This window comes from Moschus berezovskii, chromosome 10 (genome assembly GCF_049115385.1).
Source record: "Moschus berezovskii isolate FMDL1 chromosome 10, NW_MosBer_1.0, whole genome shotgun sequence".
NCBI lineage: Eukaryota > Metazoa > Chordata > Mammalia > Artiodactyla > Moschidae > Moschus > Moschus berezovskii.
In genome coordinates, this window is record NC_142469.1 from 82,808,101 (window position 1) to 82,880,189 (window position 72,089).

General features: G+C 41.2%; 1 long non-coding RNA gene across 1 annotated transcript; it reads right to left on the reverse strand.

Moving 5' to 3' along the window:
• Positions 1–5,074: 5,074 nt before the first annotated feature.
• LOC129561002 (uncharacterized) lies at positions 5,075–40,280 on the reverse strand. The gene is made up of 4 exons (XR_008686905.2): positions 40,198–40,280; positions 38,757–38,833; positions 37,239–37,403; positions 5,075–5,151 (listed from the first exon to the last, which is right to left on the reverse strand). It is a non-coding gene; the product is annotated as an uncharacterized LOC129561002 (long non-coding RNA).
• Positions 40,281–72,089: the final 31,809 nt, after the last annotated feature.

Genomic DNA, 72,089 nt, shown 5'->3' on the forward strand with positions numbered 1-72,089 from the left:
ATTGCAGACAGCAGCAACTGTGAACTTAATATAATATGGTTATTTTCAACAATTGTCCCCGCAATGAGTTAACATTTTCCTAAAAATAAGATATGCACTGATAGCACCAAACGGGAGTCCTCTAACATTACCACGACAGTGAGCTCTGACTGAGTGCTAGGGTGACTGATGGGAGTGGAGAGTGGATGGAGACAGGAAGAGAACCCCACTCTAACTCACACCTTTGGAAGCACTGATAACTAATAGACCTTTCAAACATTCTTGAAATTTAGAATAAGGATACTGGCAAAAAGAACACAAACCAGCCCAGAACAAAAATTGCTGTGTGTGCCAATTCCTCATTGAAGTAAGTGATTGGTAAGGTATTGATAAAACAGAATTAACTAGAAGTTAATGTTGGCCCCTATAGAAATGTGTTTCAGTACCTCAGATGTCCATGATTGAAGTGGTTCTGGATCATGTTAAATTTCCTACTTAGGAAATATCATATTATATTCTTGAAAATGCTATTGTTTGTGTATAGAGATGCAAAGGCTTACAGTCACTTAATAGGCAGATAAAATTTAGCCTTTGCCAATGAACTTCAAAAGTTCCATGGAATTAGATTTTCATCTAGTTCATGCAAGGAAATCCAAGAAGTAGGGACCTGACTTTCAATATAAAACAAGAAACAAGCCAGCTAAAATCTCTGAGAAGAAGTGTTGTGCCTCACTACCAGAGCCACATTATGAAGACTAAGGCTGACTTGAGTCATCTGTCAAACAAAGACCCTTCCTCAATATGATTGATAGTTTGTTATTGGGTCAGAATCACATCCCAAACCAAATCCTATATAAGATGCTATATGTGTGGTTAATATGGGCTTCCCAGCTAGCTCAGTGACAAAGAATCCACCTGCCAACCACTGGACACAGGTTCAATCCCTGGGTCAGGAAGATCCCTTGGAGAAGGAAATGACAATCCACTCCAATATTCTTTTCTGAAAAATCCCATAGACAGAGGAGCCTGGTGGGCTACAGTCCTTAGGATTGTAAGAGCTGAACATGATTCAGTGGCTGAACAACAACAATATGTGGTTAACATTTGCTACCACTATGCTATTAGGAGGAGCTTCTCAGGTGTCTCAGTGATACATAATCCACCTTCCAACGCAGGAGACCTAGGAAACACGGGTTCAGTCCCTAGGTTGGGAAGATCCCCTTGAGAAGGAAATGACAATCCCCTCCAGTATCCTTACTAGGATAATCCTATGGACCGTGAAGCCTGGTGGGCTACAGTCCATGGGGTTGCAGAGAGTTGGACATGACAGGGACTGAGCATGCACACATGCAGCTATTAATATTATGAGCTATTCTTCAGGAATGAAAGCAGGCTGCTCTCTGTACAAGCGTCCTTGTGATTCCAGGGCAAAATACTTAGGGCAGTGATACCTGTCCAGAAATGAAAGGAAGTTGCTAGAAAACAGCCAGGTCAGTCAGTCAAGATCTTGGACACATTTTAAACTTTCTGTAGTTTAATTCAGTGACAGAAATGTTACCTTCAGCCAACTCTGGAAGTGAAACCACTTCAACCCACTCCTTTGACTATTGCCATCTCTGTTCTATGCAAGACAATGCTTTGGAAAGAAATCTCACATTGCTAGCATGCCTATAGCCCCCAATGTGAGCCAGGTCAGAAAACTGGGGTGGGGAGTGGGATAGAAGTTCCTCTTAAATCCAAACTTCCCAGAAACATTTGCCTGAAGTTGTTAAAGTATTGATAAATATTTTTAATGAATTTTCTCTGTGTTTTACAAACATTGAACTCTTGAGAGCCCTGTCTTATCAGAATCAAAAACACTCGGTTATATGGGATAACAAGGCCCCCAGCGTGTTTCCAACCAGACTAGCAGTGAGAAGCAACATAACCATCTAGCAAAGGAGATATCATTCTTGTACATTACCCAACAATTGGTGTTTAGCCCCAACAGGCTTAGGTAAGGTGCAGAAGTTTTAGAGAGTGATGTGGAGGCTGGCAGGCTCCCAAAAGAGACCCCACAACTCAGCACTTTCCTTGGAGAACCCACTACTTCCCCAAATCTTGTTGGTAATCTTGTAGGTGCAGAAATGATCTTGTAATCATCACAGAATCAGATAGACTTGAAATTCTGACTCATTCCAACAAAGCCCAGAAGTCATTGATGAGTAAAGCTAGCATACTCATTTAGAAATTAACATTCATGATGGCTTGAGTAGCCTACTTTTTCCTTCCAGACAAGCTACATTATCACCAAAGTGGTTCGTGAGGACGGGTGCCAACCAAGTTAATCAAGTGTTAGTCACTCAGTCGTGTCCAACTCTTTGCAACCCCATGTACTATAGCCCACCAGTCTCCTCTGTCCATGGAATTCTCCAGGTGAGAACATTGGAGTGGGTTGCTATTTTCTACTCCAGGAGATCTTCCTGACCCAAGGATTGAACCTGGGTTTCCTGCATCACAGGCAGATTCCTTACCATCTGAATCACTAGGGAAGCCCAAGTGAGTCAAATCACTGGGCAAAGGCATAGTCCCTGATAGAATACATTCTTCTCACACGTGTGTTGGTGAGTCTCCTTTTCCCCTGTGTTTGTTGCTGATGAATTTCTTTCCTGGATGACATTCCTTTTTTTCTTTATGTGACTACACTCCCTTCAGTTTACCGATAGTCCTAGTGAATGTATAGGATCACTCGCTATGGCTGTGCAGGTCTGATGTGTTGATTTCTTTCCTTTTTTCCACCTTTAAAAATGGATATTCAGGGACTTCCCTGGCAGTCCAGTGGTTAAGACTTCTTCCAATGCAGGAGGTGTGGATCTGATCTCTGGTCGGAGGGCTAAGATCCCACATGCCTAGCAGCCAAATAAACAAGACGTAAAACAGAAGCAATGATGTAACAAATTCAATAAAGACTTCTAAAAATTGTCCACAACAACAACAACAACAAAAAATCTTTAAAAAGTGTTCATAGAAACAATTCCTCATTTTCTGGAACTCAGGAAAAACGATCCATTTGAGGGGAAATCAACAGTAGAGACAGGTATAGCTCCATCCTCCAAAATCACCACCCGCCCAGGTGCCAGGCCAGGGTTGGGCCAGTGCTGACAGGAGATGACCCTAATGGGCCTTTGAACCCACCCTCTCCTGCCTGGCATTGATTTCTTAATTTAATGCAGTGTGTAGTCTCATGTCAAGTTGTTAGGGACACCTTCCCAAGTGCTTACATTAGGAAAGGATGTGAGGATATTAGGTGAAAACCTGAAGACCCTGTGATTCCTTGAGGGATGGTAGCTCATGGAGGGGCTCATTCACCTTTCCCAGAAAAGGGTAGAAAATGTGTCACCAAGATGATTGTATATCTTGGGGGGGGGGTTTTATCCTTAAAGATAATTGGTTACTGGATCACTAAGGTGTGACAATTGAAGGAGGAAGAAGGAAGGGGAAAAGACAGACATTAGTCTGGAGGTGTGGCCGCCACACGGTGGTTCTGACCTGGTTGCTTCTGGCTCAGGTGTGGTCCCTGACTGAACACCTGTCATTGTCAAGGTACAGGGCTCTGTGCTATGAGGCTCTCAGGGAAGATGAGGATGACTTGTCACAAATGATTCATGAACTTTGCTCTTTTGGACTTGTTGGGGCGTTCATCTTTTTCTTCATTGCCCTAGAATATCTAGTGGAGAGAAAGGCCAGACACAGCAGGAGGAGATTAGGGAGATTACTAGAAGGAACCCAAGAAGATGGAAGACAGTAATCACCCTCTGGTAGTCCATAACAGGAATCTGCAGCATAACATCAGCTTTACAAACTTGCCTAAATCCTTGAGAAAAGTTTGTCCCCAGCTCTTTACCCCTTTAGCTAAGCTGTGAGCCTGCCTGACCAACTAGATTATAGAGTTTTACATGATATATCTCAAGAACAGGAAGTGGGTAAGTGAAGGGCAGTGTGTGTAGTGGGGAACAGGCTGTCTTTTTCTGACCCTAGAGAAGCAAGGAACTAGAAGTAAAAATGGAAGGGAGGCGCATAGTCAAATGAGTGTCCCATTTGCCCTTTCTTGGCTTTTGGTTGAGAGTGGGACTGTATATAGTCAATTCTTACTCACTGAAGTCTGTTCTATAAAATCACTGTAAACACTGAGTTAGCAAATACTGGACCATTGCTTCTGGGGAAATACAAGATTATGATCTTGTGAGTCTGTGGTCACACTTTTTTTCCATTTTTAAATAAACTTTATTTTTAGAGCAATTTTAGGTTCACAGCAAAACCAAGCAAAAAGTAGAGTGTGCTTCCGTGTCCTACCCCACTCCCTACACGTGCAGGCTCCATAACTATCAACATCCCCCACCACAATGGTACATTTCTTACAATGGATGAAGCTACACTGACACATCATAATTATCCAAGGTCCAGAGTTTACTTTATATCTCATTCCTGGTATTGTATATTCTGTGGGTTTTGATGAATGACACTTAGCTGCCATTATAGTATCTTATAGGATAGTTTCACTACCCAAAAATCTGTCTATCTCTCTCCTCTAATGCCTGCAACTGTAACTGATCTTTCTCTGTCTCCATAGTCAGTCATGTAGTTGGAAACTCATTATGGAGCCATTTTAGTTTGACTTCTTTCACTTAATAATATGCATTTAAGGTCCTCCCATGTCTTTTTATAGCTCAAGAGTTCATTGTTTAATGCTAAGTAATATTCCATTGTTTGGATAGACCTCAGTGTTATGGCCTGAACTGTGACCTCTCAAAACTCATCTGTTGAACACCTAAGCCCTAATGTGACTATGTGTAGCAGTGGCAGTATTAGTCACTCAGTCATGTCCAACTCTTTGCAAGCCCACAAACTTTAGCCCACCAGGCTCCTCTGTCCATGGGATTCTCCAGGCAAGAATACTGGAGTGGATTGCCATTCCCCTATTTGTAAATAAAACCTTTACAGAGGTAAATGAGGTCTCAGAGATGGGGTCCTAATGCAATAGGACTGGTGTCCTTATCAGAAGAGACATGCTCACACAGAAAACAGGCCAAGTGAGGACAGAACAAGATTTTGGCCATCAGCAAGCCAGGGATAAATTTCTCACCAGCGACCAAAGTTTTCAATACTTTAATCTTGGACTTCCAGCCTTCAGAACTGTGAAAAAAAATAAATTTCTGTTATTTAAGTCATAAGGTCTGTGATATTTTATTTTGGCAGCTGAAGAAGACTAATACACACAGTTTATTGATCTTTTCATGTACTGGAGGACATCTTGGTTACTTCCAAGTTTGGGCAATTATGAATAAAGCTGCTATCAACATCCACGTACAGGTTTTTGTGTGGACATAAATTTTCAACTCATCTGAGTAAATACATTGAGTAAAGGACCATAACTGCTCAATTGTATGGTAAGAATATATTTAATTGGTAAGACACTACCAAACTGTATTCCAAAGTGGCTGTACCTTTGTATTCCCATCAGTGATGAATGAGAGTTCCTGTCGCTCCCCATCCTTGCTAGTATTTGGTGTTGTCATTGTTCTGGATTTGGGCTATTCTAATAGGCATGTGGTGGTATCTCACTGTTGTTCTAATTTGCCTTTTGCTAAAGTTGCTTACTCCTTGGAAGGAAAGTTATGACCAACCTAGATAGCATATTAAAAAGCAGAGACATTACTTTGCCAACAAAGGTCCATCTAGTCAAGGCTATGGTTTTTCCAGTGGTCATGTATGGATGTGAGAGTTGGACTATAAAGAAAGCTGAGTGCCAAAGAATTGATGCTTTTGAACAGTGGTGTTGGAGAAGACTCTTGAGAGTCCCTTGGACTGCAAGGAGACCCAATCAGTCCATTCTAAAGGAGATCAGTCCTGGGTGTTCATTGGAAGGACTGATGCTAAAGCTGAAGCTCCAATACTTTGGCCACCTCATGCGACGAGTTGACTCACTGGAAAAGACTCTGATGCTGGGAGGGATTTGGGGCAGGAGGAGAAGGGGACGGCAGAGAATGAGATGGTTGGATGGCATCACCGATTCGATGGAGGTGGGTTTGGGTGAACTCCGGAAGTTGGTGATGGACGGGGAGGCCTGGCGTGCTGTGATTTGTGGGGCTGCGGAGAGTCGGACACGACTGAGCGACTGAAATGAACTGAACTGAACTGAATGATATATGATGTGGAGTGTCTTTTCATATGTTATTTGCCATCTGTGTATCATTGTTGGTGGGATGTCTATTCATGTATTTTGCCCATGATTTAAACATGTTGTTCCTTTCCTTATTATTGAGTTTTATGAGTTCTTTGTATGTTTGGAATAACAGTCCTTTGTCAGATATATCTTTTGAAATACTTTCCCCATGCTATGGCTTGTCTTCTCATTCTTTTGATAGTGTCTTTCATGAAGCAGAGTTTTAAATTCATTAACCAATCAAAATATAATGCTGTTAAATGTGTGTATCTGTTTAAAAACACATTGTTTAATAGATATTATTAATTCAAGAATATTGAACTCGCAGCCAACAGCTCTATAACTCATGAAGGAAGCTTATTTAAAGCTTGTTGTTTTAGTCAGCTCAGGCTGCCATAACAAAATGCCACAAACTGTGTGACTTAACAGAAATTTATTTTCTCACAGTTCTGGAGGTTGGAAAGTCCAAGACCAAGGTTACAGAAGATTTCTGGTGAGAGCTTTCTTCCTGGTTTTTAGATGGTCCCTTTGTCCTCACATGGCCTTTCTTCTGATTGCAGAAAGTGAGCTGTCAACTCTTATGCTATTAATCAAGGCTCCACCCTTAAGGTCTCGTTTGACCCTCATTACTTCCTTAGATATCTACACATACAAGGACACCAGTGGTTAGGATTCAACATATGAATTTTGAGGACACAAGCATTCAGTCCACACCATATGTATTTTCTCACGTATTCAGTCCTTACCACATGCATTTTCTCTATTAAGGCACTTCACAGCCTTCTTGGCTTCCCTTGTGGCTCAGCTGGTAAAGAATCCGCCTGCAATGCGGGAGACCTGGGTTTGATCCCTGGGTTGGGAAGATCCCCAGAGAAGGGGAAAGGCTACCCACAGCACATCAGCACTACACTAGTGGGCCATTTTAAATAACAAAATCACCAATTCAAAGCACAAAAATAGGAAAAATGTGGCACTATGCCAAACATGAAAAGAACACTTGTTTACAGTGTGAGCACTGAAATAAGAAGGCAGAGTATCACCTTATAGGACCTCATCTGGAAACATATACAAAGGGCAACTCTAATTTTTTACCACTCTGCTCATGTCTACGAATGATGGTGCAAGCGCAGGAATGTTGACTTGGGAGTTAAAAATAAATCTTAGCAAGTGGGCCAGTTCACAAATATGAAATCTGATAATAATGAGGATTGACTGTATATATTTTTGATAAATTGAAGGAATCATTCAGAGGAAGGGGCTCCCCAACCTGCCCATTTGGATCTTAGGGAGATGATTACAGCGCAGAAGGCCCATGACATCATGTGGCCATACAGGTACTCAAGAGAGTGAAAGGACAAGAGCAGATAAGAAAGGTCTAGCTGGAATTCTGGAACCTCCCTTGTTTCTTTTGTCCCATAGGTTGCTGAGCTGAATGTTGAAGACCAGCCACAGGCAAGGTGACCCCCCAGCAAAAGTCACGGGCAGAAAGCCAAGCCAAGAAGCTGAAGGGACAACAGCAGAAACCTAGGGGCTGTAGATCACTAGCATTGAAAAGCAGCAGAGTCAGTGAGCAGGAAATGCATGACAAGTTCTTCTCAAGAAACTTGCTGGAGCCAGCTGCAGATTTAGTCCCAAAATGCAACAGGGCATCTTGGACCAGGAGCTGCCTACTGGAGATGGGTAGATTCCTGCCAGTGCAACCCATGAACCCTCATGAGGCCAGGGGCTTGTCCAAACCTTTCCTTCCCTCCAACCCCCAACACAACAGAGAATCAGTAAACTACGCTCTAGAATCCTCCATTTCAACTAGGGGAAGACCAGTCTAACTGGGTCACTGAGCAGCTTTATCCAAAAGTGACTTAAGATGGTCCAAGTGACTACTAAAATCACTGGACCTTTAAATCAGAGTGGACATTTAGCTTTTATCCTACTTACCAGAGGGTGGGGACTTGGGAGGGGAGCTACTTTAGTTAAACAAATGATAAATTCATTTTTCTGCATGTATCTCAGCTGTACTATGAGCTGAACTGTATCACCCAGTTATGTTAAAAAAAAAAAAACTTTTCTCAAATTGTGATTTTTTGGGGAATGATGATCATAAACCAGTGAAGGAAATAGACATTCCATCATTAATCATAATGACAAGGCAGTTTATGATCAGTGCTCTAAGCATTAGTTACATTCATTTGCTTTATCCAGAGGGCAGCAGTGAGCTTTGGCATCTCTGCTAGCAAGAAAGGCACTGGACTGGTGCTCTGGAGAGCTGATGCCACGCAGTCTGACTGTCTTTGGAAGGCTGCTACAGCACATGTGGATGTAATTCTCAGAGTTTTCAGCGCTGAGAGTACCAGGGTAATCTGTCAGGTGTCCAAGCAATAGATCCCTGCCCCTCCATCTCTTTTCTCCTTCTCATGCAGTCTCTTACCTCCACATCCCCATCCTGAGTCCTAGGCTTCTGACCTGGAACACCTTATATAGCTAATTCCTCTAGGAGTTGTTGCTTCCCTTGTGGTCTCCGCACGCTTTTAACTGCCCAGCAACTCTTCATGTTGATGCTGATTTCGTTCTTGAGATTGACTATGTGCTGATTATTTTTCACTGCCACTCCTGCCACCATGCCCATCCATCATCCTCTGCCCTGTTTGGTACCCTTGAAGCACTTGAGGGAATGCATTCAGGATTCTTGCCAGACTGTTCGCAGTGGGGTTCCACCTTGGAGGGCACTCTCCCTCCTCCTCCCTGTACCTTCCCTGCTTTCACAGAGAGTCTGTCATTTGCTGCATCCCTGCTCCCTTGAAAACAAACTCTGCTGGGAGCCATTCTCATCAGCCCTACTGTTCAATGGGATTTCATGATACTACTGCCCTCCCCTTGCTCCTGTTGCCAGCCTCTGAGTGCTTAACAACCCCTACTGCTTCCCTTAAACCTGCCCACACTCCTGTAGTCTCTACATTGACTTGTCTTTGTTTAGTCTCAGAAGTTGGATTTTGCTGCCTGATACTTCAAGTAATCTCCAAGTTACTATTTGCAATAATTCTTTCAAGCCTTGAGTTTTCCCTAATGCAGCCTATAGACCACCTGCTCTCAGAATCATCCATAGTTGCTGGTTAAAAATGCAAACTCCTGGGACCCATCCCATCCCAAACAGAATCCCTAGGAGAGCTGCTAAAGATCAGGGCACCTTCATTTTAAGCAGCTCCTGAAGACTTCATAGCTAAACTGAAACCAAAGAACTTCGTACAAGGCTCTCTCAGCTAGCACCTGAGTGCTTTCTTGGGCATATCAGTAGCTTTCCAGAACCTTTGGGTAAAGCCCGTTCTTATTCTTTAAGATGAATCAGAGATTAATTACATGTATTTCAAGTGATTTAAACTCCTAAGAGAAAAAGTATCTTTCAGTAAGATATTTTTGGAACCAAGCTCACTAAAATGTTTGGAGGCTTGCCTGTGTGAATTCTTGTCTACACTCTTAGGAACACCCAAGTGCATCTGTTAAAGGAGAGCTGAAGCTTTTAGTCCAGTTTGCTCAGTCATGAAATGGTTCCTATTATAATACAAAGGCACCATCTTTTCTGCCAGGCTAACTGTTTGGGATCCTAAGAAGATTCAGAATAGCAGTAAACAGAGCAGCCTGGTTGCTGTCTGGTTTAACTTACTCACTTCATAGAAAGGAAACCAAGCTGAAGGAACTTGCCCAGAGTCTCACACCCAGCTGGTTTGTTTAGTGTATTTTTTGATAGGTTTTCCTGCTTCAATAATGACTTTAGGTGTTGCTTACATATAGTTTGTAATGGAGTTGACCCCCTGGGTCCGGTCCTTCCACTGACAGTTGGTGACATAAGATTGAAATGTCACCTTTTTGTTTGTTTTTTTGAGGTCTGTATTAGTTTCCTATTGCTCATAACAAATTACCACATGGTAAGTAGTTTAAAACAACAGTCACTCATTATCTCTACAGTTTCTATAGGTCAGAAGTCCAGGCCCAGCTGAGCTACATCCTTTGCTTAGGGTTTCATAGAACTGAAATGAAGTGTTGGCCATGCTACATTCCTTTCTGGAGCTTGAGGTCCTTTTCCAAGTTTATGTGGTTGCTGGCAGAATTCAGTTCCTTGTGGTTGTAGGACTGAAGCCCCTGTTCTCTTGCTGGCTATCTGCCAGGGTCAGTTTGTACTCCAAAGGTTGTCCGCAGTTCACTGTCACATGGTGGCCTTACCCATAGGCCTTCTTTTGCTTCCAATCATTTTGTTTTTTCATGTCACTGACTTCTAGACCCAGATGTAAAATACCTGTGTAATTCCACCAGGCCCACTAGATTATCTCTCTTTTAAAGAACTCAGAGTCAACTGGTGAATAACCTCATTACAAGAGTGATGTGCTCTCAATCCAAAGGTTCTGAATATACTCAAGAGGAGGGAACCACACAAGGAGTATATCCTAGGGGTAGGAATGTTGGGGCCGCCTTACATCTCTGCCTATCACAAGGCCTTAAAGCAGCAAACACTTATTGAGTGCCGAACACTGGTTGAAACCTTGTTGAACATAAGCTGAAGCATACTTTTAAATTTTTAAGAGTTTATTTGAGCAAACCCCAATTCCAACTGGGCAGCACCAAACTGGAAGTGGTTAAGTGCTCCACCAGTAGGACCCAAGGGTAAGACTTTATAGAGAGGGTACAGAAGCAAAGAAAAGAAATTATTTGATTGGCGATAGCTTGAAGTCTAGTTGGGTATGATCAGTTGTCCTTAGCATTTTGATTTTGTCACCTTGAGACAATTACAGGCATGGATTGTGGTTTGTTTATGTAGACCACCAGCAGCATGAGAGCTACCTCATTCTAATGGCTCCTTGTTTAATTAATATACCAAACCTATACATGTCATGTTTTAATTCATATAATCCTTCCCTGGTGGCTCAGTGGTAAAGAATCTGCCAGGCAATGTAGGAATCGCAGGTTAGATCCTTGGGTTGGGAAGATCCCCTGGAGAAGGGAATGGCAACCCACTCCAGTACTCCTTCCTGGGAAATTCCTTGGAAAGAGGAGCTTGGTGGGCTACAGTCCATAGGTCACAAAGAGTCAGACACAACTTAGCAACTAAACAACAACATGTCATATTTTAGTTCGTGTAATCCTTACAACAGCTCTAAGAAGTAAATACTGTTATTACTATTATTATCTTATTTTTATAGACAAGTAACTTGAGATATATAAAGGCAAATACAAATTGAAAATAGGAAATTTCATTCCCTCTGTTAAAAAATAAGGGGCAAGACCCACACCTCTCCCGTTTCTTTCAGAATTTCTTTGTTCTCTTCAAAGGTACACAAATCTTTCTAATGGGTAAATAAACCTCTGGGCAGTCTCACAACTCAAGCACTGGGAGCCATCTCTTTAAAATATGGTCATTAAGGAAGACAGTGCCCAGTGTCCTAGTATCCTGTGAGGAGATAGGCCTACTGGCCACTGGGATCCCAGTTGCAAAACTCACCTAATTTAATGGGTTGGATCCCCTTAACTATATGAAGGAGTGAAATTTCTTTTTGTCTTTGAGATTCCTTTAGCAGGTTACCTGTGATGTATACCACATTCTGGTCTAATGTTTATTCAATAATAAATTTTTTTTTCTTCTGTCTTTGTAGCAAGATTTTCCACTTTGGGGATGAATTTTGTTTTTAATTCTATTTTACCGGCAGGTAGAGAGAAGGTAACTAACTTGTCACTGACACCTTGCTTGGAGTAGTAGAGTTGGGACTATGAACTCAGAATCTACCCATCTCCCTAGCTTGCTGTTGTTTTACCAGAAACAACTTGTAGTTGCTAACTGTTCCTTAGTAGAGGCTTCTCTATGTCCTGTTCTATGACCAGTGAGGCCTCAACACGTTTAACCCTTTAGACCAGGGTTCCTCAACCTTAGGGATATTGACATTTTTTAGGCTGTGTAACTGTGTTGTGGAAGCGGTCCTACGAAAAGGAGGACATTTAGCAGCATCCCTGACCTCTACCCACTAGATGCCAGTAGCACACCCAGTTGTGGCAATCAAATATGTCTCCAGACATTGGCAAGCATTTGGGAGGAACAAGGTCAAAATCACTGTAGGCTGAGAACTACTCCTTTAGTGAAAGAAATAAGAAACACACACACAGACACACACACACACGCACGCACACACACATGCACACACACACCATTGCTTGACAGGGAGCAGGGAAGGGACACAGCAGAAAGACATCAATTTTCACAGAATGGGCTGAGGGCCAACAGCCTGGTAAGAGATGCTTTAGTTTTCTCATTCTTGATTTTGCACAAACAGTAGAGACCAGTTTTGGTTTCATTTTTCTTTCATCCTATTCTTTTTTTGCTGGTTGGGTTGAAGAAATACTAGAGAAGAGCAAGTCACAATAAAAAGCATCCTCCTTACCAAAGATTTGGGCAGCTCTAGTTTGTTCATGGGGTCACAGAAAACCAGACATGACTGAGCACTCACACCTACACACATACATGAGTTTGTCCTGTGTTTCCCTGCTTTGATAAAATTTAAAGTTCTGTTAAATCCCTTGAAGAATCTTGTTGGGGTGGGGAGGGGGATGGTGGGAGTTAGTGAGCTGGGTCAAGGACTGCACTTTAGTTTTTATCCAACTGCAGACCACAGCACGAAGGTGACTTCATCCTGGAAAATTCTCAACATGAAGCCTGGGAACAATTAAATAAAAGACTTTTAAAAAAGATTATTTCCTGCTACGTTCAAAACCCTGTTTCTTTCCTGTTACTAACAAGAAACTTACGCATGTGTGTGTGCGTACATGTGAGTGTGTGCACGTAAACACACATACACTTATATATATATATCTCTTTTGGAGCAAGATTAACTTATGAACTAAAAACCAACCCAGTGTACTTTCACCCCTTTGCCTGAACATTCTGTACTTTAAATATGCTTCAGAACTATTGCTGCCTTTGTTCTGTGGTCATTTCCTTCCCAACTGTATAAAGGACTATTCCTTTCAAGCAGTCAGCAAATAATATGTACCAAAGATCTGCTATCTCGTCAGTACTTCAGGGAAAACAAAGAATCATAAGATCCAGTCTCTCCACCCCACTCTCAAGTTAGGTCACTGCTGTGAGAAAAACCAGTTCTGTATCTGAAGTGGGAAAGCATTTGCAAGATTTTCCAATACAGGAGCCCTTCTGTTCACAAGTAGGTCAAATTTCAAAAGTTTATTCATTGATCCTTTTGTTTATAAGTAAAAGGAGGCCAAAAGGTACTTAGCATTGTCTTGCTTCTTGATGTATTTCCACCAAATAGACAGGAGAATTGGAGAAGGAAATGGCAACCCACTCCAGTGTTCTTGCCTGGAGAATCCCAGGGACGGGGAAGCCTGATGGGCTTCCATCTATGGGGTCACACAGAGTCGGATACGACTGAAGTGACTTAGCAGCAGCAGCAGCAGCAGCAGCAGACAGGAGAATGATTTCGCTCATGTTTTAGAATTTAGACAAACTCTTTTCCTCTTTTCTTGAATATGTTGCCATTGAATTAAGTATCTAAGTATCTTTTTTCTAAAATAAAGTAACTTTAACTGAAATGAAAATCTATTAAAGAAAATGATATCTCATTTGGTGATATTTCCAATGTTCTATGAAACCCCTTAGCAACTACATTTTGATGTTATGCAAATCCCAACAGAGCCCAACATACCCATAAAAGTATGAAAATCTTAGTTACATTTCTCCCATGCTGATGTTTGGAGTTATTGAATTCACATTCTAGACTTCTAAATTAACCTTGGGCTACGGTGTGCCTCATCTCCATGCCTTACGTGGGTAGCCAAGTGGATCCTGTTTTATTTCTGCCACCACAAGCTTAATCCTGATCCTTGACACCAGTCCTTCCAGTACTTTCCATTACAAGCTGCCAAGGTCAAAGGCTGCCTTCAAAGTCTCAAACACAGGAACCAAAGGAAACTTCTCACCTTGGGAAAATCCCTGCTAAATTGACTATGACGTCATAGACATTAATACAAAGAGAGGCTGACCTAACCTCTCTATCTCTCAAAAGCCAAGTTCCTGGAGGGCATCACATAATCCAGGGGAGGAAAAATTTTCCTCTATCCTCTCAAGTTCTGTTCCTGCAGGCTGTGAATTAAAATGACTGCAGGAAACCAAAATATGTTACTCTAAAATATGCCACTTAAGTGTATTGATTATTTTGAGTTATAAACAGTTAAGAAACAGCAAGTTCAAAAAGGACACTATGATCCTCCTTTCTCTTCCTGAAAGCTGGAGATAAAACCCCCTGGTGAAAGATGCCCTCTCTGTAGCAGAAATTCTTAACAGCCAAAAGAGATGGAGAGCTAAGAAACCTATACAAACCAATCTTGTTTAACTAACCCTTATTTTCCAATAGCTTCTTCACCATTTACTACCCCCAGCCCAAACCCCTGTCTTGTGTGAATTCTTCACAAACTTATTGTTTCTTTGTCTAAAATGTATCAAATTTTCCTGCTCTTGTCACTGAGGGCTTCATTCTCTTAAGAAAGCTCCTATATACATGTAAAAAATCTGTTCCATGTGTACACTTTTCTCTGGCTAATATGTCTTCTTGTTGTTGTTTAGTTGCTAAGTCATGTCCAACTCTTTAGAAAACCCGTGGACTTTAGCCCACCAAGTTCCTCTGTCCATGGGATATCCCAGGAAAGAATACTAGAGTGGGTTGTTAATTTTTTTCTCCAGGGGATCTTCCCAATCAAGGGATTGAACCTTCATCTCCTGCTTGGCAGGCAGATTCTTTATCACTGAGTCACCTGGGAAGCCCAATATGTCTTATCATGGTTTATTCCAAAGACCCAGTCTGAGACCCAGAGAGATTAGGGGAGAATTTTTCCTCCCTTACCAAGCAAAAGACTGATTCACAGGAGAAATATATGCAAATTTATTTGATATTCACATTAAATAATGTTTATTTTATGTGACATACAGGTGGGGGAAGGACTTTATAGAAAAGAAATTAAAAATTCCCAAAACTTGAGGTCTTAAATACCATTTTAACAAGGAGCAATAAATTGTGGAGAAATGACTAAACAAAGGAAAGGAGTTTAGGCTTCTCAGTTCAGTTCAGTTCAGTCACTCAGTTGTGTCCGACTCTTTGCGACCCCATGAATCACAGCACGCCAGGCCTCCCTGTCCATCACCAACTCCCGAAGTTCACTCAAACTCACATCCATCGAGTCGGTGATGCCATCCAGCCGTCTCATTCTCTATCGTCGCCTTCTCCTCCTGCCCCCAATCCTTCCCAGCATCAGAGTCTTTTCCAGTGAGTCAACTCTTCGCATGAGGTGGCCAAAGTATTGGAGTTTCAGCTTTAGCATCAGTCCTTCCAGTGAACACCCAGGATCGATCTCCTTTAGAATGGACTGGTTGGATCTCCTTGCAGTCCAAAGGACTCTCAAGAGTCTTCTCCAGCACCACAGTTCAAAAGCATCAATTCTTCGGTGATCAGCTTTTTTCACAGTCCAACTCTCCCATCCATACATGACCACTGAAAAACCATAGCCTTGACTAGACAGACCTTGGTTGGCAAAGTAATGTCTCTGCTTTTTAATATACTATCAAGGTTGGTCATAACTTTCCTTCCAAGGAGGAAGCATCTTTTAATTTCATGGCTGCAATCAACATCAGCAGTTATTTTGGAGCCCCAAAAAATAAAGTCTGACACTGTTTCCACTGTTTCCCCATCTATTTCCCATGAAGTGATGGGACCAGATGCCATGATCTTTGTTTTCTGAATGTTGAGCTTCAAGCCAACCTTTTCACTCTCCTCTTTCACTTTCATCAAGAGGCTTTTGAGTTCCTCTTCACTTTCTGCCATAAGGGTGGTGTCATATGTATATCTGAGGTTATTGATATTTCTCCCAGTAATCTTGATTCCAGCTGGTGCTTCTTCCAGCCCAGAGTTCCTCATGATGTACTCTGCATATAAGTTAAATAAGCAGGGTGACAATATACAACCTTGACGTACTCCTTTTCCTATTTGGAACCAGTCTGTTGTTCCATGTCCAGTTCTGACTGTTGCTTCCTGACCTGCATACAGGTTTCTCAAGAGGCAGGTCAGGTGGTCCGGTGTTACCTTCTCTTTCAGACTTTTCCACAGTTTATTGTGATCCACACAGTCAAAGGCTTTAGCATAGTCAATGAAGCAGAAATAGATGTTTTTCTGGAATTCTCTTGCTTTCTCCATGATCCAGCGGATGTTCGCAATTTGATCTCTGGTGCCTCTGCCTTTTCTAAAACCAGCTTGAACATCTGAAAGTTCACAGTTCACATATTGCTGAAGCCTGGCTTCGAGAATTTTAAGCATGACTTTACTAGCGTGTGAGATGAGTGCAATTGTGCAGTAGTTTGAGCATTCTTTGGCATTGCCTTGCTTTGGGATTGGAATGAAGATTGACCTTTTCCAGTCCTGTGGCCGCTGCTGAGTTTTCCAAATTTGCTGGCGTATTGAGTGCAGCACTTTCACAGCATCATCTTTCAAGATTTGAAATAGCTCAATTGGAATTCTATCACCTCCAATAGCTTTGTTCGTAGTGATGCTCTCTAAGGCCCACTTGACTTCACATTCCAAGATGTCTGGCTCTAGGTCAGTGATCATGCCATCATGATTATCTTGGTCGTGAAGATCTTTTTTGTACAGTTCTGCTGTGTATTCTTGCCACCTCTTCTTAATATCTTCTGCTTCTGTTAGGTCCATACCATTTCTGTCCTTTATCGAGCCCATCTTTGCATGAAATGTTCCCCTGGAATCTCTAATTTTCTTGAAGAGATCTCTTGTGTTCCCTATTCTGTTGTTTCCCTCTATTCTTTTGCACTGATCACTGAGGAAGGCTTTCTTATCTCTCCTTGCTATTCTTTGGAACTCTGCATTCAGATGCTTATATCTTTCCTTTTCTCCTTTGCTTTTCGCTTCTCTTCTTTTCACAGCTATTTGTAAGGCCTCCTCAGACAGCCATTTTGCTTTTTTGCATTTCTTTTCCATGGGGATGGTCTTGGTCCCTGTCTCCTGTACAATGTCAAGAACCTCCGTCCAGAGTTCATCAGGCACTCCATCTATCAGATCTAGTCCCTTCAATCTATTTCTCACTTCCACTGTATAATCATAAGGGATTTGATTTAGGTCATATCTGAATGGTCTAGTGGTTTTCCCTACTTTCTTCAATTTCAGTCTGAATTTGGCATTAAGGAGTTCATAATCTGAGCCACAGTCAGCTCCTGGTCTTGTTTTTGCTAACTGTATACAGTTTCTCCATCTTTGGCTGCAAAGAATATAATCAATCTGATTTTGGTGTTGACCATCTGGTGATGTCCATGTGTAGAGTCTTCTCTTGTGTTGTTGGAAGAGGGTGTTTGCTATGACCAGTGCGTCCTCTTGGCAAAACTCTATTAGCCTTTGCCCTGCTTCATTCCATGATCCAAGGCCAAATTTTCCTGTTACTCCAGGTGTTTCTTGACTTTCTACTTTTGCATTCCAGTCCCCTATAATGAAAAGGACATCTTTTTTGGGTGTTAGTTCTAGGAGTGGTTAATTACGCAAAATGAGCTAGGAAATATACTAGGGAAACTAGTGGATGTATCAGGACCCAGGGAAGATCATTGAAAAATATACCTCAATGGCATATTGATGAACTTGAATTAAAATTACTAAAGGAATGTGCAATGCAAGATTGACACTCTGACCTTCTTTCTGTCACCGTGAAAGCAGGAAATAAACCTCTCATGTGAATGGTTCACTGTCTGCATTTAGAGGTAGAAGGACACCCTTATACCAGAGGTGGGATTCAGGCTGAGAAGCCTGGTGAGACAAACTCTGTCACTTCTTTCATTGACTACCCCAAGCCGAAACTCTGTTTAGATTCTTCACTAATTGAGCACCCAAAACCTAAGTTGCTTTGTCCTGTCTGCTCCTCACCAATTTATTGTTTCTTTGCCTAAAAAATGTAAAAACTGCCTGCTTTGGCCACTTCTTAGGTCCCTCTCTTTTCTTTGAGAAAGTTAAAGTTTAATTCTTTTTCTCCTGTTCATTTTTACTGTGCAAGTACATTACTAGTCCAGCCACAAGAACTCAAGAGGGTTGGGGGAAAATTCCCCTCCCCAACAGAAGAGAAAGGTTATCTTCCTAAGGTTTATTCTGCAGACTCCTCTGAAGATCAACTCCTTATCTCCAATGATAAGAAGTTTATCTTCTTCCTGGTGCTGGCAGGGCACCTTTCTCATGGGAAATGTATGCCTGGCTTTTGGGCAGAAAGGAAAATGGCAGAGAGGCCTTCCTGAATGCTGTATTTCAGTTGTCTTCAGTTCAAAATCATCAATATGCCAAAGCAATGTCTTTGGGGTGGTATGTTCTGATCCCCTTCCACGGGCTTCAGGATTTTCTTATTGAAACATGATTTTCCTGTTCAGACAGGGGTAGGTTGGATGTCTGAGTAGTTTTCAGGATGTACTTGGGGACGCTGGGCTGGAAGAATCACAAGCTGGAATCAAGATTGCTGGGAGAAATATCAATAACCTCAGATATGCAGATGACACTACCCTTATGGCAGAAAGTGAAGAGGAACTCAAAAGCCTCTTGATGAAAGTGAAAGAGGAGAGTGAAAAGGTTGGCTTGAAGCTCAACATTCAGAAAACAAAGATCATGGCATCTGGTCCCATCACTTCATGGGAAACAGATGGAAAAACTGGAAACAGTGTCAGACTTTATTTTTTGGGGCTCCAAAATAACTGCTGATGTTGATTGCAGCCATGAAATTAAAAGACGCTTCCTCCTTGGAAGGATAGTTATGACCAACCTAGATAGTATATTAAAAAGCAGAGACATTACTTTGCCAACCAAGGTCTGTCTAGTCAAGGCTATGGTTTTTCAGTGGTCATGTATGGATGTGAGAGTTGGACTGTGAAGAAATCTGATCGCCGAAGAATTGATGCTTTTGAACTGTGGTGCCAGAGAAGACTCTTGAGAGTCCCTTGGACTGCAAGGAGATCCAACCTTTCCATTCTAAAGGAGATCAATCCTGGGTGTTCATTGGAGGGACTGATGCTAAAGCTGAAACTCCAATACTTTGGCCACCTCATGCGACGAGTTGACTCACTGGAAAAGACTCCGATGCCGGGAAAGGTTGGGGGTGGGAGGAGAAGGGGACGACAGAGAATGAGATGGCTGGATGGCATCACCGACTCTGTGGACATGAGTTTAAGTGAACTCCGGGAGTTGGTGATGGACAGGGAGACCTGGCGTGCTGTGATTCATGGGGTTGCAGAGAGTCGGACCTGACTGAGCGACTGAACTGAACTGAACTGAACTGGGGATGGCCTCTGGGTGTGGCTAGGAGGTCCTCCACCTCTTGCTTCATTTGCTGTATTTTAGTGAGGGAAGTGGTATTGGGTTTCAGGTATGAACTCGAAAGCTGACTTTCACATTTGCTGTACTGGCCTGCCCTATATGTCCATTTCCTCAGTCCTTTCTTCTCTCTTGGAGAAGGAAATGGCAACCCACTCCAGTACTATTGCCTGGAAAATCCCATGGATGGAGGAGCCTGGTAGGCTACAGTCCATGGGGTCGCAAAGAGTCGGACACGACTGAGCGACTTCACTTCACTTTACTTCTTCTCTCTAGTACTGATTACTGAGGCAGGCACAGATGGATCATTTTTCTCAGGTGGCGTGATTTACTCTTTTCCCTTTAAAACATTTGTTCAGTAATTTGTCCAATTTTACCTGCAATGCTTGCCATAATCTCACAAGTTTCAACTTATTATCTGTACATTTTTGTCAGAGTGACACATTTCTTCTGGGATAATGATCCTATTTGCAACCAAACCTCATTAACAGAAAAATATAATGGTAAAACATGCAAATTCCCGTCAATAGCATCTTTAAGTGCAGGCACAGTTGAAGTGCTTCCTCTCTGGAATAGTTTGATTCTAAGATTATAAATTATTTAGTAGAATAGGCTGCTGTGGTGTTATTTGGAGGCAATTACACAGACAATTCATTGTTTATCTTCTCGTAGTCTCTTAGAAGATAATGGGGTGTAAGGGCAGCAAGGATGGGCTAGGAACCAAGGTCCTTGCCCCATTCCATAGGTTATTTGTTCTTGGATCCAGGTCTCTGCACATCAGTTTGGTCTCCTTGAAATGATAGAATAGACTAGATTATTTGAATTTTGCATTCCAGTGCTTAGATTCTATAAAATACTATTCAAAGCCATACATTTCTGTTCATCAGGAAAACTTTATTGTGTGTAGTGTACTGTGCTGGGTATATTATGCAAAGGGGAATCAGAAAAGTTGCCACTGTTTGAGTTAATAGTCTAACAGAAGACATCAGTGTGTAAATAATAACAACAATATATAAAAGGATGGGCACTCCCAGAAAGGAACAGATAAAATAACATCTGCTTCAAGTTGGTCGTTCATTTTTGGAGAAGTGGTTAAGCAGTGAGACTGCTTATATGAATGAGACTAAGGGAAGGGTAGAAAGTGATTTAGTTATTTTTGTTTGCATAAATGAGAATTTTTATGATTATAAAAAGTAACACGTGAGAAAATGGGTGAGGGACTTGAACAGGCACTCACAAAAGGCCAGTCAACATATGCAAAGGGGTTCGACCTCATTAGGAAACAGGAAAATGCAGTTAACCATCCTGAGATACCACTACACACCCTCCCAAAAGGGCTACAATAATACCTCAGTTCAATTCAGTTCAGTCACTCAGTCGTGTCCGACTCTTTGAGACCCCATGAATCACAGCACGCCAGGCCTCCCTGTCCATCACCAACTCTCATCAAAATGGGCAACAATGGGAATTCTCCTAAGCAGCTGCTGAGTGTGTAGATTCATCCGATCACTTTGGGAGACTCTTTAGCATGGCAACTGAAGCAACTGAACCTGTATACACTGAAGGACACATATATTCTACAGAAATGTGTGCACTTTGAGCGAAAAGATCTGGAACAAAAATGTTTGTATGTTTGTAGCAGTACTATTCGTAACAGCCCCACACTGAAAACAATCTAATGTTCATCAACAGTAAAGCAGATAGATACATTTTGTAAGATTTATAATTTTATTTATATTTACATACTATGGTATTTTTCTTTACAGTCTTTTGTGTGCATATGTAACATTAAAGATACACACCCTATATCCTTTCATTAAAAATGTAATAACACAAGAATTTCTTCCTAAGATAAAAAGTTATCTGTAAACATTTTAGTGGTTACACAGTAGTTGACCATATTCTTGTTGCTATGATAGTTAACGTGCACTGTATGCTAAGCACTGTTTTCAGTACTTTATGTTCCCTGTTTAGCTTGATCCCAGAGCACTATGCTCCAACCCAACCTATTGGTTCTAACCATCACCTATGGCTAAAGTCCAAGCCAACTGCTTCTGCCCAAAGCAGGCCTCTGAGGCCTCTGGTCCACTATCCCTCAAAGCATTCCTTTATCTCTTTACCAAACCATTAGCACCCAGGGCTACCACCTCAGGCCCATTGACTAACCAATGCCACCTACAAGAGCAACACTAATGCTTGGGACAAAGCAGACGTGGAACCACACTTGCTACTGGTACAGCTGTCCTCCAGTTTATCTATTCCTTTCTGGAAATTTCGGTCACAATTCTGTCTCAAAAACTTGACTGAAGACAGGAGATTAAGAACCCTAACAATGTACTTCAATAATCTTCCTATTCTTTTTTCCTTGCCACAATCCTTCAGGCAGGAAGGAACTGACTTGACATTCCCTCTTCCTGGCAGGAACTCCTCTTCCTTAAGGCAGCAAAATTGTATGGTCTAAGAGAGACCAGTGGGAATCTCTTCCATGCTATGGTAGAAACTCTATGGTCTGAGTCCTCCAGCCTTAGTTCTTGATACGGAACCAGAGGACAAAACCAGAAATTGATAAATACCTCAAATAAAAACACTCTACTATCCAAAAATTTATATTTGTCTTACAATTACTAAGGCTTCCTTGGTGGCTCAGACAGTTAAGAATCCACCTGCAATGCAGGAGACCCAGGTTCAGTCCCTGGGTTGGGAAGATCCCCTGGAGAATGGAACAACTAGGCACTCCAGTATTCTTGCCTGGAGAATTCCATGGACAGAGGAACCTGGCAAGCTACAGTCCATGGGGTCGCAAAGAGTCAGACATGACTGAGCGACAACACTTTCACTTTCACACTTAACTATTACTGTTTTTAGTATAGAGTGAATGTCTGTCTCACCTCTCTCCTGACCTATATTTATGGATTTTTTTTAATCACCACATTTAAAGGCAAAAGAGAGAAACAGGGATAGAGATTTAAAAAGAGAAGTAAAAATATACAAGCAGCTCCTGCAGCTCAATTCCAGAAAAATAAATGACCCAATCAAAAAATGGGCCAAAGAACTAAACACACATTTCTCCAAAGAAGACATAAAGATGGCTAACAAACACATGAAAAAATGCTCAACATCCCTCATAATCAGAGAGATGCAAATCAAAACCACAATGAGATACCATTTCACACCAGTTAGAATGGCTGCTATCCAAAAGTCTACATGCAATAAATGCTGGAGAGGATGTGGAGAGAAAGGAACCCTCTTACACTGTTTGTGGGAATGCAAACTAGTACAGCCACTATGGAGAAAAGTGTGGAGATTCCTCAAAAAACTGGAAATAGAACTGCCATATGATCCAGCAATGGCACTCCTGGGCATACACACTGAGGAAAGCAGAATTGAAAGAGACACATGTACTCCAATGTTCATTGCAGCACTGTTTATAATAGCCAGGACATGGAAGCAACCTAGATGTCCATCTGCAGACGAATGGATAAGAAAGCTTTGGTACATATACACAATGGAGTATTATTCAGCCATTAAAAAGAATACATTTGAATCAGTTCTAATGAGGTGGATGAAACTGGAGCCTATTATACAGAGTGAAGTAAGCCAGAAAGAAAAACACCAATACAGTATTCTAACGCATATATATGGAATTTAGAAAGATGCAAATGATAACCCTGTATACGAGACAGCAAAAGAGACACAGATGTATAGAACAGTCTTTGGGACTCTATGGGAGAGGGTGAGGTGGGATGATTTGGGAGAATGGCATTGAAACACGTATGTTGTCATATGTGAAACGAATCACTAGTTCAGGGTCAATGAATGTTATAGGAGGCTCAGGGCTTGCATGCGGGGATGACCCAGAGGGAGGATAAAGGGAGGAGGGAGGTGGGAGGGGGGTTCAGGAGGGGGAACTTATGTAAACCCGGGGCGAATTCGTGTCAATGTATGGCAAAACCAACCAATATAATATTGTAAAATAATTTGCCCCCAATAAAAAATAAATTAAATACCAAAAAAAAAAAAAAAACCACACTAAAACCAAGCAAATTAAGTGCTGTGTATGCATACTCTTTCATGGTAAAAAATAAAATAAAATAAAATAAAAAAATAAAAAGAGAAGTAAAAGAAATTTCAGTTACTTTAATTTGCACATTTAAAATTTCTAACACTGAAATATTTTACATTTGTTAGCAATTTTGATTATTTTTATCAATGCTATATTCTTTGTTTATTTCTTATATTGGATTTTTCCTCAAAGATTTTTATGACCATTAACTTTTAAAAATTAAGCACCAACAAAATGAAGATACATTTCCCAATTTATTTGCCTTTTAATTTGATTTCCCTGGAGAAGGAAATGGCAACCCACTCCAGTAGTCTTGCCTGGAGAATTCCATGGACAGAGGAGCCTGGTGGGCTACAGTCTATGGAATCGCAAGAGTTGGACACTACTGAGCAACTAAACCTAATTTGATTTACCTAGTTTATTTCTAATATTTTAAAATGTCATATTAGCAAATTGATCAGTTTTCTGTTTTCCATGGCTTTTAAACTTGAAAAGCCCTTCCACATTCCAAGATCCAACAAATATTTACCTACATTTTCTAAAATGTTTATGGTGTGATATCTTTATAGCTAAAGTTTCAGTTCAGTTCAGAGTGCTCAGTCGTGTCCGACTCTTTGCGACCCCATGAATCACAGCACGCCAGGCCTCCCTGTCCATCACCAACTCCCGGAGTACACTCAAACTCATGTCCACAGAGTCGGTGATGCCATCCAGCCATCTCATTCTCTGTCGTCCCCTTCTCCTCCTGCCCCCAATCCTTCCCAGCATCAGAGTCTTTTCCAGTGAGTCAACTCTTCGCATGAGGTGGCCAAAGTATTGGAGTTTCAGCTTTGGCATCAGACCTTCCAATGAACACCCAGGATCGATCTCCTTTAGAATGGACTGGTTGGATCTCCTTGCAGTCCAAAGAACTCTCAAGAGTCTTCTCCAGCACCACAGTTCAAAAGCATCAATTCTTCGGCGATCAGCTTTCTTCACAGTCCAACTCTCACATCCATACATGACCATGGGAAAAACCATAGCCTTGACTAAACGGACCTTGGTTGGCAAAGTAACGTCTCTGCTTTTTAATATACTGTCTAGGTTGGTCATAGGAGTAAGCGTCTTTTAATTTCATGGCTGCAATCAGCATCCGCAGTTATTTTGGAGCCCAACAAAATAAAGTCTGACACTGTTTCCACTCTTTCCCCATCTATTTCCCATGAAGTGGTGGGACCAGATGCCATGATCTTTGTTTTCTGAATGTCGAGCTTCAAGCCAACCTTTTCACTCTCTTCTTTCACTTTCATCAAGAGGCTTTTGAGTTCTTCTTCACTTTCTGCCATAAGGGTGGTGTCATATGTATATCTGAGGTTATTGATATTTCTCCCAGTAATCTTGATTCCAGCTGGTGCTTCTTCCAGCCCAGCGTTCCTCATGATGTACTCTGCATACGAGTTAAATAAGCAAGGTGGCAATATACAGCCTTGACGTACTCCTTTTCCTATTTGAAACCAGTCTGTTGTTCCATGTCCAGTTCTAACTGTTGCTTCCTGACCTGCATACAGATTTCTCAAGAGGAATCCATTAGAAGAAATGGAGTAGCTAAAGTTTAAGTGAAGTTAAAAATCTGAAGCAGTTACTCTTTAAGTAAGACACATTTCTAAATTGGAAACTGGTATTTTATTGACTCTCTATGATGTGCTACACACTTACTGTACCCTGAAAGTTTGCAAATGAATATTATTATTTTCCCTCCAAAGATGATACAGCTCAAGATGAGAAAGGTCAAACTCAAACTTGCCCATGATAATACAGACAGTGACCAGTGCAACTAGATAAACATAGACGGGATTAGCTGTGAGACGTGACTGGCTTTGAAGACCATGCTATATACATTGTGGGTGTTAGCTTAGTGTCTAAAATGTCAGCTCACAGCTGCTGCTGTTTAAACTTAACTGATTTCTCCAAGTTTCCTTTTCAGTTTCCAAACTCACAATGCCATTCAACATAATTTAAATTAGGTGAAGGGAAAAATTGTGCTACATTTTCTGAAAAATAAGAATGATGTTTTTCTCTTCTTTTAGTCTCACTCCCACTCCCAATTTTATTAATAAGCAAATACAACAACAAAAAAAAGTCCTGAATTGTTTTACCTATCTAACTATACCATTACACTAAAGTCTGTACTAGTACCGCTCAGAATTTTCTCTGATGATATAAATCTTCTATTTCTGCCCTGCCCAATACAATACTGTGTCACTGGCCACATGTGGCTATTGAACACTTAAAAATGTGGTTAATGTAACTGATCAACTAAATTTTTAATTTACTTTAATGAACATCAGTTTAAGGAACCACTGGCTACTAAGTGGCCAGTGGGTAGTGTTTGAACAGAGCTGATGTTTAAGTCCTTACAATTAAGTACCAAAGGCTTTCAAACCTCAAACTTTAAACCTAACATATCTTCCCTGATATTAGTCCTTTGTCAGCAAAATAATCGTAATTTAGCATCTGGTTCACTTAACCAGAACAGAATTACTAGTGACATCTACCAGTTAGTATCTCCTCCTGGGCTATTATTTCTAAAAAAGAAAATGTATAGACTTACATAGCACATGCATGATTTATGTTAAAACTGCATGCAGTGGGTCTTGCCAAGTGGGAAGGATTACAGTGTCTGCATCATTGAACCCTAACTTTAACCTGTCTGGGTCTTTCACATCTCTATCCAAATCTCCCTGAAATCCTTAATAAAAATGGGAGGTGCCACCAGAAATTATTGAAGGTCTAGAGACTGCTATTTTTCTTTGAATATCCACCAGTCACTTCACACTTCTAGAAAACAAAAGTCATAAAACTCCCAAATAAGAGTGAAAAAAAACAAAAGTAAGAGGCCAAGATGTCAACAGAAAAGATACACTTTTCCGAATTGAACTGGTTACCAAAGAGTCCTTTGATTCAAAGTAAATGAAGTCATTTCTGTATCTTGGCAATTGTAAATAATGCTGCTATGGAGATCAATCCTGGGTGTTCGCTGGAAGGACTGATGCTAAAGCTGAAACTCCAATACTTTGGCCACCTCATGCGACGAGTTGACTCACTGGAAAAGACTCTGATGCTGGGAGGGGTTGGGGGTGGGAGGAGACGGGGACGACAGAGAATGAGATGGCTGGGTGGCATCATCGACTTGATGGACATGAGTTTGAGTGAACTCTGGGAACTGGTGATGGACACGGAGGCCTGGCGTGCTGTGATTCATGGGGTCCCAAAGAGTCGGACACGACTGAGCGACTGAACTGAACTGAACTGATGCATATTTGGGTGCATGTAATGGCAAGCCACTCCAGTACTCTTGCCTAGAAAATCCCACGGATGGAGGAGCCTGGTAGGCTGTAGTCCGTGGGGTCGCTAAGGGTTGGACACGACTGAGCGACTTCACTTTCATTTTTCACTTTCACACATTGGAGAAGGAAATGGCAACCCACTCCAGTGTTCTTGCCTGGAGAATCCCAGGGACGGGGGAGCCTGGTGGGCCTCCGTCTATGGGGTCACACAGAGTCGGACACGACTGAAGTGACTTAGCAGCAGCATTGTATCCATTTAGTGTTTTGGAGGATTTTTTTAATATATATAGCGAGGAGTGGAATTGCTGGGTCATATGGTAACTCTATTTTTTAGTTTTTTAAGAAACCTCCATACTGCTTTCCACAGTGGCTGCACCAATTTACCTTGCCATCGACAGTGTCCAAGGGTTCCCTTTTCTCTACATCCTGGCCAACAATTGCAACTTGTGGTCATTTTGATGATAGCCATTCTGACAGGTGTGAGGTGATATCTCATTGTGGTTTTGATGTGTATTTCCCTGATGATTAGTGACACTGAGCATCTTTTCATGCACCTGTTGGCCATCTGCATTTCCTCTTCGAAAAAAAAGTCTAGTCAGTTCTTCTGCCCAGTTTTCCCAGCACCAATTATTAAAGAGAGACTGTCTTTTCTCCACTCTATATTCTTACCTCCTTCCTTATAGATTAATTGACCACAAGTAGATGGGTTTTTTTCTGAGCTTTCTGTCCTGTTCCATTGATGTGTGTATCTTTTTTGTGTCCATCAATAGATACAAGGATAAGGAAGATGCGGTATGTACATACAATGGAATACAACTAAGTCATACAAAGAAGAAAATTTTGCCACTTGCAGCAACATGAGTGGACTTGGAGGGCATCATGCTAAGCGAAATGTCAGACAGAGAAAGACAAATGCTGTATGATATCACTTATATGTAGAATCTAACATATATACAAACTAGTGAATATAACAAAAAAGAAGCAGACAGAGATATAGAGAATAAACTAGTAGTTACCTGGGAGGGGGGAGGGGCAACATAAGAATGAAGGAGTTGGAGCTACAAACTACTGGATATAAGATAGGTTCAAGGGTGTATTATACAGCAAGGGGAATATGGTTGATATTTTGCAATAACTCTAAATGGAACATACCTTTTAAAACTGTATAAAAAATATGAAACAAAAAAAATTTGATATAGCAGTTAAAAATAACCCACTCCAGTATTCTTTCCTGGAGAATCCCATGGACAGAAGAGCCTGATGGGCTACAGCCCATAGGGTCACAGAGTCAGACATGACTGAAGCAATGGAACACACACAAAAAATAAACACACAGACACATTTAGGCAGAAAAACAGTAGATGAGGTCCCTCCTTGCAATGCGGCCCATCTTTCCCTCCAAGGTTGGCCTGCCAGGAACTTGCTCTTTCACTGCAAATGGCCAGCCAACTGTTTCCATCCTACTGCTGCCCCAGAGCCTTTAAGGTTCGCCTCTGGTCTCTAAAGGTAAGAACCATTTCTGTCTGGTTCCCAGAGAATCCATCTTTGACTTCGAACTGTGGTGCCCTGTTCTGACAAGGCACTCCTTTTCCAAAGTTTTTCACTGTTTGTGGACCCTAAAATTCTCCCCATACTTCTACTCCATCAGTCTTTACACTGGATGGTTTACCCATAGCATCTTTGGAAACCAGTTGTGAAAAACATAGGCTACTATTCTCAAAGTAGGAATGAAGTAGCTGCTGAACAAATGTTTTGTCAATGACTCATAACCCGGGAACATTTAAGTTGCTGAATGAACGGTTAAGCCCCTCCCATCCAGGGAATTGATGTCACCATCACCCACTTCAGGGCAGTGTCACAACTACTAAAATACCTTAAATGTCTGTGACAGGAATAAGATTTTTGAGGCATTAAGTCAATATCTTTTTTGTTTCTGGTGATTCATTTTCCCTAGTTGTTCTGGAAGTTACTACTCATTTTGGACCCTGGACCAGAATTTGATGAGAACAAGAGCCATCACTGCACTTTGTTTAAAAATGAGGTCTTAAAAGATTATAGTTAGACAAAAGTCTAAAAACAAACACTCCAGTTTTGCAAAAGCTCATTCTTGCTGAGAGAAAAAGAAGAGGTCAAAAAGGAAATACGTGTATGGTCTGATGAGCTGGATGTCAGAGGACTGCTTCTAGGGGAGAAGGGAGAGATAAGCAGTTCTTAGCCCCAAGAAGGGATTAATTGCTAAGCCCCCAAGGCAGCCTTCCTGTGCTGTGAAAGGAGCTAAATGAGAGATAAGGGAGAAGGGCAAGGGCTAGACCTGGGCTCAGGGGCAATCAGAGAGGTTTGGGGGGAAATGCGTGAAAACAGTGTGAATGGGAGAAATAGTCAGCCACTCATGGATTTCCAGCAATCCTGCCCCAGGGGAATGGACCTGGCGCCACTTCAGGCCCCATGAGTCTCACACACTGTAGTGTGGTACTAAGATGGCAAAGAGAGAATGGGACTAGGGGGAAGGCAGGATATAGGTGCCAAGGGAACCATCGGAATGGATGTGGCTTGGAGACAGAGTAGAGAAGCCACAGACCCATGGAGACTACGTGAATGGACCAATGGACATCTGCAAGGGACACCAGCACATTATCTGAAGTACATGGGGTTAATCATACCTCTACGAACAGCAGATCCTGGGGGGAGTTGGCTCCTCTGCAGAAGTCTAGGGGCATAGGGGGCAACTTAGGGACCAGAGGTTCTCCTTCCTTTACCTGGCACATAGTCCTCTAGTTTAGAACAAGAAAAGAGAGGGAGATTCTTAAGACAGGAGAAACTGTCCTGTAAGAAGGTTTGAACTTTGAGTGGACTCAGTATTTACCCCAAAGAACTTTTTAACCTGGAAAGAATGAAAATTCTCCTCACTGCAAACGGGGGCTCCAAGTAAGATGAGCTCAGGGAAGGGGAAAAAAATAAGATGCATTTCTTCATTTTTTAATGTATTCTGACTCATGGCATATGAATTTTTACCCCACTGCAAATACATCACTATTTTTCTATCAAGGTTAAAAGGAAAATGTGCTTCCTGCTCCCCATATTACAAGCAATGATTACTGGATTGCATCTTAAATCTAGAAAACTCACTCATTCAATGCACACTGGGTTCTTACTATGCACCATGCAATGTGAAAGTTCTGTGAGTCCAAATTTAAAATATAATGTTCATTTGGGACACTGTGAACAAAATATCTTCACTGCCAGAGAAAATAGAAAAATCCTTAGAAAGATGACACCTGTGTTAATAATATATATCATGTTTAATAATAGTAAATCACAAAGGTCTTCACCTTGCTTCTAAGAAGACTCCAAGCCAAGCTTATGCATGTACTCACTGGTTAGCAACTGAGTCTTTTTTCTTGTCTGACTGCTGTGGCTAGGATTTAAAATATTATGTTGAATAGAAATAGTGACAGTAGATATCCTTGTCTTATTCCAGATGAATGGATGTCTAAATTACTACTTTAGTCCTTAAAATTAAGTAGCATCTCTACATGTAAAATTATTCCTAAAGTCATAATATACCACTATTAACAACTTAAGTTTATTTGGTGGGTTACAGTGAATCACACTACTTTACTTAACGTGGGTGGCAGACAGGGCATTTATTACATCCATTCTACAAATGAAGAAATGAGCTTCCCTGTTCAACCATCTTTCTGAACCAGGTCTAACTCATATCTTCAGGTTTTCGTACTTATACCACTCTTTATTGGCTATCACCATTCCTGGGATAACAGATTTGATCTTTGTCCCTTATGTAAAGTGGATTCTGTTCACTTTAAAGTGGAGTAGAGTTCCAGATCCCTTTGTACAAATTCTCCTCTGATCAACAGCCTTGCCCACACTGATCTTGCCTTCCTCTCAATGCCCTCGGCATGTCTGTCCTCTTGACATAGCTATCTGATCATCTATCATGCTTTTCCCTGAAAGAGCTCTTTTTCTGGTACTCACCATTCGGTGTGTTTACATCTTGTTGCCCCAACTAGACACGGCTCTTCAAAGATCTTTTCCTATCCAGCCTCTCATATTCCTTTGCAGAGTAGTTGGCACACCACAGGACCACATTTATTTCCAGATCCTCTGATTGGCTGAAAGAATTCTCTTCCTCTCCTTTGAAAGGAAAAGAGCCCCTGAAGATCCCTGAACCCCAGGACAAGAGAAAAACTCTAAAAAGCAGGCAACCACAGTGAGAGGGAATATGTCTTGCTCCATAGTTGTTTTTAATGACTATCCCTGTTGAGACCCCAGCAATCAAATGTCATTTAATTCAGTCCAGTGAACATTGGATGATTTCATCCTTCTGACAAGAGTGCTGTTCTGTATTTAATGATTGAAATATACATGCATGGGTTGCAAACATTATAGTAATGTCGTTATATTAAATCAATGCATTCCCAGACTATTCCTATGTCTTACACAAAACTATCAAATGTAATTGGGCTTTCTGACTGTGACACAGCCCATCAGCTCCAAAGTGCCTTCTTTATTTCCTTTTCTTAAAAAGTACATTCAATCTACTCTGGACTTTCCCGTCTGTCAGTGTAGCTTGAGGTGACTTCCTGCCATGTCAGCTGACCATGAGTCACGTCACTGCTACACGTTAGCGAGGCTGCTTCTGCATCCTCAGCAACTAGAGGAACAGAAGGATGGACATGAGCTATCAGACATTCCCCCTTCCAGGGGCACTGCTTTTTTTTTCCTGTTCATTTGAACCTCATGGCTATAAGGGTTGCCCTCCCGGTCCTAGCTTTGTGATGATGCTTCAGAAGAACAGGAAAACCAGTTTCCTCCTTTCCAGAAGGAAAGTACATTTTAAAAAATCCATTTCTGTCGTGCATGAATCATTTATCTGGGCAACCCCTTTCTCTGAGGGGGTCCTTCCTTTGAGCCACACTCCGGGGATGTCTTCAGTGAGGCAAATGCTAATGACCAAAGTTCTAGTTCTGGGACTTAGCGTGATGCAAGTAGAGTTTAAAAAGAAATTTCAAAATCACAGGAAGGGAGCTACAAGGGTAGATAGGGTAGATAAGAAATACAAAGAAGATAACTTCCTGGATTGGGGAAGCTCTTGGAGCAAAATTAAGAGTAAGGAACTTCTAGGAAGTTGAAGGAGTTTAGAGACTGCTTTCAGTTCAGTCGCTCAGTTGTGTCCGACTCTTTGCGACCCCATGAATCACAGCACGCCAGGCCTCCCTGTCCATCACCAACTCCCAGAGTTCACTCAAACTCATGTCCATCGACTGCTTTAGGCTTCTGCAAATATCTTACATACTATTTAGTATGAGAATTTAAAGTCCTCTTTCGAAGAGAATAAGGGAACTGTGACACTAATCTATCCCATCTGATGCTTTTGAAAAAAAAGCCAACAAAACATTATCGTGATGCACTCAGCAAATGTAGATGAATTTTAAAATGTTTTTTTTTTCCCAATTAGGATAGTGACATAGCAACCCGGTTACACTGTCATCACATCTGATTTATCCAGAGATATGGCTTGTTAGCAATGTCAGGATATTGCCTTGGATTTCTGTTTGTTTGTTCAATTTTGTTTTTTCCCCCTTTCCAGGGGTTGTTGGTATGTAAATGATTTGGAGGAGAAAAAAGCAGGTAAATTAGAGGTGGGAGTAGAAGAGTGAACTTATGCTCTCTTTTATGATCCTAGCAAAAGGTATACTTGCAGAGGGGTGGGAAGGAATTGGTCAGCCAAAATCCTCTTGAAATTTAAAGTAGGGGAGGTCACTGACCCTGACGTAGTAAAGTGAGAAAATGTCTATACGCCTCTCACAGTAAAATACTCCATCAGCATTCTGCTTGTTTCAGTATCACTAATGATTAAATTACCTGTAACCATTCTAACCAAAGCACCACCAGCTCAACTATTGAATATGTGTAATAGGAACAGATTGCAAGCTTCCATTCTGGGTTTTTTCTATGTCATCTCAATTTGAAACTTTCTTGTCCATTTACTGGACCATACATCTGATTATATAACCTGATACTGATTTTACAGAAAAGAAAAAAGTGTCAGTTTTGTTTTTTTTTAATCAAGGAAAATGAGGTTAATGTCCATCAAAGAAATAGGTGATGATTAATGGAAATTGGCTATTATGGTTTAATTAATTATGGTTTTAAAAAGATAGAAGTTTATGGTCTTCATATAGAAGTCTGAAGGTAGAAACCTAGATCTGCAATGGCAACTTTGATCCCCAAATATGTCAAGAGCTCAGGTTCCTTCCAGCTTTTTTTTCTATTGGTCCAAAACTATGGCCCCAAGTTCTGATCCAAGACATATATTAGTAGCAATGAAGACTAAGGGGCTTGGATGCCTGTGACATTGGTCTGTAAAGAAGGTTTCCAGAAGCTACCACCCACATGGCACTTCCCCTTGTTTCCCATTAGTCAGAAGTTATTACTTGGATACACCTAGCTACAAGGGAGTCTAAAAAATGCAGATTTTTTTTCTGACTAGCCTTGGACCCAGCCAAAAGCCCATCACTGATGAAAGCTATTTACTGGAAGTAATTTAATGTCTCAGCCACAGAACAAAAGGGCGTGATATATCGTGTAGACAGGTTCTACACACTTCCACATAATGTGCTAGTAAAGTCATCAGCCTTACTATGAAAGTTGGAAGACAAAAGTAATAATTCACACTCAATACAATAATTTATGGATTATTTGAGAGTTGTGGATAAGACATAGTTATCTATTAGTTCTATAACATCATAGGTATATATAACTACTTCTTTACCCCAAACTTTTCTGGGTTGATGATACTATAGATTCATGTTGGTGGGATAAATGTAGCCATTAGCATCTTAGATCAGCACTTTTAAGCCTGAAAAGAAAAGTATATAGGCAGATCAGGGTCATATCTTTAGAGCATTCATTGAAGTTAATTCATAGCATCCTGTTTTGGAGAAATTTTTATCAGTGCTTTCATGTATACTTACATATCATGCTTAAATAAAACATTTCAGTTATCTGTATTCCTTCCCATAAGATCTAGTGATATAGGTACTCCTCAAACACCCATTTCATCTAAGTTAAGAAATTTCAGTAATATAGATTTGGGATTCAGTACTAATGGAGTAAATTGGAAAGTTCAAAATTTTATTAAGGAGTGTTGTGTTAGTTACTTCCACCAGGTTCCTCTGTCCATGGAATTCTCCAGGCATGAATACTGGAGTGGGTAGCCATTCCCTTCTCCAGGAGATCTTCCTGACCCAGGGATAGAACCTGGGTCTCCTACTTTGCAGGCAGATTCTTTATGATCTGAGAAGCTCTACCAATTATTTAGAGTAATTTACTCTAAGATTATCCCTGGCTCATATAGAAATAACCCAAAACCTCTGGAATTTAGACATCCTAGCTATTTCTGAACTGCAGATGGAAACCAGGTGATCATGCTCTAGGGCTGAACCTGTCATTCCTAAAAAGGAAATAAATAACTAAACTTGAAGTGGAATCTTAAGGAAATAGTTTCCGATTCTTTCAATTAAAATGAAACTAACTTTTCAGGATAACATTTTCTGTAGAAAATTTTTATAGGTCCTTAAACATGACTAAACCCCCAAACCAGGGAAAAGCTAAAATTCTGTCCTGACTCAAAGGCAGAATTCCACTACCTGAGTCACCTACAGCGCCCTGGATTTTGCTGAAAGGAGCTCCAGGCAAGGACTGGGCAGGTTTGGCCATGTTCTTTTACGAAATCAGTTGATGACACAGTCACAAGGACTACAGCTCAAAGGTTACGGGTTGGGTTGATGCCAACCCTGGTAAGATGTCCTCCATGCGGTACAAGGAACTGTAATCTCTTTAGATATCAAGACACTCCTTTAGTTCAAACATCTGTGTTGTCCGCTTTTGGTAAAAGCACCACTTTCAGCTCTAGCCTTTTGTGATAGCTAAGGGTGTTTAGTCCACTTTGGCTCAGTTCTGTCCTTTCCTGGTATTTATGGAAAACCCAAGTTCATATTCAGCTGCATTTGCTCATTTTCTGTTAATCCTTTCTCTCGCTCTGGCTTGCTTCTAAATTAAGAATCATTCTTAAAACCATAGCATGAAAGTGAGCCTAAAGTAGCCATCATCTAGAGGAGCCTGAGACTCTTAGACTATGAGAGCTATGAAAGCATTTAAAGATCACCTCTTCCAAACTCAGTTCAATGGAGTTAGGGTGCCCACTTCAGTGCTCATAAGCAGAAATTCAATCAGACCTGGACCTCAGAAATTTTCAATGCAACTTTGATCCAGTAATTACACATCTAGGAATCTAGTCTTCAGATAATCTGAAAAACATACAAAGACATTCATATACAGGCACACTCCTCCAATTAATGAGGCAGCATATCAATAAAAAGATGATCTTCTAAAGTGATGGGGTATGTGTAAGTGAAGGAAACACAGAAAGAAAATGCCCAGGAGCCTATTTTCACAGCGGTTACCTCTAAGGAATAGGATTGGTTCACCAATAGGAGAGGAGGAGGGCCATTCACATTTTATTTTATATACTCTTTTTAATATATTTTTTCAATGAAACTGGTTATGGGTAAAAAGAACACAGGTGTGATTCCCTGGCTCTCATGACCATCCTCTCATTGAAAGTATCAGTGTTAACATTTTCCCACCTTAATAAATATGTTTACCAGTTTGCCTTTTTCCCAATATTCAGATAATATAAGCATATTCTACATTCTTTCCTGTTGGCTAATGCTAGAATTGTGAATTTTTAAGAAAGATTCAGTCTAATAGAAAATAATCTGTTTTCTCCACCAACATTCCCTGCAGCCTGTGGAGGTCATGTGGATGACAACATGGGAGTTGATAAAACTGGGCTCTTTCTTCTCTTACTATAATACTCTGTCAATGAACTAGTTATGAACCTTTGCTTGAGAGTCTTTTGTTGAACCCTGCATGTAGAGATGAGTCCTGGCCATGGTAATATTCATATTGTAATTCAACTTTCCTCCGGGCTTACCCAACTGCACAGATAACAAGAACAACCCCGACTCAAGTTTCCCTGGTTCTTTCCATAGCCTGGGGTCATGGGACCTTTAACCCCATGAAAGGTAAATTTCAAATATTTCTGACGGTTCCTAGAAGGTGTCTTCCATGCGCTGCTGAGTAAGATCCCTCCACCAAACCAGTCTAAAGCTCTCCTGGACATGTGATGGCGATCACTGTCCCCTGCTTGGCACTTCCATTTACTTTGGCAGCCAAAGCCCTGGAAATCAGAGGTGTTCAAGTTGCTTGGCATTTTCTTTTAGGTAGGAGGTGTGCTTCCTCCTTCCCACCCTGACTCCTGCCCAATCCCAGTGATGGTACCTAGCAGTGCAGCTTCTGCCCCAGTATGTTATAGAATTATTAGTGATTCAGAAATTCACTTTCTCTTTGTAGTTCCCCTCCCTTTCAAAGGACTCAGGCTTTCATTCTTAAATGTGTATTGCCAGCCTACTCTGGGCAGACTTGTATAATATGTACAATAACAGATATTGCTGAGGACCCTGAGAGCATGGACTTTTCAGTCACTTCATGGAGAAAGACAATAAACAAGGAAATAAAAGCAAATAAATATATAACTGCAAATGGAGACAGGTGCAGTGAAGGAAACAGAGAAATAAGGAAGCAACTTCTTTAGGTAGGATGGTCAGAAAAGACCTCCAAAGTAGTACATGCATCCCCAGTTACATCTGACTCTTTGCCACCCCATAGATTACTGCCCACCAAGCTCCTCTGTCCATTGTATTTCCCAGGCAAGAATACTGGAGTGGGTTACCATGCCCTCCTCCAGTGGATCTTCCCAACCCAGGGATCGATTGAACTTGAGTCTCCTGCGTCTCTTGCACTGCAGGTGGCTTCTGTACCTACTATTCTTTACCTTCCCCAGAGCCATCTGGGAAGCCTTCTGAAGAAGAGATAGTGTACATAACAACTGAGACATTGAAATGCCTAATTTGGGCAAAAGGAGGAGAGGAGATTGGGGAGAGAAGAGAAATAGGAAATGGAAAGTGGAGGAAGGGCTAACATTTTTTAATTATTGGGAAGCAGGAACATTTTAAGAAGTTTACATATATTATTTCCTTTAATCCTAACACAATCCTATGAAGCAGAATGACTGTTAGCCTCACATCACAGATGAGGCAAATGAAGCATGAAAAGGGTAAGTAAGTAGAAAGGCAGAACTTGAACGCAGGAAGCCTAAGACACTAAGGGAAGAAAGACTTTGGGATATTTCAATAACTTACAGGCCAGTGTGGCTGAAGCAGAAGGCAACAAGGGGAAACCAGCACCTGATGGAGATGGCAAGGCAGGCAGGACTAGACCATGCATGGTACATGTTCTTATTTCATTCCGCAAGCCTTTCATGGTTAGCAGTACTCCAAAGGAACAGTAGTGTACTGAAGAACCAGCTGTGGGCATGAAAATTACTTATATTATTTTTGTATGCAGAGGTATTAGGAAATGAGCGTGCTTCCCTTCTGTTGTGCCTAACACAGGACACTCAAGATCCTGGAGAATGAATTACACTTTCTGGCACATATGTTGACTTGATATTTAACTTAGAAAAGTGCAGTGTCTCTCAGTACTTACCTGCAGCAACTCATCCTCTGTGTTATGGGGGGCCAAATTAAGAGCATTCTGCTTGGGGTTGAATCCTGAGTTAATAAACATAGAGATGAGGAAGAGCAAGAAGAGGAGCTAGTTGTCAGAGTGAGCTGACCCTCTGCAGGCAACCAGGAGTTTTGCTTCTATGTGATCAGCTCTGAACAACAGAGCTTGCTAATGGCCACAGGTTACACCCTGGATCTTCTCTTCATGCTACCTTACTTGGGCAATAAGCCCTGGAGATGAAGATGTACTGGTGTACCCAGTACAGAATAAGAATGAAAAGGGGTGAAGTGACCTCTTTTCAAACTCCAGTGAGTTATATTAATGGGAAGAAAGAAAAAATTGCCATCTTTCCATCCATAAGATCAGCTTTTTGTTTTCTTGCTCTCCAAAATCCTTTTAGAGAATTCTTCCACCTCACAAGAAAACCCAAATTTGCTGCCCCCCTCCCCGTGCCCCACCAAATGAGAAGATGAAGTCAATCTAATCACTTGAGCTTGAGCCTAACCTCAGCTCTAGTCACATACATTAGGAAGCTCAGACAGGGGATTTCCCAAATTCTGTTTGCTTGCAGTGATAAACCCTTGTTGGTTAGTGTGTTCTTCCTTCTTGTTGAATAGTGTAACCATCCATCCACAATGACCCCCTCTCCAGCAGGCCCTCAGCTTCTGTTTGGGGATCCATGTGATTCCTGAAAGGCTGAATCCATCTTGGTGGGAAGGAGGGACTACGTGGCCTGGGCTAAGCCATCAGTACATCTATCCCTCATCACCATGACTGTGCCTGAGCCAGTTCATTCAGAGGGACCCTCAGGACTTTTGTTGGAGCTGCAAGGTGAGGCTTCCCCATCCCTCCTGCTGTACTTGAACTAGAAGTCCTGCAGTTAGAGCCACCAGGGCCCACAAGAGAAACCTAACTTAGGATAGCATTAGTCAGTCAGTCAGTTCAGTCGCTCAGTCGTGTCCGACTCTTTGCAACCCCATGAATCACAGCACACCAGGCCTCCCTGTCCATCACCAACTCCCGGAGTTCACTCAAACTCATGTCCACAGAGTCGGTGATGTCATCCAGCCATCTCATTCTCTGTCGTCCCCGTCTCCTCCCACCCCCAATCCCTCCCAGCATCAGACTCTTTTCCAGTGAATCAAACTCACCGCATGAGGTGGCCAAAGTATTGGAGCTTCAGCTTCAGCATCAGTCCTTCCAGTGAACACCCAGGATAGCATAGCCCCTAGGTAAAACAAAACTGATAGAGAAAAGAGGGAAGATCTGGGTCCTGGATGACATCATTGAGATGAAGGACCCCACCCTACCAGAAACCTGAACTTTTCAGGAACATGAGTTGATTAAATTGAGTTCAACAAAAATTCACTGAGTGACAACTTACATGCCAGATATGATATCAAACACTTAGAATACATGAAACAGACAAGAATCACTGTTCTTATTCTGGAGACAATAGACAATAAACATAACAAGTAAACTGGTAGTGTGTTAGAGGGGAAAAGGAAAAGAGGAGCAAGGTAAGGGTGTAGATGGAGACAGGGTCTCTGTGGTTTAAACTGGAATGAGCTGTGTCTCTTTGTTACTTGCTGTCTATTTATTGCTTGCAAATGAACACCTTGTACATGCATGCTCGGTTGCTCAGTTGTATCAAACTCTGCTACCTCATGGACTGTAGCCCACAGTTCCTCTGTCCATGGGATTCTCCAGGCAAGAATATTGGAGTGGGTTGCCATTTCCTTCTCCAGGGGATCTTTCCAACCCAGGGATGGAACCCAAGTCTCCTGCATTGGCAAGCAGAGCTGACTGGGAAGCCCCAAATAAACACCTTGCTGTGCTGTGCTTAGTAACTCAGTTGTGTACAGTTCTTTGCAACCCCATGGACTGTAGCCTTCCAGGCTCCTCTGTCTATGAGAATTCTCCTGGCAAGAATACTGGAGTGGATTGCCATGCCCTCCTCCAGAGGATCTTCCCTACCCAGAGATCTAACCCAGGTCTCTCACACTGCAGGTGGATTCTTTACCATCTGAGCCACCAGGGCAGATAAACACCATAGGACAAATACTTGAAATATCCGCATGCCCACCCAAGCAAATATGGAGATGCAGAAATTATAACAGATACCCCAAAGAAATAAAAGGAAGGTTAATTATATTTGTCTAAACATCAGGAGGGGAAAAAGGTATCTGAATTCAGGATAAAGATTGAACTAATTCATTTCAAAACACAGATCCACATTTGGGGGCAGGATGTGGGGAAACCCTTGAAACACTTCCATTTCAAACCTGTAGCACTTTGATATAAATGACAATAGTTTCCTGAAGCAGCAAGATTCTTGTACTCCCACTGTTTCTGCTTCTTGACATACAAAAACGCTCACCTGTCTCTGTTTCCAATTTTGATTGATGGAAAACACAGCAAATGAATGTCAACAGTGCTTCGTAATTTAAGATGTTAGGTTCTATGATTCATTTTCCCAGGGACCAACTTGTAAGAACTATGATAAAGCCAAACTTTATCACAGAACTAAGTTGAAAGCTAAGAAGCAAGAAAGCAAAGAAGAAAGAATGAATGAGAGAAAGAGCAAATTACCTTAATATAGAGATGTCTGCTCCCACCCGCCTTTCTGAGTACGTGGCTAGTGGCTTCCTGTAAAGGAAACTTTTTGTCGACTCTTGTCTTCATTAGTTAAGAGTGGCATTCCCCCCTTGTACTACTGTGCAGTGTTGTGTGAAAGAAGAAACCATCACCATAGAGACTCTGGTCACTTGAACACTAGCAGGGTGGCAGATACTCTGTCTTTTACCACAGCACTTGCTTTTCAGTGGGTATCTGTTTGCAGGCTGCATGTTTTTAGATCCAATGCCAGACAAACTAAAGTTATGCTCTGATAGTGCCAAAAGACATTTATAAACATAACTAAATTGGTATTGTGGGTTTTCATGCAAATACATTGTGCTCTTACCAGTTTCAGGTCTCAGGCACCAACCTTCCCTAGACACCTCAGAGTTTAGCCTCAGTGAAGCTAAACTGCGGAACCCAGTAGGCAGAGCCAGGGAGAAGGGATGGGGTAGAGAGACAAATACAGAAGGTTTCCTCCCCTAAAACCTAAATGACGAAAAATACCTGACCCACTTCAGGAAGACACACTGTCACTAGAATAATATTGTTTCTATGTTTGTGAAAAGAGGCATCTTCAATCATTGGGAAAGGAAAGATTTTTCAACAGATCATGTTGAGACACTGGTCAGTCTTTTGGCAAAAGAAGATCCTCCCAACCTACCATTAAATTCCCAGTGGCTTCAGAAAATTGCAGAGGAAGGTAAACTGTCAAACTCATTCTATGAGACCACTATCACCCTAATATCAAAACCAAAGATGCCACAAAAAAAGAAAACTACAGGCCAATATCACTAATGAACATAGATGCAAAAATCCTCAACAAAATTCTAGCAAACAGAATCCAACAACATATTAAAAAGATCATACATCATGACTAAGCAGACTTTAGCCCAGGGAAGCAAGGATTCTTCAATATTTGCAAGTCAATCAATGTGATACACCACATTAACAAATTGAAAGATAAAAACCATATGATTATCTCAATAGATGCAGAGAAAGTCTTTGACAAACTTCAACGTCCATTTATGATAAAAACCCTCCAGACAGCAGGCATAGAAGGAACATACCTCAACATAATAAGAGCCATATATGATAAACCCACAGCAAACATTATCCTCAATGGAGAAAAATTGAAAGCATTCCCCAATAAAGTCAGGAACAAGACAAATGTGCCCACTATCACCACTACTATTCAACATGGTTTTAGAAGTTTTAGCCACAGCAATCAGAGACAAAAAAGAAATCAAAGGAATCCAGACTGGAAAAGAAGTAAAACTCTCATTGTTTGCAGATGACATGATCTTCTACATGGAAAACCCTAAAGATACCACCAGAAAATTACTAGAGCTAATCAATGAATACAGTAAAGTTGCAGGATATAAAATTAACACACAGAAATCCTTTGCATTCCTATACACTAACAATGAGAAAACAAAGAAATTAAGGAAATAATTCCATTCACCATTGTGATGAAAAGAATAAAATACTTAGGAATAAATCTACCTAAAGAAACAAAAACCTATATATAGAAAACTATAAAACACTGATGAAAGTAATCAAAGATGACACAAATAGATGGAGAAATATACCATGTTCATGGATTGGAAGAATAAATATAGTGAAAATGATTATACTGCCCAAAGCAATCTATAGATTCAATGCAATCCCTATCAAGCTGCCAATGGTATTTTTCAGAGAACTGGAACAAATAATTTCACAATTTTTATGGAAATACAAAAAACCTTGAAGAGCCAAAGCAATCTTGAGAAAGAAGAATAGAACTGGAGGAATCAACCTGCTGGACTTCAGACTATACTACCAAGATACAGTCATCAAGACAGTATGGTACTGGCACAAAGACAGAAGTATAGATCAATGAAACAAAATAGAAAGCCCAGAGATAAATCCACGTACCTATGGACACCTTATCTTTGACAAAGGAGGCAAGAATATACAATGGAGAAAAGACAATCTCTTTAACAAGTGGTGCTGGGAAAACTTGTCAACCACTTGTAAAATAATGAAACTAGAACACTTTCTAACACCATACACAAAAATAAATTCAAAATGGTTTAAAGATCTAAATGCAAGACCAGAAACTATAAAACTCCTAGAGGAAAATATAGACAAAGCACTCTCTGACATAAATCATAGCAGGATCCTCTATGACCCACCTCCCAGAGTGATGGAAATAAAAGCAAAAGTAAACAAATGGGATCTAATTAAACTTAAAAGTTTTCACACAATGAAGGAAACTAAAAGTAAGGTGAAAAGACAACCTTCAGAATGGGAGAAAATAGTAGCAAACAAAGCAACTGACAAAGAATTAATCTCAAAAATATATAAGCAGCTCATGCAGCTCAATTTCAGAAAAATAAATGACCCAATCAAAAATGGGCCAAAGAACTAAACAGACATTTCTCCAAAGAAGACATACAGATGGCTAACAAACACATGAAAAGATGCTCAACGTCACTATCAGAGAAATGCAAATCAAAACCACAATGAGGTACCGTCTCACGCTGGTTAGAATGGCTGCTATCCAAAAGTCTACAAACAATAAACACTGGAGAGGGGGTGGAGAAAAGGGAACCCTCTTACACTGTTGGTGGGAATGCAAATTAGTACAGCCTCTATGGAGAACAGTGTGGAAATTCCTTAAAAAACTGGAAATAGAACTGCCATATGACCCAGTAATCCCGCTGCTGGGCATACACACCGAGGAAATCAGAACTGAAAGAGACACGTGTAACCCAATGTTCATCACAGCACAGTTCACAATAGCTAGGACATAGATGTCCATCAGCAGAAGAGTGGTTAAGAAAGCTGTGGTACCTAAACACAATGGAATATTACTCAGCTATTAAAAAGAATGCATTTGAATCAGTTCTAATGAGGTGGATGAAACTGGAGCCTATTATACAGAGTTAGTAAGTCAGAAAGAAAAACACCAATACAGTATATTAACTCATATATATGGGATTTAGAAAGATGGTAACCATGACCCTATATGCGAGACAGCAAAAGAGACACAGATGTAAAGAACAGTCTTTTGGACTCTGTGGGAGAAGGTGAGGGTGGGATGATTTGAGAGAACAGCATTGAAACATGTATATTACCATATGTGAAATAGATCACCAGTCCAAGTTTGATGCATGAAACAGGGCACTCAAAGCTAGGGCACTGGGACAACCCTGAGGGATGGGATGGGGAGGGAGGTGGGAGGGAGATTCAGGATGGGCGACACATGTACACCCATGGCTGATTCATGTCAATGTATGGCAAAAACCACTACAATATTGTAAAGTAAATTAATTAATTAATTAAAAAATTCCCAGGGGCTGACACCCCAGGACACCTGCACATAAGGGCACACACACACAGAGGCAAAGAAATCTAACTGTATACATGCCAAAAAAAAAAAAAAAAAGCTGAATATTTGATCACTGGTCATGAAAGGATTGTAAGAGTCATGCAAGAAATCTCAAGGAAAATGAGGACAGACCTGATCATATGAAAATATTAAACTTAAGAATATACAATGAAAAAAAAGAAGGAGGAAAATACAAGCAGAGGAAAGCAGAGAGGAAATTCTTCAGTGAATATCATAATAATCTAACATCTTTAAAATATAGTGTGTAAAAAGTGATTGCAAAAACATGAAAATTCTGGAATAAAAATGGGCAAAGGACACCAAACAATTCACAATAGAGCAATACAAGTGAATTTTAAAATAGATGAAAAAATGTCCATCTCTAGATTTAAGGCAAAATTGAAACAGCTGAGGGGAAACTTTCTTCATACCAAGTTAGCAAAAAAAATCATTTCTAATAGTGCTGATAAGAGTACAGTGAAACAGGAAATTTCATTCACTACTAGTAGGAATGTACAACTTTCTGGAAAACAATCTGTGTTTTCTCAAGAGGGCTCAAAAATGTTTATAGCCTTTGACCTAGTAATCCTACTTCCAAGAAGTTATCATCAGAAAGTAATTTTAAAATTCTAAGATAAAATTCCAAATAATCACTGCTTGTGAAAACCAGAAGCACCCAAAAATGTCCACTATTCATTTCAAGGGGCTTCCCAGGTGGCACAGTGGGAAAGAATCCACCTGCAAATGTAGGAGCTGCAAGAGATATGGGTTCAATCCCAGGGTTGGGAAGATCCCCTGGAGGAGGAAATGGCAACCCACTCCAGTATTCTTGTGTGGGAAATTCCATAGACAGAGGATCCTGGCAGGCTACAGTCCATGGGGTCACATAGTCAGACTCATTTCAATATCTTACTGAGCACCTGCTGCTGCTGCTGCTAAGTCGCGTCAGTCATGTCTGACTCTGTGCAACCCCATAGACAGCAGCCCACCAGGCTCCCCCCGTCCCTGGGATTCTCCAGGCAAGAACACTGGAGTGGGTTGCCATTTCCTTCTCCAATGCATGAACGTGAAATGTGAAAGTGAAGTCGCTGAGTCGTGTCTGACTCCTAGCGACCCCATGGACTGCAGCCTACCAGGCTTCTCTGTCCATGGGACTTTCCATGGGATTGAGCACCTAATATGTGTCAAACATTGAGCTAGAACAGAATCCAAACACAAAATAGACATGGCCCTCATCCTTGCAGAATTTACAATCTGGGTGGAGATAAGTAGTTAACCGAGTAGTTACGACATTTGCTGCAAGACCTCAGAGGAGAGGGAACCTAACCAGAGGAAGTGACATTTAATCTAAAATGAGAAAAATGTGTGAAGTTAACCAGAAGATGGGGATGATAGAGGGAAGAACATTTCAGCAAAAGAAAACAGCATATGCATGACCTAGAGGAAAAACCGGCTAGAGATACTGGAAGTTCAGTAGAGCTGGAGCAGTGAGGCAGGAGCCAAAAGGTATCAGGCTGTAAATCACGTTACAAAGTTTATATTTTATCCTAAAAACAATGGTTTGAAAATTATGTCACATTCATTACATAAACACTTATTAGGAGAATAGTTTCCATGTTGTTTATCATCTGTTTGTTGTTTTCTGTTGCTTAGTCACTAAGTCATGTCCAATTCTTTGCAACTGCAGCCCGCAGGTTCCTCTGTCCATGGGATTCTCCAGGCAAGAATACTGGAGTGGGTTGTCATACTCTCCTCCAGGGGATCTTCCCGACCCAGGGATGGAATTCATCTCTCTTATGTCTCTTGTATTAGCAGGTTGGTTATTTACCACTAGCACCACCTGGGAAGCCCAGGGAAGCCCTGCTGCTACTGCTAAGTCACTTCAGTCGTGTCCGACTCTGTGCGACCCCATAGTCGGAAGCCCACCAGGCTCCCCCGTCCCTGGGATTCTCCAGGCAAGAACACTGGAGTGGGTTGCCATTTCCTTCTCCAACGTGTGAAAGTGAAAAGTGAAAGTGAAGTCGCTCAGTCGTGTCCGACCCTTAGCGACCCCACGGACTACAGCCAACCAGGCTCCTCCATCCATGGGATTTTCTAGGCAATAGTACTGGAGTGGCTTGCCATTGCCTTCTCCGAGGGAAGCCCTAAGGAGACTCAAAAGAATACCAAAGGTAATTTTACTCTCTTCACCTTCTCAAGCACATGGAAATCTGCAGATCCAGGCTTTGCTCATCTTCCCTTCCTTGAGCAACTCTCACCCTTCCCTTCCAACTCAACTTAGAGAGTCTTTGTGTTTCTAAGTGCCAATAAAGAGAGCCAAGACTCTATTGGCGGAATAGGACCTAATAGGAAACAAACTAGAATTGCTTTCCTGGGGAAGGAAGAGACAGATGTGAGGGAATGGGTTCCATCAAGAAGAGATCTTTCCAGATTGGGAGAATGGATGTGATGGTGATAAGGGGAGCTAAGTGTTCAATATTAGGTACCAGGTCTTGAATTCCTTAGTAAAGATATGAAAATCTACCCAGTGGGAGGACATTCTGTGTGTATCACTAGGGCATGCAAGAAGCACAGGCACAACTCTCAAAGGAGACTGAAAACCAGAAGCCCACATCCCTGGGTTTAGCCTGTGTCAGGCTCCAGGGTGATAATGGTGTGTGTGTGTGTTTATATCTCTAAGAGAATGATAGAATCATCTGAAAACACAAGGGAGGTTAACTTTTCCAAAGAACTTTTGGTGAGTGTGGTCAAGACAGACTTCTGACTTAGAGATGGAATCTGTGATCCATGCAGGATGCTTATGAAAAAAAAAGAAAAGAATGTTGATCTTCTGTTACAAATAATATAAATGTTTTATAACCAAAAAGTGTATTTATGAAGAGCATGTAAAAATTAAACCAAAAAAACAACAAATTGTATAAAGAGTATATTAACAGCTTTGCTTAAAATATACAGACACACACATGCACACAGAGTCAACAAAATGCAAGAATATAGGCTATTAATGGCAGTTATCGCCAAGTGACTTTTCTCCCCTCTGCTTTAAAGCATGTTCCAAACTGCTGGATACTTATACATATATATATATATATATCTGCTTTGGATATATTTTAATCATTTAAAAATGTTAAAATCTGAGTAGAATAAACCTAGTTTAGTTTTTGGCCTATAGTAGTAGTACATAAGTAACATTCATCAATAAATGAAGCAACTTCATCACAAGAGTGTACACAGATTGTGAAAATTATTCAAATGTTTTTGACCTATACGATGTGGACATAGTCCATTGACTGTTCTCAATGACTAACCTGTAATCATTTTCCTGTTTGGGGGGTCAAATTAAAACAAGACTGATGCTACGCCTTTGCTCTCAATGAACAAATAAGAAAAATTACAAAACATTTATTGTTTTAAAATCTGCATATCTGCAGTCTTGTCACTACTGAGTTTTCAGGCCTGAGAAACAGGGACACAAATTTATACCTACTTTCTTTTTTAGATTATTAGTCATATGAAAATTTAGCAAAATGAATTTAGAATACTCTATCCAAAAACATTAAAAACTTCACTTCCAAGGTCCTTTTATAATCTAAGCTAAAGATAAAAAAACATCAAGGAGGTGCCACAGTTATCTGGTTAAATTGACAACCATGAGACGTATGGATGGTTGTCTACAAGTTCAGAAACAGGAAACAGTGCTTGTGCAGCTTGCCAGGGCATACAAATCGAGGTCATTCTAATGTAGGAAATCAAGATCAGAGGATGAGCAGCGGTCTTTGAGAACAAAACAGTCCTTGGTGAGAAACAGTGACGTGAAGTTGTGTTTCTGTGAACACAAGCCCTTCTCATCCCAAGTCTGATGAGTGGAGTGTTTTCTTTCCCCCCTCAACAATGTTATGGTCAAATGACATCGTGATATTCATTGTGGAAGCATGCCTGTCACTAATAACCTATCAAGCAGAGGTCTTGATATGATCTGCAGCTGATCAGTTGATTAGGTTTCACCTGCAGGAAAAGCCTGGCCACAGCCTGCCACAGGCTTGCCAAACGTGACGTACAGAAGTGCCCTTGTCACAGCCCCAGTGGGAGTATGCAGGCCTGAAAAACACACCTGATTCCATCCCTCTCCATGGCAACAGAGTCAGATAATGACCATCCATCAGCAGGAAGAGGGTGATCCCGTGACAGCAGGAGTTTTCGAGGTCAATGTATGAACAACACCCCCGCAACACGTTTGTTTTGGTGGTGGACATGGATGCTCAGCCGGGCAAGGCTGCCAGAGGAGCTTTCAGAGGGAACCCAAGACTCCTGCCCTGGAAGAAGGAACAAAGATATAAATGTTCCCTGCTTCCTGGGAGGAGGAGGGCAAATAGGCATCTGCTGAGTTGGAGCCTCTCATATTTATCAGATGAACAGAATACTTCCCTTCTAAACCTCCCAACACCTTGCACAGAACTTCAAATCTCTTTCATTTAAGCTTATTAGTTGTAAGTAGAAGAAATCAGGGAAGTACCTGGAGGAAAACTAAACGAGAGAGGAAAGGAGTCATCTACTGTATACCCTCCCCTAGGGCAAGGTAAGTCCCTTACCCTCTGGAGCTCTTTCTATTGGCCTTTATTAGGGGCTGTTTGGGATTTTGTTGGCTTGTTTGCTTGGGTGTTTATCTCCTCTACATTTCTCGAGGGCAGTCCTACCATCTCTTTTTCATCTTTGTATCCATATTACCTAGCATGGAACAGAAGCTTAATCAATATTTACCAGTTGCTAGGGGTGATACTGGTGACAGTTATATGAAGTACAGCTAAGCGATAGGACATTCTCCTAGCCTTAGACAGTTGCAACATTCTCTGGGAAATTCCAATCCAGATCCTGGACCCTCTAGTCAGGCTAGTCAAGAGTGGGACATCCCCTAGTGTCCTCTCTAAGAGAAACGCACAAACCTTATAGTTTACAGAATGGGCTCTGGCGCCAGATGACCCAAGACTAGAATCCTGACTCCACTTCAAGCTTCATGAGCTTGAGTAAGTTACTTACCTTCTCTGTGCCTCTGTGGGGCTGAAATGAACCCATTAGAATGGTGCCTGGTGCCCTAGACAAACTCTTGTAAGTTGTCACTATTTCCAGTATTGTTGCTCAATTTTAGGGAGAGAAAATTCCAGGTGATGAGAGCCTTCTGCTTCAAATTTTACACTTCACATGTAACTCTGCAGTCTTATCCCCTGGGAGCCCCTGCCTAGATGGAAGATGAATCAGGTATCTAAGCTTCTTTCTTAAAGCTATCAGTTCAGCCACTTCCAATCCCCAGGGGGACCTATGAGACCCTCACTGCTGCTGCTGCTAAGTCACATCAGTCGTGTCCAACTCTGTGCAACCCCTTAGACAGCAACCCACCAGGCTCCTGTCCCTGGGATTCTCCAGGCAAGAATACTGGAGTGGGTTTCCATTTCATTCTCCAAAGCATGAAAGTAAAAAGTGAAAGTAAAGACCCTCACTAAACTCCTTTCAAGTTCAGTCACTTGAACAGGAAAGATAAATGGTCCAAATCAACCAATCCATTGTCACTGTACATGGGGCATTCAGTTTGCCTTGAATCAGTATTATCTCCTTACCAGGTGTGATTGCTACTTATTGTCTGGAACCACATCAGATACCATGGCAGGCACTGTATACAACAAGCACCCAAAAGGCTGAGGGGACCTAAAGCCAAGTTGGAGATGCAACGTGAATACTGGGTGATTAACAAACACACAGGTCCAGAGAGTGGTTGTGTTATGCAACCCCTCCCAATATACACACACACACCGTGAGACCACAGTGCAGTGTTCCAAGGACACTTTAAAACTTAAATGATACATGAGGAATTTGATAAAGTTCACTCTCAAAGCCAGTGAAATAAGGTCACCCATAACTACAAATCAGCAGCAAAATATTGTCTGAGGAAAGGACTCTGCCTGCCCTTCATTTCAACCACCAGCTTGAGCACACTGTCTTGGAACTGCAAAAAAATAAAGTCAAGGAAAGAGAGAGATGGGCCACCATGGTGATGATTTCCAGATGAGGAGAATCACAGTGTTGGAAATTTCTACTAAGAATTTTAAGTCACTGGGACAGTTGCCTTTCTTATCTAGGATTATATTCTTACTGTGTGGCTACAGTGTGAGAAAGGAAGAGGAGTCAGTTTCCCATGTTATCATATTACAGTACATATGTCACAACAAATGAATCAATACTGATGCTTCATTCTCTCGATTTTCCCACAATATCTCTTTTTCTGTCCCAGGATCCCACCCAGAACACCACATAATATTTAGTTGTCTAATATCTCCTTAGGCTTCTCTTGCTATGAGAGTTTCTCAAACTTTCCTTGTTTTTGACGATCCTGAGAGGTTTACTCGTCAGGTATGTTGTAGAATGTTCCTCAATTGATATGTCTGATGTTTCCTCTATGATTAGACTATGCTTAATCACTTCATCATGTCCAACTCTTTGCAACCCTATGTACTGTAGCCCGCCAGCCTCCTCTGCCCCATAGAATTTTCCAAGCAAGAATACTGGAGTGGGTTGCCGTTTCCTCCTCCAGGGGATCTTCCCAATCCAGGGGTTGAACCTACATCTCTTACCTCTCCTGCATTGGCAGGCAGGTTGTTTACCACTAGCGCCACCTGGGTGATACACTAGGTGAATATATTTCTGCAAGGAAGACCACAGTGGTTAAGTGCACTATCCCATCCTCTCAAGGCTGCTGCTTACTCTGACTCACCTTCCCACCATGAGGAGGTTCTTTGCAGGTCTAAAGTAAACCCCTTTTGTCAGGCAGTGGTTCTCTGACAGTGCTCCCCAGATCAGAAGTGTTGGCATCATCTGCAACTTGGTAAAAATGTAAATTCTTTGCCTGGTCACAGACTCACTGAATCAGCACCTCTGGGCGTGGGGCGCAGTCATCTATCTTTGAATAAGCCATCCAGGTGAATATGACGCACCTGAAGTTTAAGAAGCACAGTGTTGGAGGCTGCCTGACAGGACAGGTTGGGCTCCATATACAATAGAACGCTTCTCACAGCTCACCCATGAAGCCCATAACTCTCAATCTTGCTATGTTTCATGAATAGCTATCGCCACACAGCATCCCCAAAGACTCTGATTGGTTGAAAGCTTACATAGGGTTGAGGGCTCCTGCATCTGGACCTCTGCTGAGAGCAGCCCCCCACCCCCTTCTAATCACATTTTCCATCCCTTTCACTAACTCCTTCTTTGCCACCTCAGACTTCGGAAGAATGGATCAATCAGTAGCTTTATTTCTTAGAAAACATCAAACAAGATTAAATACTGTAGAATTTCAGACCTGGTAATAGTTATAAAGGTCAACTAGTTGAGTGACTTTAAAGCTTTTTTTTTTTTTTTTTTTGAGCAGGTCTCTTTCTTCAAAGGAAATCTTATGGGGAAACCCAATATTAAAAAAAAGAAAGTTGAGCTGCTGTAATGAAGGGTGAGGGGGCTGAATGATGCTTCTGGTTCTCCTGGCACAGGGGGCCCTCACTGGCCAAGTTCAACCTTCCCAGGTGATGGTTGTCCATCTTCTCCTTGACCACCTCTAGTGATCAAAGCTTCTTTACCACTAAACTACATCCGTTTTCAGTACAGCTCAAAGTTTTTCAAATATTCTTCTTTCCTTTGAACCCAGATAAGCCTTCATATCACCCCTTAGCACTAGTGCTGATTCTTTTCTTGGGGTGAAGACAGGAGACCTAGTTCATTTTCCACTTGAAGGCTTTTCTCATTTCACAATCAGGCCTCCTGCCCCCTAAAAACGGGTTCTCAGCTCAACTCCTCTGAGGAGCTTTTAAAACTCCAGGTGTCCAGATTGCACTTCAAATCCAGGTAAATTCAAAGTGTCTCAGGAAGACACAAGGTACAGCCCTGGCTGCTAATGAGAGCCTGTGCCATAGCCTCCACTGCCCAAGGCAAACGTGACCACCTTTTCTACCTGATCCTTAGGTGACATCATTTTATAGTTTCTCACCAGCCTCTTTGCTCAGAGTGCTGCATCATCCAGATACAAACATAATTCATAATAGCACAATGATTTGTACCAGCTGCTTTTGTAGAAAGTGAAAGAAAGTGAAAGTGTTAGTCGCTAAGTCATGTATGACTCTGCGATCCCATGGATAATAGCCCAACAGGCTCCTCTGTTCATGGGATTCTCGAGGCAAGGATACTGGAGTGGGTTGCCATTCCCTTCCCTAGGGAATCTTCGCTACCCAGAAATTGAACCTGGGTCTCCCGCATTGCAGGCAGATACTTTACCATCTGAGCCACCTGGGAAGTTGAATGTAAAAACTGTCTAAGTGCTGGGTTGATATGATATCAAATGCTTCCTTGCCCAAGGAAATTAAAGTCAACCAGTTACGTACTACTCACCCATTTCTGATCAGACATAGCCCTCTTACCTTTCTCTAAGCAAGCTTGAATTTGATGAAAGGGAGCAAACCTTCACCTTCACAGCTAGTATAACCACTGTCTTAGTTATAGAAGAGGTAGATGGTGTGATGACATTTGATGAATGACCCAAACAACTCTACCCAAATGGTCCAGTTCTTTGGTATGGATTACTCTCTCCTCCTCTATCCCCAAACCTATTAGCAAATAACTTAGCTGTGTATAGAATGTCAAGTTTACCAGCCTCTCTTCTGAGGCCTCTTAGGCAGAATTTCCTGAACAAAGCTAAGATCATACAGGCCAGGAGCCAAGGAGTTTTGCTAGAGAAGGAGTGGGTAAGGCTCACTTAGAGGAAGCTTTGAAGTATCTCTATTCTCCAGAGCCAATGGCAATTACTTGTCTCCACCAGGCTGAAGAACATATTTCATCGGTTCCTATCTCCATGCGTTAACTTCTCTTTATTAAGTGACTCATACCCATCAAGTCCAAGGAAGCATGAAGAGGATAACATCTACGCAAAAACTGGTTTCCACCAACCGCTCCGGGCTGCAGAGTGTTATTGAGATAAACATAGTAACTATGTTGAAAGCTTCATCTTAAACCCACATGTTCCAGCCTCATTTGGACCCTCAATTCTCCCCTGTAATTATTTTGTCTTACTTAACTCGCCACCCCCATGCCCTACATCAGTGTCTCAGAACCTCCCTCCTTCCAAAGCTCCAGCTTTCTCATCTCTAACATGGGGATAATTATAGCATCTACTTAGTAAAGCCATTCTGAGTGTGAAATGAAAATAATGAGCATATGGTTATAAACACATGATATCATAAGTACCTAATAAATGCTTTTATTATTGTTATTATATTATGTATATACTGCTACATATTATATGCTGTTATTATTATGTAACATAAATAATGATAAAATGACAAAATAATAATTGTGTAATTTTCTACTCATCTCAGAATCAAGAAACATTTTTCAATGCCAGCTGTATGCCAGTTATTGTGATAGGTACTGGGATTTTAAAAAATTAGTAAGACGTAGTATTTGTTCATCACATAGGGAGAAAGAGGTGTGGGATTTAGCATTGATACAACACTTTGATATATACTCTCTGAAGAGCCCAGCTTCCTCCCTCTAGATTGCCCTCATCTGATGGCTGTTTCCATCTCAGAGACAGTTTCACCCTTAGCCTGTGCTGTGAGCTCTGAACACTGCAGCCCAAGGTTTAAAGCTGAATTCTTGTTCCTGAACAGATTAGAGCAGAGCTCAGGGTACAGATGGAGAAGGAAATGGCAACCCACTCCAGTGTTCTTGCCAGGAGAATCCCAGGGACGGGGGAGCCTGGTGGGCTTCTGTCTATGGGGTCACACAGAGTCGGACACAACTGAAGTGACTTAGCAGCAGCAGAAGAAAGAAAAAGAAAGAAAGGAGGAAGGGGGGAAGGAAAGAGGAAGACAGAAAGAGAGAAAGAAAGAAAAAGGAAGGAAGGAAGAAAACCAACCTGGAGATAACTCATAGCCTCATAGCAAGTGCCATATGAGTCATTAAAGAAAAGAAAAATAAAGAGGCACCACAACCTTCAGCAGAAGAGAACCACCCAGCTCCAGTTGGGGGGAAAAAAATGTATGTGTGTGTGTGTGTGTGTGTGTGTGTGTATACACCTTTTGCAAGAGGAATAAAGCTAATTCTTCAAAACTTTGTAATCATATTTGTAACACTTAAATATCTTACAGTTTTCATAAAGTAATTTCACACACACAAAATTTTGTTTCCTTAAACCACTTAATTCTGTGAGGAAGGTCAAGAAAGATTCTGCCCATTTTATAAATGAAAAAACTGAGGCTGAGAGAAGGGGGTGATTAGGAGAACTGAGTCAGCTAGTAAGTGCTGGAAGCGGACTTTCAGCTGGATTTTGGGGCCCTGCTGACCTGCTTTTCCTCCCAGTATGTTAACATTTATTCATTTATTATGTGCCAACATTATTCTGGGAAATTAGCATTATGTTTTCTCACCTCCACTGTACAACTCTGAAAGTTGTCATACTGCCTGCTTTTTAAGATCAGGATAACCTCATGAGGAGGGCCTGGGTAGGAAGGGAAATTGTTAAGTAACTTGCTCCAAATCCCACTTCCAGGAATCTGAAGTTGGTATGTAAATCCAAGCTTAAAAAACCTGAATTCTATGCACTACGCTATATTCCTTATCTGTCAAGGACTTTTTCTTGGGAGAGCAAAAGATAATACACATACACACACAAAAAAATGAAAGTCAAGTTTAGAGCAGGTGGCAGTGGCAGCAGCTAAAACTGGACAAGATGACTGTGGTTAGGTAACCTGTGTGTGCCGAGACTGGCCATAGTGCAGGATGGAGAGGGGAAGACCCTCTTCAGTAATGGCCAGAAATACTCAGTTATCTTCATAAACACTAATTCCCAAGTTACTTCTGGAAAAATTTTTAATTTTACTCAGTTTTTATTACTCTTTATGATCACATGAGATTCCCTGCTAGAAAGTCTTCAGTGACCTGCATGTCCATTCAGACTTACCACTCACATAGACAACCTCTGACAAATGATATGACGGCTTATGTTGTTCAAATAAATTCAACAGTTTATATTACACTGGACATGACATCTTTTAAAAGTACCTTAATTAATTTGAAGCTTAGGATGTCAGCAAAAAAATCTCTTTTGAAGAAAAAAATCTAAGGAAGAGGTTATGAACAAATTTAAAGAGTGTGTGTTCAACAAAATACATTAAAAATAGCACAATATAGTGTAGCAAAGTTTATGGCAAATACTTGATATGGCAGCCTCTTTGGAATGCTAAGTTTAGAAATATTTCAGTGGGTTGGATCTCAAAATTCTGAAGCAGCATTGAATAATTTTCTACTAGGTACACTGTACTTTTATGAGGATTTCATCCTTTTTCTCCCCTTTTTGTATTCAAGCTGAACTGGTTGGTAACTATGACTCAGATTAACTGGCTGTGGTTTGAAGGGTATCCAGTATCGCTTCAGAATGCTAATCTCCTTTGTCATGGACCATCCCTGGGGATTCCAAAGTGTTAACCGCCTTAAAGGAACTCCCCTTCCTCAATAACCACAACTCCCAACAAGAAATGAGCAACTTCTGGTATTGAAGTATTAACCTCATTTTAGAAGTATTAACTAAAAGTAAAACCAAATCAAGAAAACTCTCTCTGAAACACACTATTTGCCATATTAGGAAATAAGCTTGGGAGATAGACAAAAACTTCCTAAGAAGTAAACTGAATTAATTTTATCAAAAGCTTATTAACCATAGATTTTTATTATTATTGCTCTTCACCTATGATACATAGTGGATAGAAATAAAGAAAGGATAAATTATAACCTACATAAGGACTGAGTACCCCACTTTTGGGGCTCAGACACAGAGAAAGCAACAATTCCTAAGCATTTTTTAATCAAGTTGAGGTCTAATCAATATCTATCAATACCTATTAAGTGCCACCCTGTGTTATCAGATCCTGGGGAGTTAGTAATACAAGGTCTTTTCCTTTAAGAAGTTTACTATCCAGTGGAGGAGTTCCTGCTATATTCAAAAACTTTTTAATATCTATTATCAGTTATTAGGTGATACTACCTGCTAAGGGCTTTGATCTGTCCTCAAGATGAATCTGGGCTTCTCTGATAGCTCAGTTGGTAAAGAAATCACCAGCAATGCAGGAGACCCCAGTTCGATTCCTAGGTCAGGAATATCCCCTGGAGAAGGGATTATTCCATTAATCCATTATTCTTGGGCTTTCCCTGTGGCTCAGATGGTAAAGAATATGCCTGCAATGTGGGAGATCTGGGTTCCATCCCGGGCTGGGAAGATCCCCTGGAGAGGAGAAAGGGATAGTTACATTATACTGGATAATACCCACTCCAGTGTTCTGGCCTGGAGAATTCCATGGACTGTATAGTCCATGGGATCGCAAAGAGTCAGATATGACTGAGTGACTTTCACTTTCATTTTTCATGGAGAAGGAAATGGCAACCCACTCCAGTATTCTTGCCTGAAGAATCCCCCTGGACAGAGAAGCCTGGTGGGCTACAGTCCATGGGATCACAAGAGTGAGATGTGACTTAGGGACTAAACCACCAAGATGAATTCTCGAGAGGAGCCAGAGACACGTGAAGACCTCACACAATCCATGTCCAACATACATTCTTACTATAAACTATAAACCATTTGTGGTCTTATATTTCTTAATTTTCATGTAGTGACATATTCATTTACTACTAATAATATAAGTACAATGTGTGCATCCCAGAAAATACAACATACTTATTTTCAAATTGGAAACTTAACTCTCAAAAAATAAGAGACTAATTGGAATCACAAAGGAGCCTAAGAAGTGAAGGGGTACTGGGAAAACCATCAGAGGGCCAAAGTTACTGTTTAAGACAGAGATTTCCCGAATGTGGCTTAATGTCAACACTCTGAATGCACAGATTGAAGAGTGTAGGGGTTTGTACCGATGGTTTTCTAGAAAGATTGTATCATACATAAAATACTTGAACTTTTCAGATTCAAAATTCCCAAGTGGAAGAGGGATTAGGGACTTTTTTAAGGGGCTCAATGACTCAGCTTGACTCTCTGACTTTGTTTCATGAGCATTCAAAACTAAACAAACAAAGCATACACACACACCCCAGACGTGCCTAATTCTGTAGTTAGGTAATATAGGCAAAACACCCATGTACGTTTGTAAATTTGTGAATTATATCAAGCAGTGGTATGAAGAGTTTGAGACTGAGTTTTCCATTTCCTTTATATCCCCCACAATGACGAGCAGAGTCTTACTCCCATCACGGACATTCGCATTTAATGACTATGCCTTTTGAAAGAATGAATGAATCATTCAATCAATCCTTCAGTGCCTCCATAGGCACAGACATATATATTGACATATAGGTGTGAGGACTTGTGGAGTTTACCTTCTAAATTCCACATCAGGATATTATAATGAATGGATTCAATACTTTTTAAACTTGCCTGTTTCTAAGTCAGGGGCCTTATATTAAAAGTATCAATTTCTAGGTTTTTGTCCTGAAGATTCTGATAGGAGAGAAATCTAGAAATCTCTGTTGTTAACAAATAGCTCCTGTTAATACTTGTTATCCAGCAGGTGTAGGAAATACCAGACTAATTGATTCATGCCGCTCAATTATAATATTTTATTTGCTTAATTAAGGGTTTTTATTTTATTCCTTTTTATCACAGACATTCCCCACATTTTCATTTTTGTTTCTTTGAGCTTCATTTACTTTTGTAAACGTTGGCCATGGAGCCCTATTCCTATCTTTACCCCTAACCTGAATCTCTATTTCATTTCCACTCACACAGTCATCATTGATACTACTCCATTAGAATTCTATTATCACAGTGGTAAGCGTTCATATCAAGAACTTTTAAAACCTAGGAGGGAGAAAACAATTTCACCATTTCAATAGACTTCAGGAAGATTTGAAGAAAAAAAAAAAATAAAACTTGAGGAACTGAAAATATCTGAGTCCTGTAGTCAGGGGATATACCTAAGGAATAAACCCCAAAATGTCTTGTTCACACTTCCTCCAGACTCACTTGTAAATTATTTGCATATTCCCACCTCAAAGGAGGTTATTTTCTCATTTAGTCAAAGTTTAAAACATTGTAGATGATATTCATGTGTCCTGACCATAGCCCTCACTTGTAACTAACTCACACTTTATTGGAAAAATAGGCATATAAACAAGTAATTATGTTACAATAAGACTATTATTAATATATTAGGGATTATATGTAAGATGCTATGAGAACATAGAAAAATATATCGCAGGCATGGAGTGGGGTCACCTTTAGAAAGGAGATGAAATTTTTTTGCAAGAGTCTATTGCTATGGCTATATTTTGATTGTATAAATAATATAACACTAAGAAGGATCTTTTTTCACCACTTTGCACATTAACAGTCTTTCTTTTCTGGTGTTCCTATCCAGTCTTTTTGTTTGTACGCAAATAATATATGTTTATGGCTTTCCCAATGATTCAGCAGTAAGACTCCACCTGCAATACAGGTGGAGATGTGGGTTCCATCCCTGGGTCAGGAAGATCCCCTGGAGGAGAAAATGAACCTACTCCAGTATTCTTGCCTGGGAAATCCCATGGACAGAGGAGGTTGGCAGGCTTCAGTACAAAGGGTCACAGTCAGACACAACTGAGCACACACACACATATACACAATATATATACATATTAGAATATATAACACATATACATATATGACATAATATACATAGGTAAATGTATATTTATTTGTTTTTATTTATGTGTATATTTATGTATATTTATATTTTAGAATACATATTTTGGAATGCTGAAATCATAACATCTATGTGTGTTCCAAAGCTTTGCATATACTTGGCTGTTTGAAACCTAAAATATTTCTCCTATTAAAACAAATTTCTTTTCAGGTTTCAGACAATTTATTAATTAGTGTAAACCCCAACATACCAACATGATTTTGTACATTTAGAGGGGAAATATGTTCTGGTTAAGTGGAAAATTGTGTGGATGGCTTCTGGAAGACCTTCATTCTAAGCAGCTTATAGTGAAACATTTCATTTGGAAGCCTGGACCTTCTTTCTTTGGTTTCCTTAATCTACATTCACAGATTCGCTGGAGAAGGGATAGGCTACCCATTTCAGTATTCTTGGGCTTCCCTTCTGGCTCAGTTGGTAAAGAATCTGCTTGTAACGTAGGAGACATGGGTTTGAATCCTGAGTTGGGAAAATCCCCTGGAGAAGGGAAAGGCTACCCACTCCAGTATTCTGGCCTGGAGAATTCCATGGGGTCACAAACAGTCGGACACAACTGAGCAACTTTCACTTTCACATTCACAGAGTAGAACTTGTACTAATCATTAGGACCCAGTTGGTTCCAGCGTTCTGGGTTATTCTTTCTGTCCCAAGATAGGATGCTTCCTGGCCTGACCAATGATCTGGCAGAGTGTGGTTGCAACAGAGACCTCAAGTCCAAATGGAGAGATAAACTAATCTGCAAGGCCCTGGATTAAACACTTGCTGCTAAAAACAAAATTATTAAAGGTTGTGAGCTTTCCTGGAATAGTCTATTTAACACACATCACTCTACCGCTACCACTATACTGTTATGGCTGTACAGTGGTAAAGTAACTGTGTGGTCATTAGACAAATATATTGCTTTTCTAATGCATTTTTCTAGTAAAAAAGAAAACAGTAAAGTGATTTTTAAATATTTTAAAATATATTCCAAATGCGCATTCATCCTCAAGATGGGAATTTAGTAGATAGCCCATGGCCTGGTTAGGGAGGGATGGCAACAAGATGCTAGGGGCATGGGCAGTTCCGTTTCCCTTTGATAACATTACAACTGGGGGTAAGAGGAATGGAAGCCCAGAGCGAGTCGAAGAGGGGATAGAGCTTGATTTTCTAATTTGGAAATGGATGCTCTCGCTGTGATAGGGAAAAGCCGGATAACCACAGATTGAGGTTAGCTTCTGGCTAACTGGGAAAACTAGCACCCTGGAAAAGTAGAGCATGTGTATCGCGGAGTGGGGAGAGAAAAAAAAGAAAGCCAGTAACTGGGTCCACACTCCAGAGGACTGACTGAAATTGTTTGCTCTGCCTGCACTTACAGTGAAGAAAGTAGAATGATAGACTGCAGGCATCCCCCATGCTCTGGACCCTGGACCTTGGCCCCTGGGGTAAGTTTACTGCTCATTCATGCTTCTACTTGACCTCATGTCACCTGACAACCATTCTTGATGTAATGCTTCTTTCATTCCTCATTCTAACCATTTTCAAGGGGCTTCCCAGGTGGCTCAGTGGCAAAGAAGCCACCTGCCAATGCAGGAGATGCAAGTTTGATCCCTGGATGGGGGAAAGCCCCTGGAGAAGGAATGGCAACCTACTCCAATATTCTTGCCTGAAAAGTCCCGTAGACAGCGGAGACTGGCAGGTACAGTCCACAGGGTCCCAAAGAGTTGGACACAACTGAGCGATTAAACACGCACGCAGCTGCTTTCACACTTTATCCTCGTAACCCCAAGCCTGTGTTCCTGTCACATTTGCTTCCCATTTCTTTGATTGGCTACCCATCCATAAGTCGCCCATGCCAGGAGCCCAGGGTCTTCTGGACTCTTTTGTCTCACTTTCACATTCAGACAGTCCGCTAAATTCCATTAATTGTGACCTTGGTTTCCCAGTGAAGTTCAAGAGAGGAGCAGGCTAGAGGGCTGATCTTTACTCTGGAGTGAAGGGTGGGAATGTGGGAATCATAGAAGGCCAAGCAAGAAGACAGCGATCAGGTTCCAAGAAGGGTTTGGTTGAAAGTGATTGCCCCTGAGCTCTTGGACTGCAAGGAAATCCAACCAGTCCATTCTAAAAGAGATCAATCCTGGGTGTTCACTGGAAGGACTGATGCTAAAGCTGAAACTCCAATACTTTGGCCACCTCATGTGACGAGTTGACTCACTGGAAAAGAGTCTGATGCTGGGAGGGATTGGGGGTAGGCGGAGACCGGGATGACAGAGAATGAGATGGCTGGATGGCATCACCGACTCGATGGACATGAGTTTGAGTGAACTCTGGGAGTTGGTGATGGACAGGGAGGCCTGGCGTGCTGTGGTTCATGGGGTCGCAAAGAGTCGGACATGACTAAGCGACTGAACTGAACTGAACTGAACTGAGCTCTGTACTGGCGGAAGAGATGTGAAGTGGGAGAAGAGCCCAGTGAGTGAGCAACAGTCAGGAACAGTGACAGGAGTGGAAGGTGCTCAGAGGCCCAACAGCACCTCAGCGGGCGATGGAGGAATAAGTGGACATGACCATCAAGAGGATTTCAGGATTTAGGATGACAGATGAAGCATTGTCAGATAGCAGACTTTATTTTTTTAATATCTATTTATTTATTTATTTGGTTGCATCAGGTTTTAATTGCAGCATGCGTGATCTTCTCTGCGTCATGTGGAATCATTCTTTGGGGCCCACGGACTCTCTAGTTGTGGCCCATGGGCTCAGCACTTGTGGGGCACCGGCTTAGTTGCTCCCCAGCATGTGGGATCTTAGTTCCCTGACCAGGGGTGGAACCCATGTCCCCTGCATTGTAAGGCAGATTCTCAACCACTGGACCACCAGGGAAGTCCCCTTGTGGTTCAGTTGCTAAGTCGTGTCGGATTCTTTGCCACCTTGTCCCTCACCATCTCCCAGAGTTCGCCCAAGTTCATGTCCATTGAATTGGTGATGCAATCCAACCATTTCATCCTCTGCTGCCCTCTTCTCCTTTATCTTTCCCAGCATCAGGGTCTTTTCCAATGAGTCGGCTGTTCCCTAGTTGACTTTAAGTTCAAGGTGTGGCCATGTTCAGCTGCAACTTACTTGCACAGTTGATGTGAAATGTGGATGTTGAAGTCACTGGGTCTCCTTGTGGGGAGGGGAGGGGCACATGTTGAGGGAGACTAGTGATGGCCTGAAAGCCCTTCCTGTGGTTTTCGAGGCCTGGTGCCCTCGGTCCCCTCCCAGTCTCTCTCCATTCTGCCCAGGCTCTGCCCTACCACTCGGGTCCAGCTGGCCCTCTTTCAGTTCCTTGAATGCTCTGGACTCTGTTTCACCCCAGGGCCCCCACAAATGTAGTTTCCTCTTCTTAGAATTTAGAACACACTTCAACTCCTGCTCTCCCTTCCTCACTCCAATCATATCTCATTTTGAATGTGACTTCCCCCAAGAGACTTTCCCCAAGTCCTCAGGCCATACATCTGCGTTGGAACTCTGTTAGACTTCCCCATGTTACCCTGCCCTTCTCAGTATTTACCACCATTGTAACTAGTTATTTCTGTCATGATTTGCTTACAGCCACTCTCTCTCAATGGGCAAGATTTCTGAGGGCAAACAGCTTATCCACCCTCTCTACCAACACAGTTCCATTCCTAACAGAGTACCCATTTATGTATTTGTACTTATTCTTGATCCAAAAGACAGTACAAAGTAGTACAGTTGTATGGAGTATTCTGATAGTGAAACAACATTGCATTGAATACAATTAAATTATGGGATAAACTATCTAAATGAATGTGAAGGTAAAGGATTCACTGCTTGTTGAAATAGTTAATTTCCCAAATTAAGACACTACAGTATGTAAAAATAGAAGCTTCTACCCAAAGGACTGCCTCTCAGTCTTTAACGAGGTCTGCTGCTGCCATGTCAATCTTCTTTAAATACCATTTTCATTATAGCTCTTCCCTGCTTCAGGTTTTCTCAGATTCCTTTTTCCCTCCCCTAAACAAAGCTGAGGTTCTATGGTGACTTGAAGCAGCCCTTATTGAGTCCAGTTTTTTTCTGCTCAAATAGGGCAAGTTTTTTTCACTCTCACATTAACTTTCTGCACTCATTTCTCATTTTAATGACTTGACACACATAACTTCCCTCTCATGGAAGGCCCTTGCCCTTCTCCAGAATCTATCCAACATTGACCCTGTCATTTAAGACTTGACCCTGATGAGGAGGTCATTTCAGCCTTGTTAGTGTATCCTCCTTTGAATTGGATAACATTTGATCACTGGAAGCACAAAATATTAATAGTACTTAACTACATACAGTCCTGAATTGCTTAGTGTAGATTTTTTCAAGTTACATGTATCTCAGTGTCTCCTGTGCTATGCTGTGCTCAGATGCTCAGTCGTCTCTTTTGCAACCCCATGGACTGTAGCCTGTCAGCTTCCTCTGTCCACAGGATTCTTTGGGCAATTGTACTGGAGTTGCTGCTACTGCTGCTACTAAGTCACTTCAGTTGTGTCCGACTCTGTGCAACCCCATAGATAGCAGCCCACAGGCTCCCCCATCCCTGGGATTCTCCAGGCAAGAACACTGGAGTGGGTTGCCATTTCCTTCTCCAATGCATGAAAGTGAAAAGTGAAAGTGAAGTTGCTCAGTCGTGTCTGACTCTTCACAACACCATGGACTGCAGCCTACTACGCTTCTCCATCCACGGGATTTTCCAGGCAAGAGTACTGGAGTGGTTTCCCATTGCCTTCTCTGAATACTGGAGTTGGGTGCCATTAATAAATTCCTCATCTAACCAAAGTGATGGAGAAGGGCCTGCCAACCCACTCCAGTATTCTTGCCCAGAGAATCCCATGGACAGAGGAGCCTGGCAGGCTACATCCATGGGATCGCAAAGAGTCAGACACAACTGAAGCGACTTAGCAACCAAAGTGAACCAAAGCTTAAAATAGCCTAAATTACTTTGTATTCTCCAAACTATGATGTTGGTCAGGTTTCCTTTTTACTGAATGTCCAAACACTTGTAAAAGTCATTTGCCTCAAGAATTTCTTTTCAGATTAAAAAATTTTTAGAAAATGTATTTTAGCAACTTTTTTCCTGTGGTTTTTCTAGTCTCGTGTAAGCAAATATTAGTTAACAGAGCATTTTGAATTATGAACAATATCTGTCTGGAACACAAAATTAACATTTTACTGCCATAAGGATGGGTCCCCAGTCACTTACTAAAGATTATATGGTGTTTATGAGTGATGCCAGACTGAGGCTAGGAATTTCTGGTGTTCTGCACTCTCAAAACATATTAAGAAATTGCTGCAAAGCATATTTAAAGCAACTCAGGACTTTTTTTGTGGCTCTCATTTAACTAAATAACTCTTTCCAATTATTTTCTTGGCTGTGTATTTCATAGAAATGATACAAGTGCTGCCTTTTATCCACTATGAGGATATTTCTTATAAAACTGATATAGATTCCATTAAAATATATCTAGGTATGTTTTTTATTTTAAATAATGCCTTTATTTTTATTTACGTGACACCTTAGTGGGTACAAAAATCTCTAGGTATTAAATCACCAAAAAAGAAAACTGTTAGTCAATCTGGCATCACAAATGCCAGTTATGTGTGAAGTCCTTGTATTCATGATTATCATTATAATAGTAAAAATATTATTATCATTATATATTATTTTCTATGAATAAAATATTAATTATGTACTGGGCTAGAGGTCAAGACTTACCCATTACTCTATAATGCAGAGATATACAGTCACCTGTATACAGTCACCTGAGTGATTTCATAGAGAATTTAGAGAAATTGAAAACATTCTGTTTAGCTGGGAAAGCTGACACAAGTTCATGGTCAAAGCTTATGAATACAGTTTTTTATAACCATAAAGAAATTCAGTTCTTTATCCTTAAGAAAAGGTAATAATTTCCATAAAAGATAAAGATTGGTACAGAATAAACTAAGTCATACAACCTGAGGATGTACTGGGCTACACCTAATGGAAGTTCCTAGCTTAATTCTTACTTAAGACTTTAATAATACTGCTAGCTATGTAAAAAAGAAAAAAAGAAAAGGTAGCATAATATTTTCAGGCTCAGCATTCTTATCACAAATTAAAAACTAGAAGTGGTAATGGCAATCCTGGAATATCCAGGAAATCTGATCTCATTGTTGGGGAAGCTACCAAATATGGGCACACAGAGGGATATAATTTTCCAGGGCAAATTCTCTGAGGTATATAGAGTTGGGAATACCCTTATTAGAAATTCCTTTTCCAAACTGAATGTAAAAAGATCTGCTTAATTGTTAGAATGTAACTTATGGGAAAAGCAGTAGTCATGATATGGGGAATCACCCAGAGTTTTCTATAGACTCATAGGATCCAAGTAATCAGAGGCACTCATTTTGGAAGACCTGCTTCAAATGACATTTCCTTCTGATCCACAATGGGTTTCTTTCTGTTTCATGTTGCCTGTGCACAGTCTACAGCACTGGAATCTAGGGTTGTCACCCACAGAGAAAAGAGGCAAAAATGTGTGTGCCACCCCCACACACTTCTGAAAATGAGGTCTACATCAATATATAGAATAGCCTGAACCCTAACTGTACACTATATGACTATAACAGAACTCTGGCTTCAGTGGTTAGTAAATGTGAAATTCAAAGACAAAAAGAGGGTTTCCATTGCCACATGAATCAGATTTGCTATCTGTCACACCCCCGAGGCATAAGAGAATTGTAAATGTCTAGGACCCCATTGGCTCCCTGGAAGAGGTCCCCCACCCCCCACATCTCCATGCTCTGCCCAGCTAATATCATTCAGAGACCCTAGAGCTCCTGGAGTGAACCCTTCCAGGGTGGTGATGAAAAGCAAGGATGCTGGAACCAACCTGAGCCGCCACTTAAAAAAAGTGGGCATGTTACTTACCCTCTCTTTGCATAAGTTTTTGTATCTGTCAAATGAAGATAATAATAGTGCCTCTTTATTAAGTGATTTATGAAGATTAAATAGTTACTGCTTATAAAACACTATAATATTACCAACCACAAGGTCAGTGCTGTCAGCTATTAATTGTTACTATTAAATTAATACCAAAACACTAGAACATTACCGAGCACATGGTAAGTGCTATATCAGTTATTAACTGTTATTATTAAATTAATACCAACCATGCCAACAGTTCTCTTGAGGGTTTCCCTGTGTGTGTTTGTCACTCAGTTGTGTCTCTTTTGTGACCCCATGAACGGTAGTCCACTAGGGCCCTCTGTCCATGAATTCTCCAGGCAAGAATACTGTAGTGAGTAGCCACTCCTTTCTCAAGGCGATCTTCCAGACCTAGAGATAGAACCTGGGTCTGCATTGCAGGCAGATTCTTTACCATCTGAGCCACCAGGGAGGCCTTGAGAGCTTCCCTTGCCTGTCTTTAATAGACATCTCCATACAGGCTCTGCATTGACCTCACCCCCACTTTATATAACCTTATTTAGTTCTCACTACCTCAATGTGCTTTCCTCGAAATTGGATGGTCATTTATACCCATGTGCTTCCCTGATAACTCAGTTGGTAAAGAATCTGCCTGCAATGCAGGAGACCCTGGTTCAATTCCTGGGTCAGGAAGATCCACTGGCGAAGGAGTAGGCTACTTATGCCAGTATTCTTGGGCTTCCCTTATGGCTCAGCTGGTAAAGAATCTGCCTGCAATGCGGGAGACCTGGGTTCAATCCCTGGGTTGGGAAGATCCCCGAAGGGAAAGGCTACCCACTGCAGTATTCTGGCCTGGAGAATTCCACAGACTGTATAGTCCATTGGGTTGCAAGGAGTCGGACACAACTGAGCAACTATCCCACCCTAGGCTCTGGGATAACCATGGTCACCCATAGTGTGATTAGCAAATTCTCTCATGTAATCTGAACTGATCAGCTCTGAGGTCTAATCAGGTTCTGGTAGGTTCTTGTCTTCACATCCTGTTTCAGCCATGGATGCTAACACTGGAATTCTAACATTTTAATTCATCTCTGCTGGGTGTCACAAAAGCTTTCTGCCGTTCATTTCTTTGTATCTTCACAATAACTGACTCTTTTTAGTCCCACTTTGCACATGAGGAGACTAAGACACTAAGATTTAAAGGCTTTTCACTGAAAGTGATGAGGCCTGTGACAGAGGTGGATCTGACTCCAAGGCCTTTGCTCTCCCATCTCAGCCACCCATCTGCCAGCTCTTGTGGATGCTATCCATCTCTGAAAACCTCAGACCCCCAGCCATCCTCCTTGGTAAGTTCTTTACCTCCATCAGAGTAAGATCATTACATTTCTAGACTGACTGAGAGACAGGAAACAATGGCTTATGAGCTGATTGTGTTTTTCACATTTTTAAATGGTTGAAAGCACATCAAAGGAAAAATAGTATTTTGTGACTTATGAAAATTATGTGAAATTAAAGTGTCAGTCTTCATAAATAAAGGTTATTGGACAACAGTTACAATCACTTCTTTATGTATTATCAATGGCTGCTTTCACAGTATGCTGGCAGAGCTGCACAGATATGGTGGAGACCATATGAGCCACAGAACCAAAGCTATTTACTATCCGGCCATCCCTGCTCTAGACCTTTGCCATGTGGTTCAGAGACCAAGAGCATCAGCAACACTGGGGAGCTCATGAGAAAAGCAAAGTATTGGTTTCCATCTCAGAATCTGAATTTTAAACCCAGTAACCCCTTGGAGAAGGCAATGGCAACCCACTCCAGTACTCTTGCCTAGAAAATCCCATGGATGGAGGAGCCTGGTAGGCTGCAGTCCATGGGGTCGCTTTCACTTTTCGAGTTCACTTTCACTTTTCACTTTCACACATTGGAGAAGGAAATGGCAACCCACACCAGTGTTCTTGCCTGGAGAATCCCAGGGACGGGGGAGCCTGGTGGGCTTCCGACTATGGGGTCGCACAGAGTCGGACACGACTGAAGTGACTTAGCAACCCCTCTGCATATGAAATTTTGATCAGCACTGGTCTAGGGAGAGGACCATGTCAAAGAGGTTTGAGGAGGGATGAGGGGTTCTGAGCCTGACATTCCTGTTCCAACATTTCTTGTCTATGTAGCCTTGGATACAACACGTAATTTAATCCTCGGATTTCACAGCTGTAAAATGGATACAAGACTATCTACTTTAGGTATCAGGTAGAGGAGTAGAACTCCTCTGTATAGTGGACCTATCCCAGTGACAGTCACATAACAAGCAATTAATTAACTCCAAAGATTATGAACCCTGAACATTTGGGGCACGTGCTTGCTTAAAAAGAGTCCACTATCTTGGCTTCATGGAAACAGAAAACTGGCAACATTTTTCAATGGCTTTGATCAAAATTGTAGACCATTTCAATATGTGCTGTGGATTGAATGTTTGTGCTCCCCCCACACATATTCAAATGTTGAAATCTAATCTTTAATGTGTTGGTAATTGGAGGCAGTGCATTTGGAAGTGATTAGGTCTTGAGGAGAGAGCCCTCATGGATGAGATTACAGCCTTTATAAAAGAGGCCCCAGAGAGCTCCCTTGTCCCCTCCCCGACATGAGGGCACAATGGTCATTTCTAAACCAGCAAGAGAGTCCTCATCAGACACTTAATAGGCCAGCACCTTAAGCTTGGACTTCCCTGTCTCTGGGACTATGAGAAATAAATTTCTGTTGTTTACAAGCCACCATTCTTTGGCATTTTTGTTATCACATCCCTAGCAGACTAAGACAGTATATTTGATCAAAAATGAAGACCTGATAACAATGTAAAGCTGCCAAAGAATAAGTGTGGAACTGCCTGCCTACTCCTTATTCTCCAAATTTCCCCATTGGACTCTTGATCGCCACCTGCAGGTTCAGCCCCACCCTAGGCTCTGGGATAACCATGTTCTTAGTGTACAGGTGACTCAACATCAGGTCAACTCCACTGACAGACCTGCTGGCACCATGTGGCCTACATTGAGAAACTGGATGCCTACCTCATGACTCATATATTCACACCACAAATACTTAGTTGAATGGCTCCTATGTGCCAAGCAGAGGACCTCCTGAAAACACACATATATCTCCTAGGAAGAGTCTTTTCCCTTATGCTCCAGTTAGTATTAATTTCACCTGAGAACCTGCCTTGCTAAAATGCCAAATACTTCAGTTTCTCCAAGACCATGTCCTAGACTTTATCCCCCCAGTTCCTCTAGGACTGAGGTTCTCTGCCACCTAGTCCAGCCAGCATCTCCTGCCAGTGCTGTGACCACGTGTATCTCCATGCCCGCTGCTCCCAGACTCCAGGCCTGTCCTCCTGTGGGACTTCATCCATGCTGACTTTCTCACCCATTGGTGGTCCCTGGCTCCAGGCCTCCACTCCTGGAAGTAGTCTACTCTCTTCCTCTCTGACAGAGCAGACTTCTGGATGCTTTAGGGATGATCTCTCATTCTTTACCTTGACAAACCTCACCAGCCTGTTGTAGAAACAAGCCCAAGCTGATCACATCAATGGAAACTATAAAAGGAACTCTGGCTTTGTTCATTCACCTTTTGTGATCATGGGACAGTCCTGTGTCCTGTGACTCATGCTGAATGCCTTGAGTGTGCTCTTCCCTGGGCAGTCAATTTCCCCTGATTCACTGGCCACATGCTTTTTCCCCCTTGGGATCCAGCAATTTACTGGATCATCTTTTTATGTGCTGAAATATTTCTTGAAAGTTAGATAGGTTACCTGGGAAAGGCCATTGGAGGTGTGACACAAATGAGTTTCCTTCCAAACAAAGCCTTTTAAGAGGGAAGACAAATAATTGAATAGAGTCCTCCCTGGTATTGCTGCTATGGTACAGTCAGATCACATGAAAATGTAAATCGTGTTCCCTGAAAGCAAAGGCAGCTGAAAAGATCATTAATTTCCCCCAGGACTTTTTCAGGTTGATTTTCAAGAAGGGCCAGGAACTGTATCCCCAAGTTGAGGTATGATTTTATTAACAAAAAGAAAACCTACACTAGCATGACAAGGTTTCCATTCCAGATGAAGAAACATGCTCGGACATGCAGTCAAATAGTATCTCAGTTTATTTTACACTTGATTTTGTTTAACTTGTTCAAAATCTGCTAAATTAAGCATCGTGGTTAACAGCACAGACTTTGGCGATAAGCAAATCTTTAGTACTATACCAGTTTTGTCAGTTTCTATATTTGTAAACTTGATTCTGCTATTTTATCTGGAAAATGGGATAATGATACCCACTTGTGAAGATTAAACATGATAAGACAAATAAAACATTAAGTTCAGTATCAAGCATACAAGGAGTCTGCCACAAAGGGGTATAAAACACATGGATATCAGGCACCAAGTATCAGAAAATGATAATAGAGGCTCTCTATTTGATTGACAACTGAGCAACTCTAATCAAATCCTCTACTCTCTTGTGGAGGGAGATTCTTTACCTTCAAAATAGAAACAGAATCTATATAGTATTTGGCAATATTTTCTTCATACTGTACACAGTTGTCAAGAGAGATGTGCAAGGCATGCCCTGTTCAGTCACCTCTGCCTGGGTGCTGATACCTTCGTGGATAAGCCAGGCAGTCATAACCTGTGTAATTAACTCATATCCAACAAGAATGTCACAGATGTCCAAGTGGGACTTCTAGTCACCTTGAAAAACCTGCCACAGGGGTGAGTAGGACAGAGGAACGAGTGCAAAGACAGGGAAGTCATTTCTATTCCAGAGTATAGACAAGTATGAGTCACAATAATGGAAATTTCAGGTTATTGGAGAGACTAATTTATCTTAATAGATTAGTCACACTTACTCCAGGATATGGCAGTAGAGTGTGCATTTGTCGTATACTGTGTTTTTTGAGCACACAAAGGACCAGGCTCTGTATATTATCTTCATTTAATCCTTAAAATAACTTTTTGAGGTCAATACCATTTTTATCCCTCTTCCTATTATCTCCACTTTATCACATCTTCTACTGAGGGATACAAAAATAGTTAAATGGAAAGACATACTATATTCTTTAATAAAAAGTTTCAACATCATAAATATATAATCTTCCTTTAAAAATTATAGACTTAAAGCAATCCTTTCACCAAGAAACTATTTAATTTTGTTGTAAGGAGATGGACTAGATAAATGGATTCTTCATATGAGAAAGTAAGTAAGCAAGATTAGCTAAGAAAATTCTTGAAAAAATTAGAAGATATATACACTTATTAGATGATTTCCCAGGTGACTCAGTAGTAAAGAATCCACCTGCAAAGCAGGAGACGCAGGTTCAGTCCCTGGATAGAGAAGATCCCCTGGAGAAGGAAATGGCAACCCACTCCAGTATTCTTGCCAGGGAAATTCCATGGACAGAGGAGCCTGGCAGACTACAGTCCATGGGGTCACAGAGAGTCAGACACAACTTAACAACCAAAGAACAACTCTATCAGATATTATATTATAATAGCCCACTGGAAAAGAGTCTGATGCTAGGAGGGATTGGGGGTAGGAGGAGATGGGGATGACAGAGAATGAGATGGCTGGATGGCATCACCGACTCGATGGACATGAGTTTGAGTGAACTCCGGGAGTTGGTGATGGACAGGGAGGCCTGGCGTGCTGTGATTCATGGGGTCGCAAAGAGTTGGACACGACTAAGCGACTGAACTGAATTGTTAAAATGGTATTTTTTTACATAAGAAAAGACCAAAAAATCAGCAAGACAGTGTAGTAAGTCCAAGCATATATTAAAAGATATACAGAAATTTAGGCTATGATAAATTCAATTGGAGATTAGTGTGTTATTTAATAAGTTACTTTGGAACATCCAAGTGGCCACCTGGAAAAATAAAATAAAATTAGAACCCCTCTTCATAGCTTAAAATAAAATAAATTTCAGATATAGCAAACATTTTAATGTAAAAATGAAGTTACAAAATATTCAAAAGGAAGTTGGGAGATTTTAATTTTTAATTTCAGAGTGAGAAAGACCTTTCTAAATATGATACTTTAAAAAAATCATAGACATATCTGTATCTGCAATTCATACACAGACAAAAGACTATTTTCATCTGTATAAGCAGTTCTTACACTCTAGTAGGAGGAAAGTTAATACCCAAGAGAAAATGCACAAGACTTGAGCAGTTACAGAAAGGTTCTTTAAAACACTAAAGAATGCTCACCCTTAGTGGTGACAAGAGAACATAAAACCAGCATGATATGCTATTTTCACCCAACAATTTCATAAAGATTTCCATGAGGAAACATCACTGACAGGCCTGAATATAAAGGGACAGCCACAGTGCTGAACAATTTGGCACTATCCATCCAACTTTCAAGTACAAATATGTTTCTACCCAATATTTTTACTTGTAAAAGTATACCTTACAGAGATGTATCCCGATCTGTGTGATGGCCCATCCACACTGCAGCATTGCCTACCAAAGCAAGAGACTGAAAGCAGCCTAAATGTCCATCAACAGTTAAATCATGGTCCAGCTCTATAATGAAATGCTATGTAGCTCTTTTAAAAAATAATATAGTGAAATCATATGTGCTAATATGGGTCAATTCCAAGATATTTTAAGTGAAAAAATATGTAAGCCTGAGGAAAGAGGCTTTGTGAAATTGAGTAACTTGCCTAAAATAACCTTGCTATTCTAGGGTTGTTGGTACTAGAACCCTATTCTTTCTGAGTACAAGGCCCTATTAAATGTGCACTGCCG